This window comes from Nuphar pumila, chromosome 6 (assembly GCF_984573655.1).
Source record: "Nuphar pumila chromosome 6, dmNupPumi1.hap1.1, whole genome shotgun sequence".
Classification (NCBI taxonomy): Eukaryota; Viridiplantae; Streptophyta; class Magnoliopsida; order Nymphaeales; family Nymphaeaceae; genus Nuphar; species Nuphar pumila.
The window spans coordinates 119,818,186-119,869,683 of NC_143254.1; the positions used below are offsets into that span (position 1 = coordinate 119,818,186).

Sequence of the window (51,498 nt, forward strand, 5' to 3'; positions counted from 1 at the left end):
GTTAAGCATATCATCATTATTTAAAAAATGAAACAATAGTTATTTAGATTGCATGTGTTTGTCTATGCATGTGTGCTTGTTTTATTGTATAAAGGAAACTTTGTTATTGGCAGAGTTTGCCTTACAATGAATAAATTGGGCCTATATTTTTCACTTTCAAGTTCTTATAAATGAACACTATTTTGAGTGGTAACACTAGTGTTGAATGAAGACAATAGAGAAAAAACAATTTCTCATACCAGGATAAATTATATTTATTGTTGCTCAAGATAACATCCTTTGTGAAGGCACATGCCATGATTTTGGCAAACATGACTTGCACTAAAGCACTTGAAGTGGTTACATACTAAAACTAATAATATAAAGTGCATGGTCATATGCCTACTCATAAGCTAATGGTATTAAAAGAACAATTGATATTGTTTCAACTTCTCTTGAACTCATAGCGCTGGTTCAAATTGGTTTTCTTCTTGGACTTTCTATTGTTATAGTTTTTACATCGAAACCATGGAATCCAACATTTGTTTTGCTTTTTTTTTACCTACACCTTTTATGTCCTTAGAATGTTGTGTTTTTAGTGATATGTATATGTATATATATATATATATATATATATATATATATATATAGATAGATAGAGAGAGAGAGAGAGAGAGAGAGAGAGAGAGAGAGATTAATATCTGGTACTCATGACGGACTAAACAATTAAGTTGAAAATTTGTAAAAACAACCTATATCAAGTGGATTTAGATTTAAATTTAATAGCTATTTTTTCACTTTTAATTCAAGTGCTGATTCTTATTGTGTTGGCAAGTTGCCATCTTTACTTTTTTCACTTTTTTGTGAAAAGCTAAATTTTTTATTTTTGGATATTAAAAAAATATTTAAATTGGGATACATTAAAAGTCTAAAATCAAGGATTATTTTTCTTAGTTTAGCAAGGTGAAACCATGACATGCTTTGGACATGCCACATTGACTATGGACTTGAGTTAGTACTTGCACTGGAAAAATCCATGAGTACTCCCCTCTTGCCCACCATAGATAGGTTTCATTTAGCTTCTATTTGCAAGTAAAGGATATGCACCTCGGTATCAAACCCTCGACCTCCTTCAACTTCAAACTCTTAAGCCAATCCATGTAACCAGATGTGCAGAGCTCATGTGAGCAAATTCAAGGTTATTATTCACACAACTCAACTTATTTTGGCAATTACTTTGAAACTTTATGGGTTAAATAGATTCTTGTTATGTTTGAAAGTTTTTTTTAATGAATGTTATGTTTGAAAGTTGATATTATCATCTAGTTTGATTCAATTTTAGTGAATGCTATGAAAACAAGATTTTAGAGTCAAAAGTGTGCCCAAAATATAACCTTACCTCTTGAAGACTAGGAACACCATGTTTAAAAACAATAATCTAAAGATCAAATTCTCAAAAGTTTGCTTGGCAAAAATTGAGGTGTATGTGTAGTGGCTGAGCAATCAATTTTGGTGTGTATTGAATATGTTGTCGGCTTGTTGAAGTTTGGATTTTAGATTTCTATTAAGATAATAGTTTAGCTTGTAAGCACTATAAACTTTATCTAATGATGACATTAGCAGGATTAAAATCCAAGCTTGCTCATGTATTGAAAATTGAAATATGATATCACCCTATGAGCATTAATTTGAAAATGTGCTCCAAGCCAAGTACCATCCTTTAGGGCCAATCACCTTCACAAGTTCTTCAAGGACTCCATAGGACCTAAAGAATAGATAGGAGATCCTATAAGCTGCATCAGAGGCCAATAGTGACTTCAGAACTCTCATTTCTCTAACATTGGACGTATAATCAAAGAAAATTTGGTATAGGTCAAGTTGGGCTTGACACAATATTGCATTCAGTTTTTAATTGAGTTTGGATCCATGTCTGATCGAGATCTCATAGTGGAGTTTTAGATCCAATTCTTTAATGAGGAATGGAAGACCACATGCACCATCAGAGAACTAGTCATGTTGGCTATGCCTGCCATACTTACGGTGGCTACCTCGACAATGTAAACCTGTGGTGCATCTCTTGCCCTTAGGGAGTCACATTGCTTCGGCATAATCAAGGGACATGAAACCCTTACTCTCAATAATGTAAGGGGCTGGCGTTTATGAGAATGGAACCCTGACCATCCACCTAGTACTTAAGGGTCCCTCTCACTATGCCATATCCCTAGGGGATACCTCATTATGTTTTCATAAACCAATCATATTTGTCTTGGATTTTATTCTTATTCAATACATACTTCTGATCTACCAAATAGGTAAAATCTAGATTGGACTAAACAAGAGCTTCAACCTACTTGCGTTCCTAACTAAATGGTTCTAAAAGACATGAGAAAGATGACCTTGACAAGAGCCATTGCAAGGCTTTCTGTGGGGTCTTATATTCAGCTCATCTTGGTGCACCCATATCCATTCCAATAGCGTATAGGAGGTTTCACGTGTGGGTTATCTCAAGTTGAGAAAGTGAAAGTCCAAACCCAATTTGCATAACAAAAAATGATTGTACTACCCTGAAAAGATGGCACATTTCATCAAATGCCTAAAAATATGTCACTTTTTTCTCATATCTTAAATCACTGATTCCATACTTATTGAAGAGCATTTTACCTTTTGCATGTAATTTTTGTGGACCTTCTAGCTTTCGCATAAATTCATAAATTTCTCGTGGTTCTTTAAACGATTAAAATCCAACTAAAAAGATTCACATGAAATCTTGTGCGAACTTCCTAACCTTTAAAAAAAATCACAATTTTTTTGTGAACCACTAAAAGATTAAAATCCAACTAAGTAGATTCACATGATATTTTGTGTGAACCTCCAAACTTTATGCACAAAATCTCAAATTTCTTTTGAACATTTAAAAAATTAAAATCCAATTAAGGGGATTCACATGAAATCTTGTGTGAAGCAATTGACCATCGAAAAAAATCACAAATTTTTTGTGAACCTCAGAAAGATTAAAATTTAACTAAGGAAATTCACATGAAATATTATGTGAACCTCCTGACCTTCGGAAAAATCATAATTTTTTTGCAAACCTTTAAAAGATTAAAATCCAACTAAGAAAATTCACATGATATTTTGTGTGAACCTTCAAACTTTTTGCACAAATTCTCAATTTTTTTGTGAACATTTAAAAGATTAAAATCTAACTAAGGAGATTCATATGAAATCGTGTGTGAAGCAACTGACCTTCAAAAAAAGATTCACATGATATTTTGTGTAGACTTCTAGACTCTCACAACTTCATAATTTATTTGTGAACATTTGAAAGATTAAAATTCAGCTAAAGAAATTCATATGATATTTTATGCACACCTATTCGCACAAATTCAGAAATTCTTGCGAACCTCCAAAAGATTAAAATTCAACTAAAGAGATTTGCATGAAATTTTGTGTGGACCTCCTGACATCACACAAATTTGTAAATTTCTTGCAAACCTCCTAAAAAAAGCCTTGGATTTTAATATTTTGAAGGAGGTTTGAAAAAAAAAACTTTAATTTGTGCAAATGTCAAGAGGCCCACATAAAATTTCATGTGAATCTCTTTACTTGGATTTTAATCTTTTGGATGTTCATTATAAATTTGTATGAATGTCATGAGGTCCACACAAAATATCATGTGAATCTCTTTAGTTGGATTTTAATCTTTTGAAGGAGGTTCAAAAGAAATTTGAGAATGTCAGAAGGTCTACACAAAATTTCATGTGAATCTCCTTAGTTATATTTGAATCTTTCAAAGGTTTGCAAGAAATTTGTGTGAATGCTCGGAGGTCTACACAAAACATTATGTGAATCTCCTTAGTAGAAATTTAATCTTTTAGAAGAGGTTCACAAGAAATTTAGAAAATTATGCAAATGTCAGAAGGTTTGCATAAAAATTCATGTAAATCTCCTTAGTTGAATTTTAATCACTTAGAGGTTTACAAGAAATTTGTGCAAATGTCATGAGTTAGCACAAAATATCATGTGCATATAATTTGAGATATAAACAAATAAATATAAATAAAGCAAAAAAAAAGTCACGCTGTCCCAAGAGAAGTTTGTCAAGAAGTCACAATATCCTCGTAGCTTCTCATAAAGCAAATCACCTCACTAGGCCCTTGAGCCTGCAAAAAAAACATAAAAGTATTGATGTTAGAATCTAAAAAATTTGGTGTACGAATCCCTCTAATAAAACAAATAAATAAAAAGAACATAAATAAGATTTATACAATATTTTAGAGGGATTCAATTATGATAAATTTATATTTCAAGTAATCATTTAAGCAACAAGGAGTGACTGCTAAATAAGAGAAAACAATTATTATCAATAAGGAACATTAATTACACATTAAATACATGTTATTATGCAATAAAGAGCACACATTATGCAATCACCCATATATCACAATTAAGAGAACAAGTAAAGATTCATGATTTAATGCATAACAGAAATATGCATGATTTCAATGCATATGCATGAATAAATTATTATATTTTATTAGAGTATTATTTTCATATGCATGTCTCTATTAAATACACACAATTTAAGTTTCTCTTTTTATTATCGTTGCCCACAAATATTTCAAACAGGTAAAATCTTCTAAGGTCAAGTAGGGTTTTCAAGGTAACTTAACACACAAGTTGTATTTTATTACTAGGTTCTAAACTTAACCCTCGACCAAAATAGCCTTCGAAATATTAGACATCCAAATCTAATTTCGAAACACCACGAACATCCAAATTCACAAGTGTCACTTTTTTGGTATACCAAAATAACAACTTTATCTGCATACCACCCCCAGGTAAAGTTTCAGATTCACCCTAAAACCGTGGTCAGGAGAAGAACCTCAATATCAAGTTCAAGGTTAACAACAATACACATAGAGTTTTAGTATCCTCATAGTTCCCCAAAACTACAACTCTAAAAGTTCCATTCTAAAGATGAGATATTTCAGAATATATATTATATTGTTCATTTTCTTTATCTTGTTATTAATACATGTTCATTAATTTGTAATCCAGCATGCAAAATTAGTAACACAAGTTTGTATATCTAAATGCAAGGCTCACGGGAGCACATCCCGTGAAAAACATATAATATTGTAATATAGTGAAACCATATCAATGTGACTTTTGAGATGCATTAAAATAAGTAAAGAAGAAGAAACCCAAACTCAAGGCCCACACAACCACAATGATCCATTATTTGATCATCGATGCATATGTAAAAATCATAACAATATGCCATATATGCAACGATGTCACATGTTTCCCAATGCACATTCATGTATGTTGATTTAACAACGTGCATATACTACAACATTCATGTGCACGTGTCCACACTATTCATGTGCATGTGTTTATGTAATCATGTCTCACACATGCTTTCATTCATGAATCATCTCAATTAGAACATGTGAACATTCATGCATTGATATATATGCAGAACACACATCAATTTCATGTATGCACATGCACTTGAAACAACTTTGAAATAACATATTGCTTAAGCATGTCACATCAAGTCAAAGCATATGAAAATTTCTTATCTTAGAATATATTAAAATCATGTAACGACTGTTGCAGGTTTTGATTCGGAGGCAGGCATAGATATAAAAGCTGATCTAAAAGCTTGTGGCACACTTGGTGTTTTCTGTTCATCTGTCATTGCAACAGTTACTGCTCAAAACACAGTTGGGGTTCAGGTGGTGTGCCTCCCTCAGTCTTTGTTAAATCTATTTACATGCTTCCATTTTAGGGTGTTTTTGGTTTCAGACAATGAAATGAAAACTTCTTGTCCTCATGTTCCAAACAAGGTATTCATCACGTGCCAGAGAACTTTGTTTCTAAACAACTCATATTAGTATTGTCAGATATGCATGTTGATATGGTAATGTATCAACATACCATTTTAATCTACACGATTTGCCTTTTCTTATTCACATGTATTTTCCATAGTATTCATGGACATGGTTTGATTAATGAATTGTGTAGTAATGTCATGAACCATGTGATAAAGTTTAGTTATCATTGTTGACTCCAGATGCGTATTGTCATATTGCTAGGTGAAAACAAGGATGCTTCCTTCTGTTGCTGTGGTTAAGGTTCTCTGTGATAGCTTAAATGCGTTTCCTGTTAAAAGTACACTTATATTTCTATAAGAGAAAATTGACTAGTTTTTCATCAGATTCAGAGCATTAACTACGGCATGATTTTGTTTTCAAAGGCAAATTTAGTGGTAGATCCTGTCATTACTGCTACAAGTGGGGATGTACTTGCTGGTCCTTCTATCCTAGATATATTTTGGTATGTAAACTTTTTTTTTATAAAATGGTCCAACACCCAGCCAACCCAGTCGGTTGTGGCTCGATTCCAGCCTAGCAGACTAGGTCGGCTGGGCCTGTGCACCACCTGCTAGGGCCTGACAGTCAACCGACTGCCACTCGGCTGACTGCCAACCAGCCCAAACCAGAAGAAAAAATATGTTTGTTTTTTGAAACATAACCTGTCAGCTGCCCTACACAGGTTGCACCTGTGCAGGTTTGCCATGCCATAACAGGTCAGTCGAGCACCTCTAGGCTGGGTTGTCGGTGAGCCCACTAACACCAAAAAGAAAAAATCAATACATATGGGTTGTCGATGAGCTCACACTAAATTTTTTTTAATATAAGCATGCATGCATAAACAAATTAGAATTCTAAGCATGCATTCATATGAACATAAACCTTCTAACACATGTAATATGCATATTCAAAAATTAAATATGCAGGCATGAGCATACTAACAACCCCAAACATAATCAGATTCACCATTATACCAATTTTTAATGATGAATGCATGCATATGAATTATTATATCATACAATTACATGCTTTTAACAGTCCATAACATGGACCATCCATGAAAATCTCTATATATCAAAAGCAAACTAAAAAAACACTTTTACCATAATTAAAAATTCTATTTTAGCATATACAAAAATTATTATTTTGAAAGGATAAAAAGAATAAAAAACACATTCATAGAAGAGGATCCATGAATCTTTCTCCATGTATTTTAGAGTAAACATCTATATTTACTATTTTCCATGGATTTCATCAAAATATTGCATGAAAATCCAATCTATATTCAATTTCTCACTTGATTCAAGAGAAGAAACCCATACCTTATGCAAAGATCGAAAGAAAAACACTAATGGATGGTGAAAATATGGATGGTTGGAGAAGATGGCCCTCTTCTCCCCTTCTTCCTCCTTTTTTTTCCCCCTTTTCCTCTTTTTCTCTCATTTTCCTTCTCTTTCTCGCTTTTTTTTTAGCTATAAATAGGTGAAAAAGGCCTTATCCTTCCAGCTCCTTCTAAATGGACTGGAGAGAGAGAGCTCTTCCCTTATGAGACTCTCACTCTTACTTTCCCAATATTTTGAAATTATTTAATTTTGTTGACTTTTCAAAGTTTTATTTTAAATAGACTTTCTAAGACCTTCTTAAGTCTTTTTAAGCCTATATAAGAACTCTATTAAGAAGTCCTAAACAACCAAATAAGTAAAATTCAAAATTAAATAAATTTAATTAATTATTAAACATTAATTAATAAAAAAATATCTGAAAGCTTTCAAAAGTTGCCATATTAACTAGGGAGACTTCTTAACATTAATTAACTTCAATTTAAAGGTGTCTAATAAATTTAAAGTTGAAAATTCATTGGGCATAGATTTGGATTTGGATCTAGATCTAAGATCCAAATCCATATCAAAAAATTCAAATGAGTTTTGGGTTGGACCAAATCCAGATTAATATGGGTCTTAGATAAAGTCAATATCTATATTAATTTGAATCAAATCTAGTTTGATCTAAATCCGGATATGAACCAACAAATTACTCTTTTTTTGAAAAAATACGATTTGGGCCAACCGTAGTTCGAATCCGGAAAAGTAAAATATCAGACGCATCCAACGATATATAGCATGAATATAAATTCTGAATTTTGCCTAAAAATAATTTGAATTTTGCTTGAATTTAAAGGTCAAAAATATAACTTTTTCTCAGGTTCTAAGTGACTCGTTTTGCTTATGCCGATGAGACCTGAGGCAAGCCGAGACTCAAAAGCATCGGCTTAAAATTGAGAATATACTGATTTTACTTCTATACTTGGTCAAATTTTTGAAAAAAACTCAAAATTACTAAGTTTTAAAATATGCGATATTACAATTTCATACGCCTCAGGATTCATAGGACCAAACTCCAACTAAGTTCCTCACTGTTTTGCATGAAACCATTTTCAAAATAAAAAGTTTACTAAGGGCATGTTTAGAAGAGAGAAAAACTTTCATAGGAGAAAAAGTTTTGTCTATAAGAGTTTTTGATATAATAAGTTCTCCAAAAAAAAGTTTTTCACTTGTTTGTGTAGCATGAGAAAATCAGAGTGAGAAAATATGAAAAAATGAGAGAGAGAAGAGAAAGAGGGTGGTGGTGATGGTGAGTGGTGAGATGGGTGGTAGGGAGCGTAAAAATAAAATCTCTTTATAAGAAACATTACTCCACTGTCCTTAATGTGAGGTATACTTTTTCTAGAAAAACTCTTTTTGCGAAAAAACTTTTTCTAGAAAAACTCTTTTTGCGAAAAAACTTTTTCTACGTCTTTCTCTCTTCCAAAGGTACACTAAGTACGAACTTTACTAAAGTTTTGCCAAGATCTGAACAGTTTCCTAGACTCAAACTCGGATACGGTTCTAGACCCATGTCCTGTTCGGACCCGATCCAATTGACAATCCTAAGCCCTAGATAACTGTTGCCCTGGAAGCATGAGCTGCACAATATCGTTCACGTTTGCCGTCTCTCTCTCTGCGCCACAAAAGGACAGGACTAAGAGACTCGTCTGATGTTTGATACGTTGTATTGACTACAAACGAATTTGCCGAAGCGAAAGCGAGTCGTATCGGAACGAGGGTTTAGACTGCGTTCGGGATTTCGCTTCTTCACGTATTGCACACACACACACACACAGAGAGAGAGAGAGAGAGAGAGAGAGACGCTGAAGAAAAAGATGAAGAAGAAGAAGGTCGGTGAGGAGAGAATAGGCAACGATTCATCCCTTTTGGGGGAGAAAAACAAGAAGGAGAAGGCAGAGAAGGAGGAAGAGAAGGGTAGAGGAGGGAAGGATGAAGAAGAAAAGGGTGCCGCCTTCGCCCGCCACCGGAAGAGGATCACCGACCCTCGCTTCTCATCTCTTCACTCCGACCCTCGATTCAAGCCCATGTCGAAGCGGAGATCCAAGGTGCCCATCGACTCCCGGTTCGCCGCCATATTTACCGACGAGGAGTTCGCCTCTTCGGCGAAGGTAGACAAGAGAGGAAGACCCACAAAGGGGAGCTCAGCGAACTCGCTCTACCACTACTACCGTCTCTCCGAGAGCGAGGGTGATGATGACCAAGTTCACGGGGAAGCAGGAAAAGGGAAAGTTGATGGCGAGAAGAAGTTGAGGAAGGAGAAGAAGAAGAAGAGGAAAGATAGGAAGCAGAAGGATGTAAAAATCGGGGTGGGAATGGATGAAGAGGCTGCAGAGGATGTTGAATTGCAAGTGGGTCATGGTTCCGATGAAGAATTGCTTGAAAATGGTCGAAATGTGGAGGATGTAGAAACCGATGAAGATGAAGATCTGCCCGCTTATTTGGGGTCCAGTGATTCGCAGCTATCTTCAGAGGAAGAGATTGGTTTGTCGTCTGATGATGATTTTGGTGAATCGGATGTAGACGATGAATCCCAGGTGAATTCCCTCCCCTGTTATTGGTTCTATCTCTTTATGCATCTAAATGATTTGTGGTGTTGCCAAGAGCTTGAAATTATGATCATTGGTTGATATTGTGAACAAGAAGAAACAGTGTCGAACATGTTTTGGTGCTCTCCTTGGTTCTGCATAAATAAATTTGTAGTCTCTTAGAGTGTTTCATGCTTGATTTTTTCTTCTTGTTAGCTTCGCAAATTATACTTGTAAGGACATGCATGCTTGAGGTATGGGAAAATGAGGTTGCAGATGTAAGACGGTCTTCAGAAATTTTAATATTCGGAGAGACTTCCTTGGGGAATACTGTTGCCATATATTGTCAGTCGGTATCTCAGAAAGGGACCTCACTGGATAATACTGATAATCATATGATAAAAAGTTAGTTTCGATATATCTGAACAAAATAGTAGTATTGATAGTGTTTTTTTCCTTTTCCTGTCCTTTTTAATGAGATAGGAAGAAGTGTCGTTGGTTGAAGAAGCAACTCGTAGATTGGCAATGGTGAACATGGATTGGGATCACATAAAGGTACTTCTCCATCATATCCATACGTGTGCATTATGTGCTTGTTATTTCCTTTTGCTTTATTTCAGTGAGGAATTGCCTGTAGTTTGAATTTGCTTTTGCATCACTTCTAATCCTTTTGTTTCATCGACTGCATTCAGCGTATCGATGGTTGTTTCTGTTATTATCTAACCAAATGGCCTGTTTGCTACGTGAGTTAGTTATTTAATTGATGTGTATTTTGCAACTCTTCCCTTCAGACCGGTGCTGGGTTTTGTGCCATTGTTTCAAGGAACCTGGAGGTATTTCAGGGAACCTTGGCTCATTGCCGAAGGGGGTATTCTTGTTTTAAATAGTGTTTCTCATCCCAAAAAGTACAAGCCTCTCTAGTCTCTACTTATCCAGCCAACAAGCATAAAGGGCAAACACCTTTGAGACCTTGAGATCACATGAAATATGGTATATATTCTAGTGTGTAAAGTGTTATTTCCACATTCTTATTTAGGTAATCTTACGGGAATTCTTGGCTCCTTGTTTCATCTCTGTGAAGTTTATTCTTTGATATAATGGCCTGCAATTTGTGGTAACTGGCAAACCATCTTTGGGATGAGATTGATAGGGAATTGTTTTCTATTTTGATATTATCGAAAACCAGTCAATTACACTGTATGTCTATAATTCTGGACTTGTCAAAATAGTAGATAAACTCTTTCTGCCCTTGATGGGGTTGAATATTTTTATTTGAGAAGTTGCTTAAATTCTTGCAGGCTGTTGACTTGTATGTGTTGATGAGCTCATTTCTTCCTGAAGTTGGACAAATTATATCAGTGGCTGTCTATCCATCTGAATTTGGCCTTAAATCTATGGAAGAAGAAGCAATTCGTGGACCTTCTGGAATCTTTGCTAGTGATGATGAAGACAGTGATGGGAATGGGGCTGAAATTGATGAGGCAAAGTTGCGTGCATATGAGAAAAGCAAGCTAAGGTGATTATTAATGTTGAACTTGTTTCACTATTAGTTATAGTACAATTAAGGTTAGCATGTACAATTTAAAAAAAGAATAGTTTTGGTTACTTGAATGCTTGATAGCATTTCCAGTTTAAAAAGGATATTTTTTGGGATATGAGCAAATCACAGACCTAAATAAGATTGGAGTACATTGTTTGATTGCGTATTTTCACTATTTCGGCTTTGATATTTCTTCAAAGCTTACCTAGTCTATGGTTTGCTATATTTGTATTTATATGACATGGTTGTCTACTATTGTCACATTGACACGGACATGGGCACGCGACATGACATGAACACACTTGGTATGATACAAGAGTTTTGTAAAACTAGGACATGGCCAGATAAATGAATAATATATATATATATATATATATATATATATATATATATATATATATATATAGAGAGAGAGAGAGAGAGAGAGAGAGAGAGAGAGAGAGAGAGAGAGAGAGAGAGAGAGAGAGAGAGAGAGAGAGAGAGAGAGAGAGAGAGAGAGGTGCCCCAGGCGCACCTGCACCCACTTAGTGGCACTTACTAGAAACCTGAATTTTCATAATATTTATTATTATTATTATTATTTTTATCCCTACAGATGTGAACCATATAAAATTTCTTATTAGAAAACAAGTTTTGGATCATGAGATTGTGATCTACATGTATTTTTTATAAGATCTTCAAAAATCAATGTCCTACAATGTACCAAAATTTCATGTCTTAGAAAATTCTATTTTTACATCCAAAAAATATGATCAATGGCTTGTAAGGCTGGTAGCTTGGTCTGTTTGGGATCAGCTTTTTAAGGGTACATCCTTGTTCGAGCTTGACTTGTTAGCTTGTCACGAGCCAAGCTGAGCCCTGAGCTTGTTACAAGCTGAGCTTCACGAGCTGGCTCGTTTTCTAAAAGAATTGTTTTTAAGCTTGATAATATATACAATATATAATATATGTGTAATACATATCTTGTATATATAATACATGTATAAAACATATATAACATTAACATGCATTTTATGTATATATATATATATATATATATATATATAATATGTATAAAAACAATAAGTCTAAGCTGAAACTTGAAACACCAAGATAATAAAAAGAAAATGTATGGATAACGGCAGATTGACTGTAATTGCACAAATTTGACTGTGTCCATGAATTGTCATGGTGTGGCTGGTACCGTGCTTGATGTCTTGTTGTGTCATATCGATGTGGGACACACATGCTAAGTAAAGTGTCCATGTGATATAGCTGCCTATGTAAAGAAGATATGTAGCTTGACAGAAATTGAGACAAGCCCGCCTTAGTTTGGATAGTCTGTTTGTGCATGAATTTGTGAAGTTAACAAAACTTGAAGCTTCAACACCTTAGATTTGAAAATATGATTTGGCTGTTGAAGGAAAATCATAGAACGATAGAGAACATTGGCCCGTTACATCTCTGTATTTTCTTGAACTTGCTAGTAATGTTTCCCATATATAAGAATCTCTCTCTCTCTTTCTCATGCGTGCACACACCCCTCCAAACATAGATTTTAAATTGAAGGAGAAAACTAGAAAGCCTATTGCAAAATATCAGGATGGTTTGGGGATTTTCATGCTATTTTTTCTGCTGAGCCTGATCTTGTTTTCAGTGCTAGGACTAAGACTAAGTAAAGCCTAACATATTGGTTTTGTTTGAGTCAAGCCTGATTTGTCATTGGTTGGGTGCTAGACCTAAATGTGTCCATGCTTACCGTTAGAGATCATATACACAGTGGATCTTCATTTAACAATCAGTGATAAGCTGTGCCTTTTTTTAATTCCTGATCAGGTACTACTATGCAGTAGTGGAGTGCGACTCCAGTTCAACTGCCGATCACCTTTATAAAGAATGTGATGGTGTTGAGTTTGAAAGAACTTCAAATATCTTGGATCTGCGATTTATTCCTGATACTATGCAATTTAATCCTCCTCCTCGAGACATTGCAACTGAGGTATCATGATTGGATTTAATTATGTCTCTAGGTGCCTATGAGTTTTCTTAGCCATGGAACTGTTTTTATTAGGTAATATCTATTTCTCCATCAAAATTAAATCATACAAGTGAATTTATTGCATGTTTGATCTCTATTTGTAACATTTAGCATTTTTGTAAACACATAATACATTGCGTTGAACTTGTGTTATCTTGATTGGTTCAAAACAATTAGTTCATGTAAGGTGGTCTGCTAAGTTTTAGCAAGAATTATTTTCTCTAGTCAAGTGATGTTCGGCTCTAGCCCTTCATGCTAGAGCAACTTGTGGAAACACTGTAAATCAAATCCACAAATATCAAAATATTTCCATTTATTGATTTTTTTATTTTTTCCTCAAATAAGGGAAAACAAGAAAACATCACAAAATTGAAAAATTCAGAAAAATGAGAGTCAAGATAAATTTGTGGTATTTTCAAAACTAAAATGGAACTTAATATTTTTATTTTTTAATGTTCAGTTTCTTTTTATTTATTTTTTAACTCATGATTTTCTCAAAGGAAACCAGTCATTATAGAATTCTTCTGAGAAAACACTCGCCTATATTATCACGAAATTGATATTGGATTATTGGTGAATGTTCCAAAATTAAGGAAACTAAACAATGCCTGTTTGAGAGATAAGTAGTGCTTTGTGATGTATAAGTCACTCGTTTGGTTGGTGGTGGTCTAAATAAATTGAAATATATCTTGATAAACGCCATATCTTATGGACAGCAGAATTTAGTTGCATTGCCACCTTTTCTTGCAAAGGAACACCAAGTTTGAGGATATTAATTGAAAGAAATTTGTTTAAATTTTCTGAAAGGTTGATTAACAAGTATTTTAGTGAAGGCACAATTGCCAATAAAAAATCTTTTTCTCATTAACAGAGAAAACAGGTGTGCGTGGACAACTTCATTTCTTTTGGAGGTCTTGTTACAAATTTGAAGACATGTTTTATAAGGAAAGTGGAAAAAATTGAAGTGCTTTCTGTAATCATATGATTTTATTTTTTGTTTGCATAAAACAGTTTTTCTTCAGTCATCATTTATTTGTTTATGATCCCTCAAATTTCATAAGATGTTCAATCTGAGATCCAGCTTGGGAGCAGTTTGATGACTCAGTCATCCAGTTTGGTTGCTACTTTTTCTTCTTCTCAGCGTTCTGTGGAATCTTGATTTCAAGGGGAAGAAAATTGTGAAAATGGTCGACAATGTGATTGCATCCACTCCTCTGAATATGCCTTTCTAATACTCTTATGGTTATGTATTGAAGATGCAGTAAAGAATGATCTGCATATGGTGGCTGAAAGTAAGCCACTAAGTTGCATGATAGCTGGTCGCAGCTATTGTGCGATGGTACATTGTTAAATGACTTATTGTGACAACAGATCATCTGCAAATTTAAAATAGCTGGCTATGTTGTTTTCTGGTATAAAAGATGAATGGTTTGAACCAATTGGCTGTTAACATGATAACTTTGTCTATGAACTTGCTAATATTGATTGCAGCGCCTGATAATACCAAATTATGTGGTGTCATTTAGGTGCACAGTAGTATTTTAAATGGCACTCTTGATTTGGTGACAGAAAGTTTTGGAATCTGACACGTTCCTCTACTAATTCATACCCTGTTAACTTGCAACCTGTTTTTGATCTCAAGCAACATTTTAATAGCTGTTTAAATGAAAATAAGTGTGGCCACAAGTTATCCATTTAGTGGGTACCCAGGCTCAGCTGTGAGTCCTTAATATTTGCAACAAGCAAGGTTATTTTCAATAACTTGAGAATATAAATCATTATCTATGCAATTCTGAGAGCTTCATCTAGAAATGTCTGCAGATGATTCTTAAGCATGAACTAAAGCTACTTGTCAATCAAAACTTGTCCTTTTCTTCTTGAATATCAGGCACCAGCAAATTATGAATGCAAAGATTTCCATACGCGTGCACTGCAGCAGAGTAAAATTCACCTTTCCTGGGATAATGATGAGCCAGAACGTACTAGGACTTTGCGCCAGAAGTTAAGTCAGAAGCAGGTCAGTGAAATGAGCATTTTCATGTTTTGATGCCCCAAAAAAAAACTTTTCCTGAATTGATTGTTCACCATCCAATATAAAGATTTAATCCATTCAAATTTTTGAATTTCTAGAATTTAACCAGTTTTATGATACAATTTGTTCTAGAGGGCAAGAATTTTCCAGTTTTTTCGCCCATATATGATGTTTAATTTGGTCAACTTGCCTTGTTGTATTTTATTGGTTCAAAGCAATGTTATAGCTGAACATGGTCTGTTTCTTTTATATGCGATTCATGTTAGGTACCTGTCGTATGTCAAACCTTGCAACAATTCGTGATTCTTTCTGATTGATGCTGACATAACTTTAAACTCGTTCATTTCTAGTGGACATTATGTCCCAAACCTTATCCATTAGTGATTTGGGTAGCTCTTTCCCCTATTCAAATGTGAGTTTTTTTGGATTGGGGTGGTTCGCAGTACATTGGAAGAAAAGATCCTTTAGTTTCCCAATTTAGACGTTGCATTGCAGCGTCTACTGCATGAATGTCACTGTTGAGAATAGATGATCTCAATGTGCTATCTATGTCACACAAACACTTCACTTAGCATGCGTATCCCGTATTGGCACAACATGACACAACACAGACACTTCACAAACACTATACGACACTTCATTGACATAGTCAAACCCGTTTCACGCACAAAACATTGTGTCATTAACTTTATCTATTTTCTTTTATGATCTTATTTACTTGTTTCATATTCACTTCAATTATGTTTCTTTTAAAATTTGTCATCAATTACATTACATTTTAATTTCAACTTAGTTTCATTATTGATGTTCCTAAATGTAGTGATTTAAAAATGTTGTTTATATACACGCACACACAAATACTTACATCTATGTGTGTGCGGCCATGTTGGAGTGTTCAGTTTAAAGGCAAAATGGTTAGTTTTACTTTCTGGACACTAGGAGCTCGTTATAAGTGTAACTTCTTGTGTTGTCTCTTTATGTATTTCTTTAAAACATAGTTACCTGTATCGTTCAAGGTAATTTCTCAGCAAAGGTTTTTCTCAGAGATATTTTCAAAAAGTGATTATTCTCGAAAAAAATCTCAAAAGCTTTAAAAATTGAAAAATATACATAACAATAAGAAAGATAGGGGAAATAATAGGTTTTCTATTATTTTTCTTGCAAAAAATAAAAAAAAGTTTTAAAACTTCTTAAAATACAAAAGAAACCAAAAACAGAAAAAATAAACTTAAAATATATAAAAATAAGAAATTTTTAAAAAATATCACAAAATTATCATGATAATATTGTGATATTTTCATTTTGGCGATGTTTTGAAAATATCACGATAATTTCACAAAAATAAGAACTTATGATCGGCTTTTCCCCTCTTCTCTTTCCTCTCTCTCCCTCTCTAGATCTCTCTCTCCCCCCTCTCCTCTCTAACGTCCCTATCCCTTTGACGTCGTCTCTTCTTCTATTCTCTTCTGTCTCCTAGGCACAACCCTAGGCCAAGCCTGAGGACCCAGGCTTAAGCTGGTCCAGGTCACCCCTCATCTAGGCTCATCCATGACGCTTTCCTGTTGCCACCTAGTCCTCTTAAAGGTCCATGTTGTGCAGATCCCAAACCGTGGTTCTGTTGGTCCCTCTCTTCCTCTTCACCCACCGGGTTCACGTGAAGACTATGCCTCCATAGGCTAGTCGGCCATCCCTTCCTCAGAGCCGATGCTCTTCTAGCGCCGACGAGTGCGGTCCTATTTCCTCGACGATCCGACTGGTGTTTCCTCATTGCAAATCAAGTATCAGCACTCCAGAACATGAGAGACCTCTCCCCAACCTGTTGCAAATTTGTAAGTGGTCTCCAACCCCTGATCCTGGCCTTAGTTAAGCCTTTACCTATTTCCCTGAACTCGAAGACTGAAACTGCATATTACTATCCATCCTACGCGTTTAGGCAGTTTCAATGATCTCGGACTGCCAACGTCCTATCTAGCAGACCAACTATTGTCCAGACCTTCCCTCATGTCTTAGACATTATCACCTATATCCTATGTCACACGGACTCGGCTAAGGAGGTGCCGCACCCGAGTCGACACGCCCCGACACGGGTGCGGACTCGGGTGCGGCTTCGGACTCGGCCCGGACTCGGTCAACGCCGAGTCGGACTCGGTCAACGAGTCCAGGCCGAGTCCGTCCACATTTTGGACTCGGTCAACTTTGACCGAATCCAAAAATGTCCCTAAAAAACTAATTTTTTATATTTTTTATTTAAAAAAATATATATAAAAAAGGCACTGTGACTGTGCAGTCTTTGCAGTGTGCACAGTCTTTGCAGTGTGCACTGTGCACAGTCTGTGACTGTGCACAGTGCTGTGCCTGTGCACAGTGCACAGTGCTGTGCCTGTGCAGTCACAGTCACAGTCTGTGACTGTGCACAGACACCTGTGGCATTTTAAAAATAAAATAAAATAAAATTATATATATATATATATATATATATATATATATATATATATATATATATATATATATATTTTTTGCCGAGTCCCCGTGTCCAAAAATTTTAAAATTGTGCCGCACCCGCACCCGCACCCGCACCCATGTGACATAGCCTATATCACAAATTGATAGATCAATGCACTTCGGAATATGTCCCATGAGCAAAGAATACAATGTAGTTAAACACACATTCACGACAACTTTAGTCTCCTCCCAATCTATGTCGCTCATCTTCATAGATGATGACTCCCACATTACAGAGTGGCCTTGCGTTATTTGCTATCAGGAACTTTACGACAGCTTTAGTCTCCCAATTAGTGAAGTATCGACTTGTTCTAGTGGGAGACAATGTCATGACCTTCCTTCGTCACCAATGTGCCATAACACTGCATTGCTTGGGTCACGTATGCTCGGGTGCCAAACACCCGCTCAACTCAAGAGGACTCAACCACCTTCAATATCAAAACTCCCTAGCAGTTTGTCACGCCACACATCTTAGTGGGTGGTGATTCCTACGTCGACGCTTCATTGGTGGCTTCCATATGCCACACTCTCAGGGATTGATGCTGAGTTTCATATCAGAACCCGACTCTACTCTGCTGCCTTGCACAAAGTCTTTTGAAGGATGCTTGCTCTACACCATCTTCTACGGTTCGACTTCAGTCGCCTCCCAATTGGAGAAGTATCGATGATGACATCGATTTGTTCTAGTGGAAGAGAATATGCCGAACTTTATTCGTCACCGACCGAAAGTGGCACATGTGCGAGTAGAGCATGGTGACACACACATTACTAAGTAGAAAACCCATGTCTTGGTTATGGCATGCGACGATGACATGAGGCAACACTACATTACTCGTAAGCATAATAACAAATATTGCGAGATTTATGAAAATCTTGGGATAATATCGCTTGAAATTGCTTGAGTGTTTAAAACAACAATTTCACACAAGATTTTTAAAATATCGCGAGATTTATGAAAAAACATAAATACCGCGATTTAAACACGATATTTATGTTTTAAATGAATATTTTTCGTGAAAAATCTTGTATTTTTAATTTTAAATAAATTTTATTAATATTTTCTTATAAATAATATTACTTATATTTTTTAATTTATTTTTATTGTCAATATTTTGCAAAAACTGTGAGATTTATGAAAATGTTTCAAATTCTTGCAAGATTTTGAAAAATGCGATTTTGCCATTTTTAACGTTTGACACTATGCTCGTAAGTAGCTATACAGGCAAGCATTAGTGTGCATCTCATATCTCAAGTGCATCTGCTCAACTTCATGCTCCATGCCATGGAGTCTCTCCGGCCACCCGCGACCATCTGCCATGCTTCGGGACCAATTAGGATAACTAGGCAACACTGAATCTTCCTTTCCAACAACCCACTTATCATCCAAATCTCTATAATCTAATGATTCTAACCATATTGGCTCTTTGTTAGCTTTCCTCATATTTTCTCCCTTAACTTCATATTGTACATGACAAAAACCAATGCATTCATCTTCTTTTGATCACATCTATTCATTCATTTTGAATGCCTATATAATTTTATATGATTGAAAATCACCTATACAATATTTAAACTTATAGAAATGTATTTTGAAAACAAAATACAAAGTCACACAATTGAGATGGTGCCCCAATTTCGTTCACAACCTGATGCACTACACACCAAATTGAGAAATCAAATTGTGAAATTCATTAGTTCAAGATTCGAATGCCCAAATGAACTCCGCCGATCAACTTTTTTTTTTAATACATCTATTCGTGTTGTAATTTTGAATTGAACGCTTGCATCGGAAATCATTTTTTCAACACAATCATATAAACTAGTCATAACTTCTCCATTTGGGGTGAAGTTTTTAGCATAATAAAAACAAAGATTTAAATAATAAGCAGTTGCATGCAAAGTCTTATGGAGTTGCAAATTTCATCATTTATCAATAATGTTCCACATAGGTTTATGTCTTCTTTCAACATTATCATGGCTCAAAGCAATTTCTATTTTGCTCTATCTATTGCCTCTTAAAAAAATCGCATGGTAGGCTCATCACCATCTACTAATCGCAATACTTTCACGATAGGCAGTGTAACCGTAATTGCATATGATATGATATCCCAAACCTTATTATCATTACTAAGAATATGAGCAATCTTCTTAGCATCGAGCTTCTTATAGTAACTAGATCTTAAAGTTGAAGGCAAGAATAATGACTCCAGCTCTTTCTTGTTGCATCCAATGCTATAAAGCGCGAGATATAATGTGGCAAAATAAGTGACAGTTGGACTTAGAAGTTTTTTCTTCTTTGTAAACTAAAACTTATACCTTTCCAAATATCTTCTACGTTCTAACATTAAATCCAAACAATGTACCACACATAGTGTCCCATTTTTTTTCTTTGCTGTTGAGATATTCCCATCTGCTACATGATTTGGTGCATTATCTGAAATGAATTGCTCCATATTCTTTTCATGAACTTCGACAACTTCTTCACATAACTTATACAATTTTTCAATAGTTTTTTCTATATCGCTGATGTCAACAAACTTAAAAAACATTGTCCTTGATAGCCATTCACAAGAAAAATTAATCAAATTTCTTTCTTTGCTATATGTCTAACCATCAACCAACTTTAGGCCATTTTTTTGAACTCTTTTAACATTTTATGACTAGACTCTACCTCATCCTTTAAAATTCATATTTTGATCTTGTGGTAAGAAAGTGGTTTAAACCCTCGCTCGTAGTTTGCAACAACTTTTAGCATTGAACCAAAATATAAGCTATTACAAAGATTAAACGATAGGGAATTGACATAAAAAAAAATCTCCTAACGGCACAATATACATCTTTTCTCTCATCCCTTTTGAATACACTATTAATTGTGATTTGTCGTGCTCTTTGTACAAATTGGTCCATGGGTTCAACTATGCTTTTTTTTTGCCACGCTACTTGATTCACCATCAAACCAAAATGAACTCATACCAATTTCAAATTTTCTTTGTTCTTTCTCTTGTCTTCTTTTCTTATAGTTCGTTAGAGTGTTAGACTATTCTGAAAAAACCTTTTCACATCTTCTGAAACGCTATCGCATATGCTTAGACTATGTCTTGTGCCAATTAAATGATTTCAACCTCGAAATGCCACCTACAATTTCTTTCTTGGAGTATTTGCATATTACATGCCTTATGAGTTTCTTATCCTTGGTGGAATTTGAAATTTTAATTCCATGATCTCACCCTAGAACTCTTCTCATTGTTCAATTGCAACAATGCAAATGAAAATGATATATATTTATCATGGCTCATAAGAAAAGACTATAAAGATTAGAGTTATAGAAACAAAGTATCAATTACAATTTGCAAATAAAGCATAAATAATGAAGTAGATAAACAAATCAATGAATTACTAAATCAGTTCATATATATATATATATATCAAATGGAGTAGCGTATTGTCGAATGCTTTATAAGTTATATATATATATATCAAATAGAGTAGCGTATTGTCGAATGCTTTGTAAGTGTTGAATGGGCGGATGCACAATTGCGCACCTAAGTCACATGGGTGCGGGTGCGGGGGTGCGGCACTTTCAAAAACCTTGGGTGCGGGGTGCGGCAAAAACAAATAATATATATATATATATGCATATATGATATTATTTATATAAAAAAAACTTGAGCATCAACAGTTGGAGAAATTTATTCAGCAAGAATCTTTTGGAAGCAAATGAGACAGATGAGGACATGACACGAGTGTAAGTTGAAGTATCCATGAAACGTAGCGTTTATATTCAAGATTGAACAAGATCTAGGAGTAGACATTGGGCCCACCCGGTCTGGCCCGAACTAGACTCAGGCCCATCTAAAGCCCTGCCTGACTCTTGTTGCTGAGAACCCCCTCATGTCGATCTTTGGCAAGCAGCCTAGCATGCCTGTATTTTCAGGGAGAGTTGAGAAACACGAACAATCGGACCAATCCAGAAACTTCAGCTTCTGTTGTAAAATCCCACATAAAAAATCCTTTCGGACCCGGGTCAGATCTGGATCCGGTCCGGACCCGTAACCCATTAGGGTTATTAGCGTGCGAATGCGAGGGTTAAAACCCTCGCATATTTCAAACCCCCGTAGCCTCCCCTTCTTCTGAGAAAGGAAACCCCTTCGGGGTTTCCTGAATCGGGCGTCCCCCAAGCCTTCAAATAATCGCAGAGGGGGGGGGGGCTCATTGCCTGCGCCTCCCTCCTATGCCTCATCTCCCCTCCCGATCGCCCTCCTCATCTCTCTCTCAATCGCTCTGCCTCGTCTCCCTCGACTCGTCGGAGAACCGGTATACTCCCGAACACCACCGGCCCCTGCGTGCGTCTGCGAGCTCAGCGCCATCCCCTCTCCTTCCTCCAGATCGTCGTTGCCGCCGCCGTCGTCGTGACCTCGTAGGTAAAAAGCCTCTCCTTGCGATTTTCCTTTTCGGTTGGGTGTCCGGAGAACCGGCAGAGGGACGACAACCTCTGTCGTGCCCTCCCTCTCTCCTCTGTTTCTGATCAGGGTGTCGGCAGGAGGTCGGTGGCTCATGCCGCCCTTGACTCTCTCTCTCTCTCTCTGTGTCGCCGGAGGGTCGGCAGTCCTCTGTCGTTCCCTCCCTCTCTCCCGTGGTGTGCCGGAAGGTCGGCAAGGAGCTGATGGCCCCCTGTCGTGCTCTTCCCTCCTCTGCTCCTTGCCGGAAGGTCAACGCACCCAAGGTCGGGTTGACCGCACCCATACCCGCACCCGCGTCGAGTCGCGTCGACGCGGGTGCGGCACTCTGCTAGCCGAATCCCTGTGACATAGTTGCGCACGGTGCATCCGCCTAAAAGGCCTTTAACAACGGCTAAACCACAAATAATGAGGTAGATAAAGAAATCAATATATATATATATATATATATATATATATATATATATATATATATATATATATATGAGAGAGAGAGAGAGAGAGAGAGAGAGAGAGAGAGAGAGAGAGAGCGAATAGCGTATTGTTGAATTCTTTGTAAGTGCTGAACGTGGGGACATGCGGTCGCACATTGTGCATTTGCCTAAAAGGCCTTTAACTGCAGTCGTGACCACTGCTAAGGGCCTTACTTGCTATTGCAAAAAAACCTGTAAGGCCTTTAACGGTGGTTGCGACCACCACTAAAGACCCTTTTTGCAGATTTTTTTCCGCCACTGATCGCACACGTGATCAGTAGCAGGGCTTCGTCCGACGGCTCCGTTTGATGATAAGGTGTCCGACAATACGCCAATCTCATATATCAAATACACACAAGAAGTGCAATTTTAATTGTAAATACAACAATTTTGTTGTAACTTTTAATATATGTAAATATACACACACAACTAGGGCATGTAAAGAGTAAATTCCATGACAAAATTTCTCAATCCTATACACAAAATTCATCTAAAGTTCTTAACAAACATCAAGCTAATTTTTCATGCATGCTTGCTTGAAAAATTAGCTTTATTAAACTACTAAAATCACATAATAATCCATGTCTACACTAGTTACTCTTACGAACAGAAAAGCTTAAACTTGTTTTTTCAATTGAAAATACGTGAACAATATTGCGCTTTATGGCATTACAAGACAAACAGCAAACATTTCCATTTATCAAACAGTTATTTTTAATTTCTATGATATAACAGTCAATTACATGTACACACAGTCACATGCATATTTGCAACTAATCACACAATATATAAACAAACTGAAAAAGAAGCGGAAACAAAGAGAAGCTTAAACAAAATAAACAAGTTAACATACATGATTTTTATATACACAGTCAATTAATTGCAAAAAAAAATCTAGTCATTAAGGAGGAGGATGGAAGAAGAATTAGGAAAGGAGGAGAAGAGCGGAAGAAGGAGAATGAAATAAGGGAAGGAAAGAAGAAGAAAAGGAAAGAGAGAAGAACAGGAGAAAAAAAAGAAGAGAGAGAGAGAGAGAGAGAGAGAGAGAGAGAGAGAGAGAGAGAGAGAGAGAGAGAGAGAGAGAGAGAGGCCATCGGGCCTGTTTCGACCTCCATTTGACCCAAGTAGGCCGAGGCGCCTCAGCTTGATGCATGCCTCACCTGAAGGCGTACATCTCAAGGCTTATGAGGTGCACACCTCAGGCCTTCTGCACTAATAAGGCCCTTGCCTTGAGACGAGACACTTTTTGCACCTTGAAGCACACTTTTCACAACACTGGCGAAAGGAGAATATTCATCACATGCTTTTCAACACTATCTAAGGGGCAATGGGATTAAACAACAAATTTCATATCCCAATACTAAACAGAATGGAGTTCCCAAGAGAAAACACAGACATGTGATGGAAATTGGGCTTAGGGATGTCAATTAAATTTTGATAATAAATAAACCATGCTAAGCACCTGTATTACTAGATCCACCATTTGGTTGCTAGATCTATACAAACAAGAGTGTGTACCACCGTATGGTATCATGGTACAGAAACCACCATATCTATAACCAATCAGATGTAACTTGTTCCATATCTTGATTAGGATTTGGACTTGGACCGGTGGAAGTTAGCTGCTGGCTCTTGGGTTGTATGACCTAGTTGGATATCTCATGTGGCCCAATCTGACCAGATATATGCACATGTTCTCATGCACACAAACACACATTATTAATTTTTTCTGACCATCCATATACACATGACTAGATGGTTTTTTGAATTAGGGTGGGTGAACATTAGCTTCCTTGGGAGGGCCTCATTATGATTTTTGAACATTACTTATCAATTTTATTTAGCTTTTTTGAATAATTTTGTTATCAAAATGTGGCATTACTCCACTTAACTTTAACTAGCCTGTTACATTCCTTGCTTCTTTACTGATGTGGAGCTCTATGTTTCATGTAGCTGCATGAAATGGAATTCAAGGACTTTTTGGCTTCTGATGATGGAGAGTCTGATGATGATGAAGAGGATGGAGAAGACAATGGTAATGATGATCACCAAGACCTTGCTGCTTCAGGCAATGCAAAGCTGAAGCAAAAGAAGCGAGATAAGTTTCTTGCACTGTTGCAATCTGGGGATGGTTCGGATAGCAAGGATGTTGTGGATATGGAAGTTACTTTCAACACTGAATTGGAAGACATAAGCAAACGGGTTCTTGACAAGGAAAAGAACAAAGATTCTGAATCATGGTGGGAGGATCATCTAAGGAAAAGACGCGAGAAAAAGAAAGCTAGGAAGAGAGGGTCAAAGTTGTCTTCTGAAGATGATAGTAGTGATTCATATGAAGACGAAGAAGCGCTTGCCACCAAGCCTGATGACTTTTTTGTGGACGAAGAAGCGTTTGATGCCAACGACAATGTAGACTTGGACGGTGGTAGGGATGGATTACCAAAGAAGAAAAAAGTTGATCACAAAAAGGACAAGAAGAAAATATCAGCGGCCAAGGAAAATGGTGCAAGTAGGGAAGAGCTTGAGCTATTGCTTGCTGAGGATCATGCCACAGGCCATAAGGTGAAGGGATATAATTTGAAGTCTAAGAAGAAAAACGGTAAAAAGAAGGATGTGCTATCTGATGATGAGTTACCAGAGGTTGATTATAATGATCCAAGGTTGTCAGCTTTGTTGACTTCTCTCTATGCCTTAGACCCAACAGATCCACGGTACAAAAGGTAATGTTAACTCCTGCACTTGTCCAGAAAAGTTATATATCAGCTGATGAAACAATCTCACGTACAAGCTTACACACATACACACACATGCCCATTCCTGCATATGTGGTACCAGACTCACGTAGTTATAGATGCATGAACACAAGTTTGCACAAAAATGAAGAATACACTAAGAGAGGAAACTCATTTACTGTTCATGTTATCTGAAAAGTTCTTGGTTGTTGCAGGAGTGCTGCTTATTTACGACAACTATCTCACAAACAGAAGGGGATTGTTGATGAGGTGGCCGAGGAGGTGAAGAATCCTGATACAAAATATGAAGTTAATCCTGATGATAAGCCCGCCAGGAAGGAGAAGCTTGAGCTAATGTCATTGGTTAAGTCGATTAAAAGGAAGGTCGGATCCAAACCCAACTGAAAAAAGTGAATGCAGTTAAGTTATGCTGCCAAAGATGGATCCAATGCCAATCTGCCCAAGTTTACACTGAAATAGGGCTATTCACAGACCCAACGGTTAACAGTTGAACTCAATCACTTCAAGGTCATTTTACTTTTGCTGTGATTGGAATTAATTTTTGTCGAGGAGAACATATTTAAGAGGTTTGTGTTCCTTGGCTGGGATTACCTTACAAGGAATTTTGGAGTTTTGGTCATTTTTAATAGCCAACTTTTGTTTTTTCATGAGTATTTGAAATGATCAGGTGGATGCTGAAACGGGGTTGCCTGTATGTCCGTGGCTGCCCATCCTCGGATCCGTGTCATTGAATCATGAATGTGAGTCGGATCTGATCTTAGGGAATGGAAATTGGCTTTATGGATCAATCCGTGGTGATCCATTTATAGGTAATGGTTTAGGATGTATGCATATGGCTTCATTCATACTCCCCAACAACCTGCAAGTTTGATTTATTATCTGAGAAGAAGAAGAAGAAGAAGAAGAAGAAGAAGAAGAAGAAGAAGAAGAAGAAGAAGAAGAAGAAGCTATATTCGTCCTTGTAGTAACCGAACTGCATCAACTAACCATAACCGGCCAACAACCCACACATCCAACCAGGATCCACCGATTTCTGAGTCATCTCCAATGTGCGTGCTCAGCCAATCACATGGTGCGCATCCCCACCGGAGATACTGCTATGTGATTGGACGAACACACATAGGATATGAGTTTAATAGATCGGTGGATCCCGATTACTTCAACTCAATGCCATTGTAGGGAAATATATAAGCCACAGCACTGGAAGTCACTTTGTCAACTTGATTAATCCAGCTTGGATGCACTAGCAATCAACTCTAAACTAGCCGACCCAATTAGGTGACTCAGTTCAGAATTGGATACAAATTTGCACACACAAGACATTTGAAGCTGAAAAATGGAGAAAAAAAGTAGAAGACATTGTCAATTGATAAGCTCCAGCAAATTAAAAGTTTTTAATAAGACATCTCTCCTTTATCAGGTGTCAGGACATACCTTTTTGAGGTAGAAGAGGACATCGGTTGGGTAGCTGATGGGTTTTAGGATACCTCAACCCAGTGCATGTGCAGCATGAAAACCCAATAAGAACAGGTTCTGAACGCTAACCTATCAGGCTTAAAATCAAGCCAAGCCCAAAGAGAGATGAGCCCGGGTTCATATGGGCCTAAATCAACTCAACCCAATAAGGCTAGGGCATAACCCAAACCTGGCAAGGGTGAGGTCCGCTGGTTAGGGCCTGATTGTGGGTAGTTTGGGCTCAGCTCATTAAGTGTAAACCTCTATTTGGGGTATCCCATGTGGTAAGCGGGGTCCTGTGCCAAGCTGAAGGCCCAGGTTGAATCCCTCTGACACATGGGGCTTAAGAGATATCTGGTAGGGGTCTGCCTAACCCCAGCTTGCCTATAAAAAAAAAAACCTCTATTTGGGCTCACCTCGTGAGCTCATCATAAACGAGCCTGAGCTTGTTATGAGTCTATCACAAGTTGGCTCCTTTTCTAAAAAAAATGTTTTAAATTTTTTTAGAATTAAAATAAATAAATAAATAAATAAATAAATAAATAAATAAATAAAAAAAAAAATATATATATATATATATATACCTGGTGTAATATATAAAATGAAATTATACGAGTCTAGCCAAGCTTCCCTTTATCTCTCTGGCCAACTCAATTTTGGAGCAGAGCCGAACATGGAGCTGCTCATCCTGTTTCCCAGCCATATTTGTATTTGTGGGGCCCTAATGTACATCAGGTTTGGGAGGCCGAATGTCCACCCTTAGTTTGAGGGGAACTTGCGGCCTACAACCCTCAAGTCTTAACTAACCATCCTCCATGCAAATCCAACCACCATATACATCGTCGTCAACCACTCTACCCTCCACCGTCGGTAACCCCAACCTCAAGCACCCATCTCTCTCTCTCTCTCTCTCTCTCTCTCTCTCTCTCTCTCTCTCTCTCTATATATATATATATATATATATATATATATATATATATATATATATCTTGGGGCTTGACTGGTCCAAATGTCTGCCAGGTTAAAATGCATTTTTCGTCTAGATGCTTTAGCGACGATTTTGACCGTCACTAAAGGTCCCATCAGAAAATTGAACCCTTAGTGGCAGTAAAAATACTGTCACTAAAGGTCATAGCAGAAAACTGAACCTTTAGTTACAGTATTTTGACCGCTAAATGTTCTGTTTTCTATTGGGACCTTTATTGATGGTCAAAACCGTCGCTAAAGGAGATAAAACATGAAAAAAGCACATTGTAGCATTTTTTATGCCGTCTATCATGGCTGCGATGAATGGACAGCAGAGTCCACAATTACCAGTCACTCTCTCTCTCTTATATATATATATATATATATGAATCACTAGAATATGAGAACTATAAATATGGGCATTTCCAACATTTTTATTGTAAATCCAACTATGTGGATGTGCTTGACAGGGTGAATTTGCTATGAATCAATTGAAAAATGTGATTTTTGAATGCTTGAATATTTATGATGATTATGAGCCATTGATTTTAAAGCCTTAAAAAAATATCGTTTATGCATCAAAATCAGATGATTAAAGAGTGGGTTCTCATAAAACCAGTAGATCACATTGGCATGGTTAGATTCAAGAGAAAAGAACAAAAAATCCATGAAAATCGTGTTTCACACATTAGTTCTCATATTCTAGCGACTCATATATATATATATATATAGTAGGGCACATGTGCTTGAACATTAGGTGCTTGCGATACTTAATTGATGGGTTTTTCAATTTTTTTTTTGTTTTTTTTTAATTCTTACTATATAGATCATGTGATCTATGTACTTGATTTTATAGGGATCAACTATTGAAGTGTTCGATTTTGACACATGGGTGAGTTTTTATAAGGTTAAAAAAAACAACGGTCCAAAATCTTTATAAAATTTTGAGGCTCCATATATCATTTTTTTCATAAAAAGCATATGATCCAGGTGTGGATTCCACTTAAATCAACCATGCCCAACACATTTATGGGTTCAAAACTGCGAAAAAACACTGAAAGAGAAGGAAAACCCATCAAGCACATATCGCAAGCACCTATGCTCTACTCTCTCTCTCTCTCTCTCTCTATATATATATATATATATATATATATATATATAGGTAAATAAAAGACGTTTACCAACCAAATATGTTTATTGATATGAACCAAAATTTGTATAGGTTTTTTTTTTTTTAGTTTTTTTGGAAAATTTCACCTCAAGGATGTGATCTAGATGCTTGATTTTATAGAAATAGACTCTTGGATAATCCAATTACGATGCATAAGAAGGATCTTTTAAGAGTTTAAAATCAACCACTTAAAATTTTCATAAATACTTAAGAATGAAAAATTGCATTTCTTGATCTGATTATGATGATTCAACCGTCGATTCCTAGCAAATGAACCACAGTGAATACTTCTGTAGAGCTAGATTTGCAAAAAAACTATGAAAATATTGATTCATACCAGCAAACATATTTGGTTGGTAAACATATTCTAGTTTCTTTTCTCTCTCTTTCCCTCTCTATATATGAATAGCCCGAATCATCAAACATGCAAAGTGTTTGATGATGGTCAGACAATTTTCTGCCATTGATCGCGCGTGATAAGCGATAAAAAACCTTTTTTTTGTAAAAGAGTTTTTTAGTGGTGGTCGCGACCACTGCTGAAGCCCTGGGTTTCGTCCAATGCTTTAGCAACGGTTGCAATCGTCGCTAAAGCACAAAATCACAAAATTGCCAAAAAAATACAATGGACACACTGGGTGCATCAGACTCGTGTTCGAGGATACAAGCTACTATATATATATATATCGTCCAAGGATCATAGTGACAAATATCGCAAGATTTATGAAAATCTTGTGATAATATCACGAGAAATTGCTTAAAAGTTTAAAACAATAATTTCTCATAAGATTTTCAAAATATCACGAGATTTATGAAAAAACATAAATACCACGATTTAAAGACGATATTTACGTTTTAAATGACTATTTATCATAAAAAACCCATGTATTTTTATTTTTAAATATTTTTTATTAATATTTTCTTATAAAAATTATTTTTTATATTTATATTTTTATTGCCGAGATTTGTCAAAAAAAAAATGCAAAATTTATGATTTTTTTTAAATTTATTGCTAGTTTTTTGAAAAACGAGATTTTGCCAATAAAAGCGTTTGTCACTATGCCAAGGATACAAACTACTATATATATGGCCACTATAATATATTAATTGAAAATATGTGAACTAGAGTGTAGACTAAGCATTTTTGAAAACCTTTTTTTTGCAAATCCAACCCTACATTCAATATGGTCCATTTGCTAGGAATCAATTATTGGACCATGTATTTTTGATGAAAAATATAAATTTTGGGTGCTTTATGAAAATTTGGAGCTGTTCATTTTCAAGCCTTAAAAGATCCTTATTATGGATCATAAACGGATGATCCAATTGTCTGTTTCTATAAAACCAAGCATCTAAAAATCCATGAAAATCTTAGTTAAAGAAAAAAAATAAAAAAACTCATAAAAATCTCAATTTACACTCTAATTAATATATTCTAGTGGGTGTAATATATATATATATATATATATATATATATATATATATATATATATATATATATATATATATATAAAATGACAATATTGTATAACAAAAATGATGTATTTTTGAAAATGTCCCATAATTTACCAAATTCGTTGAATGGACAATTCTAGAAGTTCTCAATTTTTTCTTGGTGCAATTTTTTGATTTCTGCACTTCATGATGCTAAAATATTACAACCATGAAACTCGTCAAAAAAATAATATCGAAGGTTGCAATATTACAAAAAAGATTGCAAAATTTCAAAAATTTGCAAAACTTGTGCCAAGTTTCGTGCTATCTCTGACAAAAATCATAAATTTGTGGAAGTTTGATAATTACAAAATTGCGAACAAGTATCACAAAATATATTGCACAATTTTGAAAAAATTGTGAAAGTCCGATATTGCAAAATTTCTTTATTGAATTGCACCAATATTACGAAATTATATATATATTTTTGCAAAATTCCATGTCATATAAATAACACTTCGTCTCTCAACCCTTTTTTTTCACTATTTTTGCAACACCTAGTGTTCTTGTGGTACCCAACCGGTAGTCCTCAATCCTTCTAGCGATCTTACGACAATATTCCAACGACATTTTGACAACATTCATATAAAAATTCTGGCGGGCAGTGACTGTGCAAAAATACGCCATCGTTGGTGGTTTATCGGCATCAGTGCTTTCGGTAGCATAAATTCTCAAATTTTGGCCCTATGGTGAGTTTTCTGGCGAATCTCCTATAAATATTTTGGTATAACCGTCGACAACGACTACATTGGCATCCCTCAACCGAGTTTTTTTTCGGTAAAGTTACCAACAACTAGTTCTTTCGGTGAAATAGTTTTTCACTATTTTTTTTTTAAAACATATTTTTTTTACTTATTATCGTCTTTTATTACTAGATGGCACCAAAGTTTGTTGCATGTATATTATCAAGTTGTTATCAGAAAGGCCAACCAAGTTGTTTTTTGGTTTTTGCATGTATAGGTGTTATCAATTTTTGCATGTATATTATTCAATTTACTGTTGTTAGCATAAGAATTAAGTTTTATTATGAGATGACACCAAAGAAGAGAAAAAATACACAAGTTATACTTGCCAGCACAAAAAAGAAAAAATAACAATGAGCAGAATCAGCCTAACAAGCAAAATGAGCTTGAAGGACCTGTAGTATTTGATGATTACGTGGTGTTTCATAAGACATATCTTGACATGTACAATAGGGTTGCCATTCCGATAAAAAAGGATCCTACTCCAACACAAAAAATAGGCTATTAGATTGGTGCAAGAGTGCACTAGATGCAGGCGTGGCGTATTGCCATGATATTCATATTGGGAGTTTGCTAAGTATGATAATGGGTTGTTATGTATAATCCATGGAGTGTTTACCCATGTGCGTTTGGGTTATGAGTGTTGATCCAATGTAACGAGAGAGGTGGTACCATGTTATGACACAATGTGTGTGTGTGATGACATTCGTACTCCTATATCATGCATCCCAGATCACATATATCGTACTTGGAATTCTAACATTATGACTAGTGTGATGACTCATCTTCTGCTTAGTTGAGGATAATCATGATTGAAACATAAAATCGGTTTTGGATGATGAAACATGCTCAAAGGTTTTTTAGTATGATGCAAAATAGAAACCCTTAAAGAACATCAACTATTTGCTAAGTTTTAAAAATATGAGTTTTGGCTTGAGAAAGTCATGTTCTTGAACCATGTGATCTCGAAGGATGGAGTATTTGTAGACCCTTTGAAGGTGAAAGCTGCGTTGAATTGAGAACAACCAAATAACATTGAAGAGATTAGGAGTTTTCTCAGTTTTACAAGTTATTATCGATAGTTTATACAAGACTTTTCACCAATTGCATTGCCGATGACTAAGCTTCTAATATACTAGGCTAGGCTCAATATAGTCGGCTAGGCTTTGACAGAGTATTACGAGTTCCAAATCCAAAAATAGGAGGACTCATTGTTTATAGTTTTCTTGGCAGATCCTAATACGTTTCCTGCGTACAAGGGATCCATCTAGATAAACAATTGCTAGGGTTTGTTTCGAATGGACGATTGAGATTTGGATATAGTTTGTTGTCTTGGATGACTCTTTTCTTTAAGAAAAAGAGATTTTGAGAGAGGGTGGCTTTCCAAATACGAATTTGGAAGGTTAAGGAGGAAAATCTCGCACCAAAGGTACATAAAAAAAAGGTGGCTGACGACAAGTAGATATTGGGCAATGCTGATGATAACTTGTTCTGACGACAAGTGGCACTAACGAAAACTTAGTTGTTGTTAGAGGCAGTTGCTAAAGACAACTGACGACATAAATTAGATACGACAACAATCAGTGGGGTCTTGATGAAAACTTATAGTGTTGTTAGGGGAGGATGGCATCATCTTTTCAAAAATAAAAGGTCCTCTGACGACAACTCAAATTTGGCTAATGACAACCTAACTTATCGTTTGAGAAAGAGAAGTTGTTTCAGCCATAAATTTTGATTCTAATATCAGATTAAGGTCATTTTTGGTTCGTTGGAAAGCTTGAAATCTCCTTTTTAACTTTTATTAGGTCAAATCTAAAAGGGATAACTTTTGAGACAAACAAAATTGATTGAAGGTATCTTGCTTTGAAAAAAATAGAATTTTGAACGAAAATATCTTAGTCAAAAATTAGGTGTCTACATATGCCCCTCTTTGTTGTTGAGAATGCGAATCTCGATCCATAATAAAGATATAGACACACCAACATTTGAAAAGAGCGAAAGATTGTCCTTGACAGTATTTTAAACAATAGATTATTGACAAAAAAACATAAACTTGACAGTTGACGTTGGCTAAAGACGCGTACATAGCTCAATACGAGGGTCTCTCTACGATGCCAGACATATGTAGGCGGAGATGTCTGGCCAAACATAGACTGCAAAAAGAGTTTTTCCTTGAACTCGGTGTTGTGAGCAGAAAGTCTCATTTAAGCACAATCAGACAAAGATGAAACAAGTGTCTTGTCGCTAGAAATCACACGAAAGATGACTGACAACTGTCGAAGACAAAGACTTCTTCTTGAAAGGAGAAAGACAGAGATAAGATTTTTAGGGCAAAAGCATCGAAAAGGCTAAGACATTATTGACTTTTGATGGGATGAAATGAAATGAAGTGAAGTGGAATGGAATGAAATGCAGCTGATTTTAAAAAATGCACCTTTGGAAAAAGGACTGGGTTTGGGATGGTTTGTGCGCTTATCAAAAGGGGCTCTCAGATTGCTCTATTATTCTGTGGGACAACCTAAGGATCTAATGTTCATCTATCTACATGGTGATTATAATATCAGATGCTGTAGGCATATCTTAAGGGTTTGACTGAGATTCCTACAAGAAACATGTTAGAAAATGTAATATACATGAGATGCATACAAAAGGTGCATGAAATGCATGAGGATTAGGGGTGACAATCGGGTCGGGTTGGCGGGTTGGCGTGTCAGCATACCTCAACCCGAACCCGACCCGTTTATTAAACGGGTCGGCTGTGGCAAACACGAACCCGACCCGTTTAATAAACGGGTAACCCGACACGACCCGCCAACCCATTTAATAAATGGGTTGGGTCGGGTAAACGGGTTTTCAGGTTCGCGGGTCAAGTTGGCGGGTCGGGTTGGCGGGTTGACGGATCGGGTTGGCAGGTAGGTAGGTTGGCGGGTCGGGTTGGCGGGTTGACCCACCCGCCTAACCCGTTTATTAAACGGGTCAGCCGGGTTGGCGGGTTGGCATCCCCCAACCCGAACCCGACCTGTTTAATATACGGGTTACACGGGTCAACCCGTTTATTAAACGGGTTGGCTTAAGCCCAACCCGAACCCGCCTAAGAGGCGGGTAGGGTTGGCGGGTCGTGTCAGAAATTGCCACCCCTAATGAGGATGATCACTGAGAAAACGTGTCAGGGAGAGGAAGCTTGGCATGCCGGGTGACCTCTAACGACTAGTTGAGATCTCGTTAAGAGGTTCCAATAACGACAACTCATACTGGTGATGATCTGCGGCAATACTTGTAATTTTACCTTTTTCTTATGACAACTGGAGGTATTGTTAAAGTTCTTGCCTTTTCACTCTAACGACAAGTGAGATTGTTAGGTTCTTCTTTGGAAACTTGCCTTGTGGAATGACGACAACTCGTAAACTTGCCGCTCTCTTTGACGACACTTGGCCTTCCACTGACGATAATTGAGTTGCTGTTAGCGCTTTTAGGCTCATTTTTAAAGTTTGGGAGCTCTCTTCCTGTGTCAGGCCAACATTGAGTTTTTCCAATCCTTTCTTTCTTGAGATTTTCTTTTCCTTTCGAGTCATGGTGATGATTAAGAAGGAAAACATTTTCCCTCCCTTGGATGTTCTGGGGTTGACTCACGAATACTATCACACGGAGGAAGAGAATATGGAAAAGATTCATTTTTCGTTATTTTTTTTCTGTTCTTCCTTCTTAACTTTGCCTTTTCTTTTCAAGTGGGACAATGTTTTTTTTACTCCTTGGTTTCTCTTTTTTTTTTTTTTGCATGCTTGAATGAACATAAGGGGTATGAATGATGGGATGGAAGCACGTGAATTCTGAGCACAGGGATATGCGGGGGAATGACGTATTTTCTCGCATAGCGTGAATGCTCGTTCTTCCACAGGAGCATAGCCTCACACTGGGGGACGCAAACATACACTTTTGAAAAACTATCTTGCCAAACTCGCGGTTGCCTTGGTCCAAAATGTCTCTATATGATAAGATTTCGAATTCCACTGTTTCTACCCTCTTTTCTACTTTTCCAAAATTATCTAGATATCGAAGAAATGGCTTGGATTTTACCATTGCATTTTCTTCTCAATCCATCATCTAATGAAAACCCTTCTTTTTAGCTTGAGTAACATTTTTCAATCAAACACCACTCATGCATTAACCTCCGGAAGCGTAGATGCTCTTGGTGTGGCGCCTTTGTAGCATGGGGAAGCAAAGGTATTGCTTTGAGTGCTTCATGTATGCACGTTGTGTTTAGTATCCGCATTTTGGCAAACCTCAAGATCAAGTATTCTGACCTCCACTGGATATTGCATCTTTTCTGACTCCACACATGAGTTTCTTTCTCTTCAAGAGATTCTTGCACACTGTTGTTTGGCAATTCTTTCATTATTTTGTTTTTTAAATCTTGAGACCTATGTGGATAAATCTCGTACTCCATGTGTATTTTCTAGGTTATCCTTGTGGAAATTTCATAGCCATGATGTTCTTAATCGCACCTCCCACACACTTCTGTCTTTCACATTGTGGTTGTCACAGTTGTCTTCTGCTCGTCAGACAAGAATCATTGATGGGTTATAAATCGGTACAAATTGATAAATTAAATATTTTAGTGCTAGCGTTACCATCTAAAGTGGGGAGTCACCAGAATATGAGAACTAAAAATATGGGCATTTTCAACACTTTTTTTTTGCAAATCCAACCATGTGGATGAATTTGGCATGGTGAATTTGCTAGGAATCAACCATTGGATCGTGAATTTTCGATGAAAAAATGTGATTTTTGAATGCTTGAATATTTATAAAGATTAAGAGCCATTGATTTTAACGCCTTAAAAAAAATCTTGTTTCTGCATCAAAATCAGATGATTCAAGAGCGGGTTCTTATAAAACCAAGCATATAGATCACATCGGTACGGTTAGATTCAAGAGAAAAGAACAAAAAATCCATGAAAATCATGGTTCACACATTAGTTCTCATATTCAAGTGACTCCTAAAGTGGGTACTCCTGAAACAGTCAAGTTTCTTGCTCAAATTTCAACCATTGGACGAGTGTCGCTGTATGCTACTGGTTTCATCTTAAAGCGCTTAGGGGGAAAACAGATTTTGTTAGTTGGATTTTGAATATTTTACTAAAATCTATGGTTTTCTTAGGAGTTACTAAATCAGACATTTGGTTCTAAGCTCATGGATAATGAACGAAGCAAAGAATCCATGAAAAACCGTGCTTTTCACAATAGTGGCTTTAATTTTCTTGTTCAATGCCTTGATTGTCACTTCTTTTATAATAGCAGGCACTCCCAGCCTTAAGCGTTTTTTTGACAGATCCATGTTTTATGATCAACAGCTTTATACTAAAGATGCATCAAAAGGTTGGCGACAAGCTGGAACAGATGCGAGTGGGCAACTGACTTTGAAAGAACCTTCAGCAAATACAGTGTTGGATTTTATTTTGTCCGAGAAGTATACAGAAATTGTGGATCTTGATGATTATCTGGACGATATCAGCAAGCACAAGCCATGTTACCTTCTACAGTTATGTAATCAGATTGTTACAGTGTTTCTAATATTTTTACATTATACTTTTGGTTGTCTACCGTTTCGCAGGGACTGGCTGAACCCTGACCTCTTCAAGTAGAAATGTGGCATCCCATTTGACATGATTGCAGTTTTTACTGTTACAGCTATCCTATTCACCATGGTGTAATGAATTGGTTAGATTTGTATGCTACAATGAAAATTGAACAGAATTTTGGTCAAATTATGTTTTTGATTTGCATAGAACATGTTCAATTGCTGTTTTTTGCTGATGCAGAAATGTTAACCATCTTTTGAAAAAGGAAACAAAAGAACTTGCATGATTGCTCACAGCTGATAAACAGCCCAATTCAATCACTAAAGGAAGATAGAGATGGAAATAAATTTATAAAGCTAAAACGCTTAGCAACTGTAATAAACTTGTAGCAAAATGGAGGAAATTATAAAGATATTATTCTCCTTGGACATTTCAAATGTGGATAGCTTAGAAATGTTAGTGATCAGATTTACCGCAATGCTGACCTATTAAGCATGGATATGGACATTCTAGCTCCTTGCTAGAGATCATAAGTGGAAGAAATTTCAAGATTGTATTCCCCGAAAGATATGTTCTAGACAGCTAAACAAGAAATACAGGACAGACTCATGAAAAGAAAATTGGCAGCTCCAGATTTACAATGAAGAAAGATAAACTGTTCTAGTTTCAAACAGATAAGGAAAGCCTATTGTCCATATCTCATTCAGCAATGATAGTCTCGTTTACTGTTTCTGGGGATGCTGGGGGCATCAACCTCTCATGTTTGTTGCCTTTGGGTATGATTAAACCATAGCCACCATCTTTTCTTTTGTAAACAATATTTACAACTCCTGAACCAAATCAAGCATTATTAGTATCAACAATATATTTCCTTCATTTCCATGTAAAAGTTCATAAAAACATTCCATACCACTGTCCTCATTGCAGAATGCATAAAAGTCATGGTTTACATTCTCCAACTGCTGCACAGCTTCATCAACGGTCAATGGCGGCATGTCAAAGTATTTGGTCCTTACAACCTGCAGCAGTGACTAATTGTAGTTAGAAGTATAGCACACAGATTTGTATGAGGTTGTACTGATGGTTTCCTTTTAATACATAAGCGCATTAAGAGCACAATATTGGTGACAATGGACAACTAATTGGACAAATCTTAGTATTTTCTCTACAACGATCCTATGAGAAGTCCTATAATTTACTAGATATAGTGTCCGCCAAATCTTGTTAAAAAGATTTGTCAACCATTCTAAACCATTCTCACCCAAGCATTTCCAAGCCTCGATAGGTATACCATCTGGTCCAACTGACTTTCTTGATTTTATTTTCTTTAAAGCCTCTGCAATTTCTTTCTTTTGAATCTTGCGCATGAAGTCATGAGAAGGAATGGAGAAGTCTCCAAGATCCTGAGCATGACTTCCATGGTTGACAAATCCCATCACTTTGCTAGAACTTCTTAACGAGATCATCAAAATCAACAAATAATTCATACATTATCTACACATATCCAAAGATCTAAATTTTTAGAACACAAATCGCACCATGAATGCACAAGGATAAATGATCCAAGGCACATGATACATATGCAATAGAAGCATACTTTCTCTCAAAAACAATATAAGCATACAAACAAAGAATTTACGTGAAAAGCTTATTAGGGCAGCCCCACAGGAGCAGACAATCAACGTTGGGGAAATGGAACTGCATAAAGCCTAAAGGTCCAAGCCCCTGTAGAACCATGGTCTTTCCAACTACACACTGCAAAAGGGAAGAAGCGCTAACCAAATATTTGGTAGGAACTAGTGAATATGAAGACCTCTAATGGTGTTACAGCACTAGCATAAAAATGTCCGAGGAGAAGGCATCATTGACCACACCAGCAGGAGGTAACAGATTACAGGCACAAAACACAGCACATTCATGGTACTAAGAGAATATGCGAAATCCTTAACCTCACAATGACATCAGAACAAAGACGTGCAAGAAGGTTGGACAAAAGAGAACCGGCATTTGCTTCCAAGAGAAATAAGTTTAATTGGGTCGCTAGACATGGCACTGATACCACATCTTTTGTAAACAAAGTACAAGTTACACTTCTTTTACCAATCTATCTAAAGACACATAGCTACCATGGCCGTCAGAGTTGGAGACTTTCTTCTCATATACTTTTGCATAAGGAGCATTAATAATCCTTCAGTTTGCGTCTTCAAATCAATGGACAATGCATCGGGTGCACTGCATTTTAGTCCTGGTTCTTCAATGAATTAGGTTAATTATGATTGTTCTATAAAGTACCATGATGCGAAACTACATAACATGGATACGTTGGTAAAGTATGAAAAAGAATGATTCATGAAGTCCAAAATGCTACTGATATAAAAGGGCTGTATGCTGTTGAAAAGGCCGAGGAGCCGTTTTGTTACCTAATTATACAGTCACAAACATGTAAACCTGCCACTATGTATCAGGTGCTACATGTAGATCTTGTTGAAATAAGGAATGACATAGCTTGATCAGAATCTGAACAAAGCACAGGTAGACATGCAAACTTCAGTCGCTTTCCACCATTTACTCCTCAACAACAATGCACCAAACTCAGATGCTTAAAACTCTAGCAACTGGATTTTATAAGCCATCTATTGGCAATTTGGCATCAACTCAAGATGATAGATCACAAGAACTGTGTAATAACCTTGCAGTCCAGACAGGTCTATATGCACAACTTTGAGATTTCATTACAGAATCTTCTAAAATCCAACATTTTCTTGAAGATCTTTGAAACTCTTATAAGCCACACAGACTTTTCACCCAAAGTTATGATTTTCACAGGTCAACTTAGTCCAAGCATCTAGGCATATTCATTGATCCTATGTAGGTATAGCCAAGCGACAGCTTATGGAAGGGTAACAGCACCAGTGGAAGTCTTTACCATCATAATCATCATCTTGACAAATCCATCTTTGATGTCAAATTTCATTACTGGATCCTATGATACTGCTCACTAACAAAGATATGTATGACTATATGTTGGGTTATCTGGATTACCTAAATTCAGAAGGCTGTTTCAACAATTATGAGATGCATAGAAGGGATTCTGTGGAATGACCTAAATGTTCTTGGGTCCTATCTTAAGTGGACTATTTATCATATCAGCAAGTTGTTACCACTACCACTAATTACATTATAAAACTTTCTGTTTAGCCTACACTATGTAGATAATTACATGAACATATTAGTCATAGTGGAAACAAGCCTGCTATTTTTCCACAAGCATCACTAGATCAGATAGAGCAAACTTTAACCTATAACTGTAATGGAAACTGGATCACAACGAATGAAGGATTAGATTATTTCAACATAATAAAAAATCAGTTTTTTCACTTTATGAAGAAAAAGAAAGAAAATCATTATTTATGAAAAACCAATTATTTTCCCTTTTATCTGAGGTTAGGGGATAGGGTCCCCTGGCTTTGGAGGACACCCCAAATAAATAAGTTCCAACTCAGTTAAACCAATTTTAGATCAAAATACATCATTCGATATTGGTATGATCAACAGCATTCCACTGCATGTGATCATCGTTTTCTTGTGCAATTAGAAAGAATCCCCAAAGTTGTCCATGAGCAATTCACTTTATATTTTTTCGTTCAACTTTTTTGGCCTAAAGTCTCACAACCAAAAGGACAGACAGAAACAGGAATGAAAACAGTAACTTTAACTGGACATTATTTTAAGCTCTCAAAACTACAAACATGCAATTTCACTAACATAAAAGAATGATCCATTTTTCTAAAGGAATTAAAATAACTAATGCATAAAGAAAGACAATTTGCTAAAACTAAGATCAACACATAAACCTTATCAATTAAATCCTCAGGCTCCTCATCGGCAGCAATGGGTTCCAAATCATCATCGACGAAATCGGGCTCCGGCTCCCGAACCTTGAGCCGATTGAACCCTTTCATGTGTCGCCCATGATCAGAATCCATCTCCTTGATCTTCCTCAGCTTCCTCTGTATAATTGCAGAAACCAAGTCTATGCTTCCATACAATGATTCTGCGTCTTCTTCCGCTCGAACAACTCCATGCTTTTTAGTGAACAGAGTTACCTAAAATTCAACATAAGCCAAACATATAAGCCCAATCTCAGAGTTCAGAAAAATGATGAAATAAAATCTCGCAAATTTGCATAAACCCCCAAAAAAGCCATCAAGAAAACTCTTTGAGTAACCTCAACTTCATTAGTACGTCAAAATGGGGACAAAAGATCACCACAAAGTTTAAGTTAATACTTTCAACTTCATCAGTACCTCGCATCTTCGAACTTTGGCGCCTCTTCCTAATTCGCCTCCCCGAAGAGACAACCGGACGTCGACTTCTCTAACAAGATGGCTGTGCTTCTGAACGGCTTTTCCCATCTTCTCCTCTATGTATTCCTTCACTGCATCCGTCAACTGCGCACCAACAAGAAACAATAGACAAAGATATGAAAAAAGGAAACTTCAGAGTATTCAAACAGAAGAAGACAAGAAGAAGAAGAAGAAGAAGAAGAAGAAGAAGAAGAAGAAGAAAATGCAAGAGGGGAAGAAAGGGATGAGATGAAGCGAGTGAGGCAAATACATCTAAGTTCTTTCCTTGAATGATGAGACGAACGGTGGAGAGAGACCCATCCCAGGAAGCCATGCAGACGACCCTTCTTCCTCCTCTGAGTGGTGATTGTGGGCAGCCTAAGGAAAGAGAGAGCAATTTGACATGGGTTTTGGGGTGGGTTGAGGCCTTCCATGGGAGCATGGCAGACGATAGGGAGTTGGGGTTCAGATTGGTGGTTCTGCTGCTGATGAGAAACCTGATTGAAGGGGAGAAGCAGGAGGAGGAAGAGCAGCATTGGCTCGATGGTAATGCAGAAATCGCCATGGTAGCTCGCAGGTGTGAGTTTGATGAAGATGGGTGTTGAGATTATTGGAGAGAGAGATTATGGCTTCTATGGTGGTTTTAGAGGGGCTCTGTCCGGATGAGGCATCCATATCTGAATTGTCCCAGTGGCAGGTGACAGTGTTTTAGTGTGGCCCACAAGATGTAACGTCTCTGGTCAGGACCCGATTCGTACATGAACCACTTTTTTTATTATTTTATTTTATTTTTTCAGTCTATCTAAGTCTGTCAAGACATTCAGAACCTATACCAAATTCCTAGTGGCCATGCTTCAGCTTGCACATGAAGTGACGCCCATGAGATTTGAACCTATACCACCTGCCTAGTGGCCTAAGTCTCATCCCAATATGCTAAACCCCTTTGGTGCCCAAAATGTTGCCTTTTGTAAATATATATTTTGAAAAAACATCAGTGGCTAGAATATGATCAATTTAGGCCGAAAATCAACTGACATTTTAAGAGGGGCCAAATTGACCTCTGTATCATTTCGACAAAGGCCAGTTTGATATCTAAATCAGCCAACTGAAACCGAAACATTGGTCCTGCACACAAAGGGGCGCTCTCATGACAATGACATAAAATCTTGTCTCAATGTGAACAAACCTTTTTACTCAAACCAAGAAGATAAAACACAGTTTGGAATCTTTAATTAGATTCAATTGTGAGTCATGTGCAAACAAGCCTGATCTAATCAAGTTTTTTTTTTCTTTTTTTATAGGCGAGCTGAAGGATAAACCCAGTTGGATTTGAACCCAAGAACCCTCAGTTATGATAGTGCTACCTAACCATCCAGCTATTTCATCATAAATTTTGCATGTGACAATCCAAAGTGGATTGGAACTCAGTTAGCACTATAAAATGCTATCTATACAAAACCCAAGATGGGCTTATCAAATCCAGGTATATGATATCCAACCCAAGCCCACAAAATTGACATGCATAGATTGTCTAATCTCATGCAGTGACATGTGGGGTGAAAAAACGAGACGAGCAGCTAGCTAGCCATTCAGTTTGTCTTAATTCACCAAAAGCTCGCTTGAACTCATAAATTAAGCTCAAGCGAACCAAGCAACGAGACGCTTATGAAGGTTCACGAGCCAAGCAGAAACACAAGGTGCAGGGCTAGGCTCGGCTCCGTTGTTGTAAGCTCGTTGGAAATATAATATTCATATGTGATATACCATTTATGTCATGCACCATAGGATAAAATGATTGGGGGTGGCTCTTAGAAAGATGCTCTTGTTCTTGTCATACATAAAGGTTATTTATTTAAAGGGAGAGCTCAGGCTTGGCTTGACTGGCCCTTCATGAGCTTGAGCCCAGTTTCATCCTTCACAAACCGAACGTACTAACACCTATTAGTTGCTAATTTAAAGGGATAACATTAACTGCCCTTGTGGGTAAGGAACCCCTTAGTTGAAACTCATATGAGAAGGTTGTTCTGACCAAATATGACCACATGGATGTGTTCAGCATGATTAAAATAATAAGATTCGACCCTTGGATCATAGTTTTTTTAATGTTAAAATATGTTTTTTGAGGTTTAAAAATTTGGTATATTTTTTACCGTTGATTTTTCAACCCTTATAAAATTTGAAATATACATCAGGAAAACATGATCCAAAGGTGACTTTCTACTAAACTTAATATGTAGATCACATTTGAAAGGTCAGAAGTGCAAAAAAGCTGAAGAAAATAAAAATATTACAATTTCTCACTAAGGGGTTTCTGACCAACGAGGGTAGCAAACATTACCCCCAGTTTAAAGGGTTGATATTTGGTGCTATTAAAGGTAACAATTTATATGGAAATATTGAGCTGACAATCATAAGTTGAGGCTTTATCATCTCAATCCGATCACATAAATGTGTTCAATAAGGTTTATTTGCTAAGGATCAAAACTTGGATCATGTTATTTCAATTCAAAAATATGAATTTTTGAGTCATGAAAATTTAGTACATTGTAAACCGTTAATTTTTGAAGCCCTTAAAAAAATCTGCTTATGTGTCACAATCATATTCAAAATTCTTTTCCAATAAACAAACATTGTAGACCACATTCATAAGATTTAATTTACAAATAAATCTAAAAACTATAATTTTTAACTCAATAGTTTCATATAATTTGGTGTCTTCAATAACACCAAATATTAATCCTAATTTAAATAACATATATTAAAAAAAAAGTGTGACTATTGCACAATAGTTGCAAAAAAAACTTCTCATGAATTGGCAGACTTCTCCTTGACGCAGAGAATCGACCAGTTACTTTGGATGTTCTCCTTGATGCAGAGAACCGACCAATTTCCTTTGCGAGGTTCATTGACGGGATGGATCATTCTGCAAGAAAAAATGCAAACAAAAATCAGACTTAAGAAAATTGGGTTTTCACTTGTGCAATAAATGTTCCCTATGCCAAGTGAAGGTGACTGCCAACGAAAAAAAGAAAAGGCAACCAAATGAGTGTTGCCAATTGTATAAAGTAGAAAACAATTTGAATATTAATGAAAAATTGATAGCTTGAGGGAATACAGTTCAGCTTATCGTGGCAAGAACACACTGGATGTAACGTATTAAAGGATGCTAAAGGCGTTCACAGAAAGATATCCATCTTCTTTCGTTTATTCTAATCATTATTCCTTTGAACCAAAGAAAATGATTTTTCTCGTGATTATAATTTGTTGGAAGTGACAACTCGTCATCCGTTTTGGGCCTGTAACAATGTTCACAATGTAGTTTGTTGCTATACATTATTAAACTGTCTTTGGTCTAAAAAAAAATTTGTTGGAAGGTTCTTAAGATCTTCATGTGATTCAGTTTGTTATGGTACAATTTAATGACTGTTGGGCAACAAACTTCGGCTCATCTTCACAGTTGCATGAAGACCAGACCATGATCATGTTGGGGAACAGTGCCTCGCCCCAAAGTTTCCATTTCTGCCCTCAAGATGATCCGTCCATTCAAAACCAGTCCATTGAGCAAGACTCTGAATTAGCAGGAGGGTTGGTGAGGGAGGTACCCATGTATGATAACCCACATGATCCACAGCAGCAACGAACAAGGCACTACATAGACAACCCATTAGCTTCCAAGTCCCAACAAGTCCACCCCTTTCAGCCCTGTCTGCCAGAAAACTTATCTTGGGAAGCAACGCAAGACCAAGTTAGGCTGCCTAATTCCCCTCTCGGTTTCCTTGGACAACAATTTCAAGTGTTTGGGATCACTGAAGTCAACCAAACAAGGCCTAAACAGGACATCTTCTTGGAAGAAACGATCGGAAGGCAATCAACAAACGCGATTGACAGCGCGTTTCAGGACATGGAAATCATCAAGCAAGAGATGGGCAGAACAGACTCTATCTCAGACTGCAGTGATCAGATTGAAGATGATGATGACCCAAAGACAATGGAGAGGGGAGGCAGAAAGCATCAGTCCAAGAATTTGGTGGCTGAAAGGAAGAGAAGGAAGAAGCTCAATGATAGACTCTATACTCTGCGTTCAACTGTGCCCAAAATCACAAAGGTAAGTAATGGAAAAGTGAACGCTAGCTTCTATCGTTTAAATGGGTTCTTATGTTTTTTCAAGTGGCTCTTCTCTTTATATGGCATATAATATTGGGTCCTAGTTTCTTTCGTATGGTATGAAAACCAGCACTTTATTCATTTTTATTTCATGTTACTCTGGTCTAAGATAAAGGAAATTTTTAGTTTAAAAAGATCAAGATTTTCATGGTCACTTCTTTACACATGTAGATGGATAGGGCTTCAATACTGGGAGATGCAATAGAGTATGTAAAGGAATTGCAGAAGCAGGTGAAAGACCTCCAAGATGAGTTGGAGGGCACCCCAGATGGAGGACAAAAGAATTCTGTTCCACCAGAGAACCAAAATGGCGTTTACCAACCAGGGGAGTATGAGGAATCTTCAATAATGGCAGATCAGGGAACCAGGCTATCTTCCAGTACTAAAACCGCAGAGCATCCGAAACCAAACAATGACTGTGCTAGTACAGATGACAGAGTGCAGCAGATGGAAGTACTAGCCTTTTCTTTTCTGTCTGTTTTGCTTACTCAGTCTGTTCACATGGGGTCTTGGACATAACATTTTTTTAAGGAAAAATAATAAAATAACGATTTTTTCTGTCAAGAAAAACTTTTATTATGTGGAGGAAAGATTTTATTTTTCAGATTTTGATTTTTTTTTTCTTTTACATAGGTTCAGGTGGAGGTAGGTCAAGTTGGTGAACATGAGTTCAGACTCAAGGTATTTTGTGAGAATAGGGCAGGAGGATTTTCAAAGTTAATGCAAGCAATGGACTCCCTTGGGCTTGAAGTCGTCACTGTTAACATAATAACATTTAGAGGTCTTGTTTTGAATCTCTTCAAGGCGGAGGTGAGTGTATAATGTTAGAAAACCATTTCCTAAGATAAAACCTGATATGTATTTATGTGCATAAAATTTGTTACCTTGACTTACAGATGAGGGATAATGAAGTAATTCAGGCAGACCAGGTGAGGGATTCACTGCTGGAGCTTACTCAAAATCCTAATGGGTGGCCAGAGTTAGCATGAATCCATGGTGTGCTTAATCTTACAGTCAGTATGTGGTAATATTGTGTGCTATCCTTCTTTGAACCATCTTTATACAACTCGGGTGATGTGCAAATCAGCTACTAGTGTTGACAGAAATGATTATGTTCAATAACTTAAGTCCATAGCAACCGTGTTTGCAAAGAAATAGTTTTTTTCACTGTCATGGTTGATGAATAATGAATCGAGAACCTCTTTGATGTATGCATGTGCTTATCATTGCCACTACCCACTCGTGTCGTATTATATGCTAGAAAATTCAAAGTTGCGGGCATTATTACTCAAATAAGACCTTGTTTATTTGATTATAGATACGGCTATTTAATAATATTGTGTATGTATAAAATTTATTACATGCAAAATAAACCAATCAATACATGATATTGAGCAAAAACTAAGAAACAGATGCATTTATGTGTCACAATATTAATCAAATAGTTGCGAAAGCTTATGGCTGCCGATAAAATTCAATTAATACATTTGAACTGTGGCGTTAGAATGTAAATTTTAGAGCAAATCTGACACTCTCCCTGGTAATTTATTGCTAATACTGTGGAATTTTTTTACCATAACATGATGCATCGGCTGCAAAAAGTTCAATAGGTTTGAAGGTTTACCTATTTGGAATGCTTGGTATTGTTTAGACTAGAATAGTTCTTTTAAGGCTTGTTTGGTGGCTTGTGCAAGATTGGATGAAACTAATGAATAAAAACAGACAGAACACATGTTTTCTCTGTTTTGTAACAACTGATCCAACATTTGGTGGCTTGTTCACGGAAGTTGTGTTCTTTATGTGGACAACTTGGACACATGGATAATGGGTCGGATAATTTTGTTTTGGATCATACAACTCAATCTGGCCAACCATACTAGTGTTTTAACATGTTTATTATGGATTTTAACTTTGGATATAGATCTCAGATTGGATCTAAAAACTTAAAAAATGTTTAAATTTTGAGTAATTTGAAAAAAATAAGAAATTCATATTTTTTATATATAAATGCTTTAATCAGTGTCATATTGGAACTAATTATGAAAGTTTATGAAAAGATTATGGATTTTAGCCTCAAATATGGAACTCAAACTGGATCCAAGTACGAAAAAAATGTTTAAATTTTAGAAAATTTGAGAAAAAATAAGAATTCATATTTGTTTGGTATTAAATATTTAATCGGTCATATTGGATCTAATTATGAAAGTTTATCAAAAAAATTTAGATTTTTGCCCCAAATATGGATCTCAAACTGGATCCAAGTACAAAAAAAATGTTTAAATTTTGGGTAATTTGAAAAAAAATAAGAATTCATATTTTTTTGATATATAAATATTTTAATTGGTGTCATATTCGATCTAATTATGAGAGTTTATCAAAAAATTATGGATTTTAGCCTCAAATATGGATCTCAAATTGGATCCAAGTACAAAAAATGTATAATTTTGGGTAAATTGAGAAAAAAACAAGAATTCATATTTTTTTGATATATAAATGCTTTAATCGTTGTTATATTATATATAATAATAATAATAAGAAGAAGAACGGAAGAGAGAGGGAGAGGAACGAAAAAGGAGAAGAAAGAAGAAAAGAGAAAGAGAGAGAGGGGATTGGGGCTAGACCCCCCTCCCTCTGCCCATTTTTTTTTGCACAATATCGTTCCCCTCGTCCCTATTCTCATCGTAACAGGGGGTGGAAAGGTGTTGAGGCCTTAATATGGATGCGACGAATGACATTCCGCGTGTCTGTCACATCCAATGGTTGTTAGCAACAACAGTCTTGGTGCTCGCGATGTCCCTATATGGGTGTTGTCCTGCATTTGAGATGCATCTTGTGCATGTCCAAGCACAAAAAACAATGTGTCCTGCAGTTGAATATAATGGAACACAAGAGTCATAAGCCAAGGGTGTGACTCTTGCATATGGAACATTTGCCACTCGGCTTATCCAAGTGACAAATTTTATGTGTTTCAAATGCATAAGGAACTAAAATTTTGTGACACTCAAAATCCTAGCATTCTTGTGCAATTTTCCATTAAGAATAATATACAAGCAGATAAGAGGATAAATTGGAGTATTCATGTGACATAGGTTGGGTACATTAGAGTGTGTTTGATAGCACATCCAAGATTGGACAAAACAACATAACATAATAAACTGCATGTTATGTCTATCCTGTAACAATTGTACTGCATCCCGTGTTTGTTTCAAATGGACAAAAAGTTGTGTTCTTTGTATCCAATGTTTGATTTTTATGTTGTGCAGACAACTTGGACATATATGGATAATGGGTCAAATAACTTCGTTTTGGATCATACAACTTGATCTGCTCAACCATATGAGTGTTTTAACATGTTTATTATGGCTTTTAGAAATATGGATTTAAAAACTAATAAATGTTTAAAATTTGGGTAATTTGAGAAAAAATAAGAATTGATATATTTTTTTATATATAAATGCTATAATTAGTGTCATATTTGATCTAATTATGAAATTTTATCAAAGAATTATGGATTTTAGCCCCAAATATGGCTCTCAAACTAGAGCCAAGTATGAAAAAAATGTTTACATTTTGGGTAATTTGAGAAAAAATAAGAATTTATTTTTTTACATACAAATACAAAAATCAGAGATAAATCATAAGACCCCAAAATGCAAGAAAGTAAATCATAAATAAACTAAAAACCCTAAACTAAAATTAAAATAAACCATAAAATTAAATATAAAAAGGCCTAATTCAAACCCTAATGAAAGAAGATCAAAGAAAAACAACCCTGATCAGATATAAGAAAAACCCTAATCAAATTAAGTATAAGAAGCCCTAATTAAAGAAATTTGATTCAAAACAATAATAAAAAAAATCAAAGAAAAAAATTCCTAATCAAATTAAATATAAAAAACTAGGATTCCCGGATGCTCCGCTCTACCTCCATGGCTAGACAATGTCGCCCCTTACTTGAAAACCAACCGAAAAGAAGGAAGCATGTAACAATTCAAACATGAACATGTATTACCATCTGTTTATGTGAAGGCCCACCCTCTCCAGAGTGAGCAGTATCCATTGTGACCGAGAGACCATCCATTTATAGCATGACGCCGGATTAACAGTTTACAAGTGGATACGAATTGGAGGAAGATGATCTACCTCCAGTTCAGATGTGCCTTCCACCACATTCACCCATGACCAATGAAGACCACAATTGCAAGGTTTATGGCCGAAGTACACCCTGGACTGTTTGAGCCATCATGGCTTTGATCTCCCTTGAGAGTGGGGTGATCACCATTGAATGAGGACAAACATTTGTTTGCCATTAGGGAACTTGACCACTCAACCAGATTCAGTTGTCTAATATCAGAAGCATGTATATAAACACATGCAATCACTGAAGGTTTGACCTGGACCCCACCTGTACCATACTTGATAGGGACAAGGTTTGGTGATGGAGGAGGCCCCATTAAGAATTTAGGTGGGACCCAAAGGATTTAATTAGTATATGGAAGATTGGTGTCACGGGCCTATTTCCTTCAATAAGCCAGCGCGGCATGACGGTCCTTCCTTACTATCGCAAGCCTACTCGTCAGCTCGCTTGCTAATCGCGAAAGCTTGAAATCAGAGTGCAAGAGAGTAAGAGAGCAAGAGAGAATAAAGGGAGAAGAATTGCGATCACAAGAAACAATCACAACAAGGGTGAACAAGCATTTACAGTTCAAGTATACGAGCTGCCCCTTCAGAGTATTGATTAACCTGAGCCGGGCAGCTTACATCAGACTCAACAAAAGCAAAACAGACGCTAGACACAACTTTACAATGTAAATCGCAAGGGAACATGCTCCCCCCTTCCAATCATGCACCGTCCTCGGTGCCATTTATTTCATGGTAAGCCCTGACTTCAGCTGTGTAACGGTTGTTCATCCGAAAAGCTGGCTCACATGTAGGTTCCGCTGTTTTGTCCCACTGCACCAGGTACTTCTTTGCATCGCCCAAGTAGTTAACCTTGTGATGAAGGATCTTACTGAGGTGCTTCTCGGCCCGTTGTGCTGCCAGGGCCCTTTGTATGATGGGAGCACGTTGTGGCATACTACGTTCTGGATCTCCATCATCTGGATGGAACTGCTTGAGGTTGCATACGTGGAACACCGGGTGCACCTTGAAGTCTGGGGGCAACTCCAGCTTGCCCACTTTCTTTGTGATGGTGAAGGATCCTTCATACTTTCTAAGCAGTCTGCGGTGTCGCCCGTGGAAGATATCTGTGCGACCTGGATATAACTTCACCAATACTTGGTCTCCAACTTGGAACCCAACAGGACGACGATGCTTATCTTCCCACTTCTTCATTCTCTTTGCCGCCTTGTGTAAGAATGCCTTCGCCAACTCATTCTGCTCGTGTCAGTCGCAAAAAAACTGATAGGCGAAGGATGACCTTCCCTTTTCTTGTGCGGGGTCAGTGGCTGCTGCTCTGTAGCTATCTCAAACGGGCTGTGGCCTGAAGACTCGCTCTTCTGCAGATTGTAGCAGAATTGTGTCACATCAAGGAGCTTCACCCAAATTTTTTGATTGACACTAACAAAGTGCCTAAAGTACTGCTCAAGTATCCCGTTGATGCGCTCTATTTGCCCATCTGTCTGCGAATGGAAGTTTGTTAAAAATAGCAAATCAGAGCCAAGTAGCCAAAATACTTCATGCCAGAACTTGCCCGTGAAGCAAGCATCACGATCACTCACAATGCTCTTTGGTATGCCTCAGTGCTTCACCACATGCTTTACAAACAACTCTGTAGTCCTCTTTGCAGGACACTCCTTTGAAGTTGGGATGAATGTGGTATACTTTAAGAAACGATCCACCACAACTAGGATGAAACTAAGGCCCTCTACCTTTGACAGACTAACAATGAAGTTCAGAGAGATGTTATTTCAAGGACGTTCTGGAATTGATATAGGCTCATGGAGACCAACAACCGTCTGGTTTGTCCCTTTATCTTGTTGGCAGATAAGACATGTTCGCACATACCCCTCCACGTCGTCCCTCATCTGCGACCAATAG

The 51,498-nt window shown here is 36.7% G+C and overlaps 3 protein-coding genes across 3 annotated transcripts; 2 read left to right on the forward strand and 1 right to left on the reverse strand.

Annotated features, from left to right (window-relative positions):
• Positions 1-9,000: 9,000 nt before the first annotated feature.
• LOC149835931 (pre-rRNA-processing ESF1-like protein) lies at positions 9,001-26,190 on the forward strand. The gene is made up of 7 exons (XM_090008865.1): positions 9,001-9,780; positions 10,255-10,326; positions 11,070-11,287; positions 13,127-13,289; positions 15,217-15,345; positions 24,746-25,512; positions 25,740-26,190. The coding sequence occupies exons 1-7, from the start codon at positions 9,061-9,063 to the stop codon at positions 25,927-25,929; spliced, it is 2,259 nt and encodes a 752-aa protein (XP_089864991.1). The 5' UTR covers positions 9,001-9,060; the 3' UTR covers positions 25,930-26,190.
• Positions 26,191-37,483: 11,293 nt separating this feature from the next.
• LOC149835932 (ribosome-binding factor PSRP1, chloroplastic-like) lies at positions 37,484-41,974 on the reverse strand. The gene is made up of 5 exons (XM_090008864.1): positions 41,567-41,974; positions 41,257-41,400; positions 40,804-41,055; positions 37,860-37,968; positions 37,484-37,779 (listed from the first exon to the last, which is right to left on the reverse strand). Exons 1-5 carry the CDS (start codon positions 41,858-41,860, stop codon positions 37,649-37,651), a joined length of 930 nt encoding a protein of 309 aa, XP_089864990.1. The 5' UTR covers positions 41,861-41,974; the 3' UTR covers positions 37,484-37,648.
• Positions 41,975-44,675: 2,701 nt separating this feature from the next.
• LOC149835933 (transcription factor ABORTED MICROSPORES-like) lies at positions 44,676-46,547 on the forward strand. Its single transcript, XM_090010721.1, has 4 exons — positions 44,676-45,400; positions 45,631-45,912; positions 46,093-46,269; positions 46,356-46,547. Exons 1-4 carry the CDS (start codon positions 44,702-44,704, stop codon positions 46,446-46,448), a joined length of 1,251 nt encoding a protein of 416 aa, XP_089866847.1. The 5' UTR covers positions 44,676-44,701; the 3' UTR covers positions 46,449-46,547.
• Positions 46,548-51,498: the final 4,951 nt, after the last annotated feature.

What these genes read in the sequence shown, in the direction of transcription:
- LOC149835931 (XM_090008865.1), top strand. Translation starts at nt 9,061, where the DNA reads ATGAAGAAGAAGAAGGTCGGTGAGGAGAGAATAGGCAACGATTCATCC. An exon ending in TATGAGAAAAGCAAGCTAAG is followed by an intron (nt 11,288 to 13,126) that starts GTGATTATTAAT and finishes ATTCCTGATCAG; the next exon opens with GTACTACTATGCAGTAGTGG. An exon ending in ACAGATCCACGGTACAAAAG is followed by an intron (nt 25,513 to 25,739) that starts GTAATGTTAACT and finishes TGGTTGTTGCAG; the next exon opens with GAGTGCTGCTTATTTACGAC.
- LOC149835932 (XM_090008864.1), bottom strand. Translation starts at nt 41,860, where the DNA reads ATGGCGATTTCTGCATTACCATCGAGCCAATGCTGCTCTTCCTCCTCC. An exon ending in TTCAAGGAAAGAACTTAGAT is followed by an intron (nt 41,401 to 41,566) that starts GTATTTGCCTCA and finishes GTTGGTGCGCAG; the next exon opens with TTGACGGATGCAGTGAAGGA. An exon ending in ATTCTGCAATGAGGACAGTG is followed by an intron (nt 37,780 to 37,859) that starts GTATGGAATGTT and finishes GATTTGGTTCAG; the next exon opens with GAGTTGTAAATATTGTTTAC.
- LOC149835933 (XM_090010721.1), top strand. Translation starts at nt 44,702, where the DNA reads ATGGTACAATTTAATGACTGTTGGGCAACAAACTTCGGCTCATCTTCA. An exon ending in CTGTGCCCAAAATCACAAAG is followed by an intron (nt 45,401 to 45,630) that starts GTAAGTAATGGA and finishes TTACACATGTAG; the next exon opens with ATGGATAGGGCTTCAATACT. An exon ending in TGAATCTCTTCAAGGCGGAG is followed by an intron (nt 46,270 to 46,355) that starts GTGAGTGTATAA and finishes CTTGACTTACAG; the next exon opens with ATGAGGGATAATGAAGTAAT.